Source organism: Tursiops truncatus, chromosome 5, assembly GCF_011762595.2.
Source record: "Tursiops truncatus isolate mTurTru1 chromosome 5, mTurTru1.mat.Y, whole genome shotgun sequence".
In the NCBI taxonomy this organism is placed as follows: Eukaryota; Metazoa; Chordata; class Mammalia; order Artiodactyla; family Delphinidae; genus Tursiops; species Tursiops truncatus.
The window spans coordinates 72,204,249-72,275,330 of NC_047038.1; the positions used below are offsets into that span (position 1 = coordinate 72,204,249).

At 42.9% G+C, this 71,082-nt stretch overlaps 3 long non-coding RNA genes and 2 other non-coding genes across 10 annotated transcripts; 3 read left to right on the forward strand and 2 right to left on the reverse strand.

The window, feature by feature from the left end:
- The first annotated feature begins 3,191 nt into the window (after nucleotides 1-3,191).
- LOC109548837 (uncharacterized) lies at nucleotides 3,192-7,998 on the forward strand. The gene is made up of 3 exons (XR_004526678.2): nucleotides 3,192-3,291; nucleotides 3,582-3,718; nucleotides 4,420-7,998. It is a non-coding gene; the product is annotated as an uncharacterized lncRNA (long non-coding RNA).
- Nucleotides 3,985-4,106, forward strand: LOC117312489 (small nucleolar RNA SNORA26). Its single transcript, XR_004526817.1, has one exon. It is a non-coding gene; the product is annotated as a small nucleolar RNA SNORA26 (small nucleolar RNA).
- Nucleotides 7,999-26,710: 18,712 nt separating the features above from the next.
- On the reverse strand, nucleotides 26,711-41,769 carry LOC141278784 (uncharacterized). Of its 6 annotated transcripts, none has more exons than XR_012332004.1 (6): nucleotides 41,596-41,769; nucleotides 40,457-40,568; nucleotides 35,631-35,695; nucleotides 32,124-32,261; nucleotides 28,855-28,978; nucleotides 26,711-27,001 (listed from the first exon to the last, which is right to left on the reverse strand). It is a non-coding gene; the product is annotated as an uncharacterized lncRNA (long non-coding RNA). The 6 variants fall into 6 exon arrangements; XR_012332002.1 differs by having other exon boundaries at nucleotides 28,855-29,604; XR_012332000.1 differs by lacking the exon at nucleotides 28,855-28,978 and having other exon boundaries at nucleotides 32,565-35,695.
- Nucleotides 31,751-31,872, reverse strand: LOC117312490 (small nucleolar RNA SNORA26). The gene has a single exon (XR_004526818.1). It is a non-coding gene; the product is annotated as a small nucleolar RNA SNORA26 (small nucleolar RNA).
- A 1,188-nt stretch (nucleotides 41,770-42,957) lies between the features above and the next one.
- On the forward strand, nucleotides 42,958-51,850 carry LOC117312404 (uncharacterized). Its single transcript, XR_004526679.2, has 2 exons — nucleotides 42,958-44,141; nucleotides 46,360-51,850. It is a non-coding gene; the product is annotated as an uncharacterized lncRNA (long non-coding RNA).
- The last annotated feature ends 19,232 nt before the right edge of the window (nucleotides 51,851-71,082 follow it).

A 71,082-nucleotide genomic window follows, 5' to 3' on the forward strand; every position in this document is an offset into this window, starting at 1 on the left:
AATTTCCTTCTCAAATGTCACTTGGCCTGACTGATAACCATCTTGCCACATGATAATTAGGACTTGGGGAAAAATTGTTTTAAGTGAGTTTAAGTATGTGAAATCACCTTGACTAGGAAATCCTCTGCCTGGGTGTCAGAAATCTCGGACATGTGAATTACAAACATTTTTTTAGGTCATTGATATTGAGGAAGTTGGTTGCAGTGCCCTCTTTATGAAGATCCGTGGAGGAAATTTCCTTCCGGAATCTTTGTGCTTCTCTTGAGTGTCTCATTTGTTTCCATTTTCTGATTTTCGCATTGACTGCTAAGCAGCTCAGAGCAAAATTTTTGGCCTTCTTTCAGCAAGTGTACAGCGCTTCATGGGTTATAGTCTGTGTACTAGCCCCAGACTTTTATCTTATTTTTCCTGCAATCCAATTTCCTCACTGTTTTTAAAATATCATTGTAATATAGTCTTATAAACTACATTCATATTCTTTTTGGACTAAAATGGGATATAAACAATGAGTAAATGAATGAACAACAATAAATTATTAAAAATTACAAATATCAAAACAAATACAAAAATATTACAAGTCATTTTCATGTTGCTGGTTAAATCCATCTCACTTTTCACATGTACCACTTCTTTCTTTATACATGGATGTCAGCCTCTCTTCTGACATTTATCAACTATGAACGAGCTGGGCTTTACCACAAAAATGGGACTAAGAGAGCTTCAGGTTTATTATTAGGACTTTTCTACATTGGAAAAAAGAAAGTGGATTAAAAAAGGTCTGAGGAAGGGGACTTCCCAGGAAGTCCAGTGGTTAAGACTCCACGCTTCCATTGTAGGGGGCGCGGGTTCAATCCCTGGTCAGGGAACTAGGATCTCATATGCCACACAGCACAACCAGAAAAAATTTTTTTAAAAAAAGGTCTGAGGAAGATACTAGGAGTAATGTGTTTCTGTGCAAGGCAGTAAAAAAGAAGAGGAACATCTATCTTCCTACAGCCAGGGTCATGTTGTTTATTCTCAGCTTGGCAATCCAGAGCCTGCTCCCTGCTACAGAGTCTCTGTTTGGAAGACTCTGAGAGAAGAAGGATGAAGGGACAGTGAACGGGTGTTCCCTCTGCCACCTTAACCCATTTTACTATGATCTTATGAATATCTGCAAGGTAGTGACTGGCTGCTAGGATTTACTGATAAATTTTATTACATTTCTTTTCGTCAAATCATCTTAATCACATCTTTAAACCACAGCTTGGGGGCTTCCCTGGTGGCGCAGTGGTTGAGAATCTGCCTGCCAATGCAGGGGACACGGGTTCAAGCCCTGGTCTGGGAGGATCCCACATGCCGCGGAGCAACAAAGCCCGTGAGCCACAACTACTGAGCCTGCGCGTCTGGAGCCTGTGCTCTGCAACAAGAGAGGCCGCGACAGTGAGAGGCCCGCGCACCGCGATGAAGAGTGGCCCCAGCTCGCCGCAACTAGAGAAAGCCCTCGCACAGAAATGAAGACCCAATACAGCCAAAAATAAATAAATTGATAAACCACAGCTTGCATCAGGTCCTATCATCCTCCATTTTAAAATGCTTGAACATCTACACACTACTATATACAAAATAGATAACTAATAAGGACCTACTGTATGGCACAGGGAACTCTACGCAATACTCTGTAATGACCTATACAGGAAAAGAATCTAAAAAAGAGTGGATATATGTATTTGTATAACTAATTCACTTTGCTGTACAACAGAAACTAACACAACATTGTAAACTAACTATACTCCAATAAAAAATTAATAAGGGCTTCCCTGGTGGCGCAGTGGTTGAGAGTCCGCCTGCCGATGCAGGGGATGCAGGTTCGTGCCCCGGTTTGGGAAGATCCCACGTGCCGCGGAGCGGCTGGGCCCGTGAGCCATGGCCGCTGAGCCTGCGCGTCCGGAGCACTCCGCGGCGGGAGAGGCCACAACAGTGAGAGGCCCGCATACCGCAAAAAACAAACAAACAAACAAACAAAATTAATAAAAAATAAATAAAATAAAATGCTTGAACGGCTTTCCATTGTTCTCAACATAAAACACAAGCTCCCCCAGGGCCTCCTGCATGGTCTAGCCCCAATCTCTTTATCAGGCCACTCTGCTCCTACATCCTTAAGTTCCATTTACACTCTGGGTTCCTTAACAGGTCAAGTGCTTTCCAGTCTACCTCCGGGCTCTACCATAAGCTGTTCTTTGTGCCTGTAGACCCCCAACTCCACTGGAGATGCCTACCTTGATCAGCCAATCAAACGCAGGCCACTTGTTTCCCTTCGCTCCCGACTCCACCCACCTGAGGAGAGCAATGTAGTATAGCATTTTGAGGGGCTCTGCCTTCAAACTGTTAGGGTTCAAATCCAAAATCCACCACTTGTTAGCTTCTCTGTTACTTTGGAAAGTTACTCGACATGTCTCGGCTTCCCCACCTATAATGTGGGGATGATTAAAAATATTTTGAGGATTAAATTTGTTAACAGAAGGTAAACTCTTAGAACAGGAATAGAAGTTCTCACTTTAGCACATACTCCAATTTAAACCCACTTAATCGTCTGCCAAGTTTGAGTCCGTCACCTCGGGAAGGATTATAGTGCCTCCCTCCCTCCCTCCCACCTCACCCCCAACATAGCCCCCCCGCGCCACTCCCACCCCTCCAACATACTTATTGAACGCTGCGAATGAATGAACAGAGAGCATGAAGAAAGGAGGCTGGTCCTCCCAGGTTTAGGAGGGACCATGGGGTGAGAGTGTTCAAGAAGCTTACAGTTTAGCAGGACAGGTTCTAAACACATACTGAACTTGTGTAGTCGTAAGAAGGGGAATCTCTTGGGTCCTGCCTCAGCCCTGGGGTAACTGCTAGAGCCTCCTAAGGAGAGTCCAGAGGAAGGCACGTTGGCCTCAGAGAACCAGATCCACGAGCGCCAAAGCCTGGGGAGGTGTCAAGACTCCTGGAGCTTCCGAGAAGCTTGCTCCGCGTAGGCTTAGCTCATGCTGCCGCCACGGAAAGAACAGAAAGACCCCTGCCGGCAAGGGACCGCGGGCACCAATGGCCGGACCCGCACCACCCGCCTCCGGAGACTTCCCGGGGATTGGCTGCCCGCCCCGCCCCTACCCCCTCCTTCTCCTCCTCCCGCCCCGCCCCTATCCCCTCCTTCTCCTCCTCCCGCCCCGCCCCTACCCTCTCCTTCTCCTCTTCCCGCCCCGCCCCGCCCCAACTGCAATGTCTCGGCGCCGCACGCCCGCATCGCCCTCAGTCTTGCTGAATTGAGCGGTGAGTGTGGGTCAGCGCAGTGAAGGGGCCGGGGGGGTGGCACTCGGCCGGTCCCCGGGCCCGGGTGGGGCTGGGCTTATCCCGTGTCCCCTCGAGCTTTGCCCGCCCGGAGCTCCACTGTTCCCGGCGGCCAGAACGCAGGGGTAGAGCAGCCCTCGGCGGCCTGGGGGGGGCGGGCGACCGTGCCCGTCTCGGGGCCGCGCTAGGCACACGCGCCGCGCCGAGCCGCCCCGAGGCTTACCGGCGGCCAGGCCCGGGCGCGGTAACAAGTTTGCGCTTTGCTTCCCCAGGGCGCAGCCGCGGCTACTTTGCAGCGGTTTCGGGCCAGGCCCAGCGGCGGCGGCAGCAGCGGGTCTCGGACCGACCGTGAGCCTGGGGAGTTTGTCTCCAACGACTGTGGGTGCAGCGGTCTGAGTTCTAAACGCAGGTATGTCCCCGTCCTTGAGTGAGGTGAAATGACCCGGGCCCGAGCACGTGGCCAATGGCGACCGGAGGGTTCCCAAGCACGTGTTTGGTGCAAAGGCCCGAATCCGGCCCTCCTTTAACAAAGGAAACGGACGTTCACAAGCAGAACAGCTGCTTCTAGTGGGTTTTCAGACTCGGTTAAAGAAACTGCTGAGGTCCACGGACACTGACGAGAGGAACGCAGGAAATCGTAGAGAACCCTGTGAAAAACCCAAATCGCCCTTTCTTGTGCCCTTTTAAGGTTGACGCAGTGCCTTAAGAGGCTAACACAGAAGGGTAAAGAAAGTCTCCATAAAACCCAGAGAAGAGATTGTAGAACTCCTCTTTGGATCCTGTCTGGAGTCACAGCTGAACCAGAAGGTTTTCATTGTTTTAGCACCTTAGTGATATTTGTACAGTTAATAGCAAAGTGATAAACTTATCCTTAGGTTTGACGGTACCTTCAGGCCTGCTTTTTAGACTCCTCTGGGGATACCATACAGTATAGAGTATTTGGATCTTGTGGTCATCTCTGAAGGTGGAAAAAAATCTAGATGATGGAACAGGTGTACAAAAGGCTTTTTCTGGATATCCTTTGAGACAAACTGAAAAGAATACCTCAAAGGTTTTTTTGTTTGTTTTTCTCTATTCAGAAAGGTAATTTTAAAACTTTTCTTTTTATAGGTTGAAGACTACAAGTACAAGCCAGTGAAGCTGGAATGCCCTGACACTGGTATTTTAGCTGACTTAAACCAACTATCACTCTGCAGTTGACAACACACAAGTGCCTCCAATGAGGTCAACTATTCTCACATAACTTGTAGCAACCATGTATCTGCACTGGCTTGGGAGTTTAGGGCAGTGGGGTAGTGCTGGTGGTTTAACTCTCACAACTCTGTGAAGTGGATACTGTAAAATTACAGATGAAGCAGTAGTTCAGGTAGTGAATTGAGATTCCATCACATATGCCTAGCCCTGAACAGGGAGCCTCATATGTACCTTTTTGGCTATGTAAACTATGAAAAGTCACTTATCTCTTGAGATTTAGTGTCCTGGTTAAACGGTAGAAGTATTCAGATGGGGATTAGGTCAGTTTGGGGGCGGGGAGTGTTAAGGACCAGAGACTTACTGTTGAGAACATAAGCTCTTTATAGTATATAATTACATTGAACCTAAAAGAAGTCAAAATTTGATACAAAAGGAGCATCCATCAGCATGTTAAATGCTTCTGATGAATGTAGCATAATGAGCTGTAAAAAGGAATTTAAAGGACGCAATGATGCTAGATAGTTAGAATTTGAAAGTATTGGAGGTGACGGGAAAGTTTTCATATGGGAAGAAATGTGTCAGTGTAGCAAGATTAACAGCCCAGTGTGTGCTAGGAGTTCCTCCTGTTGATCAGCTCTGAATGTTTACAAATACCTTATTTTCCAGAAGTCTTAAAGGTATTCACCTTGGGTTCATTTTTAATGCTTATTTCAAAATATTGTTTTAGCCTCTTCTTAAACGTCATTTCTTTTTATATTCCATATTATTCTGTAAAATCTAGCTTCCTAATATAGGAAATTTATTGAACAAATGTTAGTGTAATTGCTAGAGGGAAAACAAGATAAGGGAAATAGGAAGGGCGTGTATATGCACTGAGTGGAGGACATGAGAATTTCAGATGGAGCTGGTCGGAGAATGACTGACTACAGAAGACCTGAAAGAGCTGCGGGAGATAATGTGGTTATATACAGTTGATCCTTGAGCAACATGGATTTGAACTTTATGGGTCCACTCATACACAGATAATTTTCATTTGTAAGTACTACAGCACTACATAGTCCATGGAGGGCCATCTATAAATTATGCAGAGTAACCCCTGCATTGTGCAAAGGTCAACTGCATATATTTGGGTGAAGAGCATTTCAGGCAGAGGAAAAGTAAGTGCAAAGGCCCTGGGGAGGGATGTGTTTAAAGGTTTGGGGGGAAAGCAAGGTGAAGATGCAGAGAAGTGACCTTACGGGAGGATCTGACAGCAGTTTGTGTGCAGGGCTGAGGTGGGTGTTTTACAGACCATTCTAAGATGGCAGCTTGCTTTCTGGCCTCTCAGGCTTCTGAATGCTGTAACTTAACCTAGAATGCACCCATACACTTCCCCACGTTTCTGTAAGCACTGTCTTCCCTCCCAAGTGCTCTTGTTATGGATTTCTGTAGCACCCTGTAATGGCCTTATCGTACTTGGAAGCACATTTTGTAGTTGCCTGTGAGCTTGCCTAATTGCCCCTGCCCATAAAGTCCCTCTTGGTTCCCACTATATTCCTGGGGTCTAACCAAGTGCCTGGCATACTATAGGTTCTCAGATATTTAACTTGAGCCCTAAACCCATGATGACTATAGTACAAGGAGCAGTATCATTTATAATTAAGTTTAGTACTATCGTTAATTGTGTTGGAATGAATTATAAATTTCACTCAAGTGGGTGGCTTACTTAGAAGTGGCATAATAAGAGCCTAGATTCAGATCCCCACCCTGTATGATCTTAGACCAGCTACTTCTTAACTTCAGTTTCTTTATCTGTAAGTTGATAATAATGACAGTTACTAAAAATACCCTGGTGAGTAGTAAGCACTTAGTAGTGCTGTAGGGCCATTTTGACAATACCGTATGATCACTGTAATATTGAATCAAAATGAAAATGCTGATATTTGATATTTATATGGTACTAAAATGCTGGCTTTAATGTTCATAAAAAACGATACAGCACCTCCTAGGGCCAGGTACTATTCTAGGTGAACACATCCATGAACATAGCAGATCAGTGGATGTGATTGCGACTGGTCCATTGACGGAGGCCTCCAGTGTAAAGGCTTGTGATGCTTCCTTAATTGAGTGCTGTGACTAGTTAGCAGTGTGGTGGTGGAGAGGGTATTCGGTAGGCTAAAAGCCTAGATGAAGTGACTTCAAATGCTAACTACAAAAGTCTGAAGGCTCTAGCAAAGATCCCAAGGATGACCACTGGTTTCACAAGTGGCTCCACTCCACTGAGTCCTGGTGTTGGTTCTTTGCCCCTTGAGGAGTTACTTGGGCTGGGTAGACAGGTGGAGACCCTGGGTCTGCCACAGATCCTCCCCCTCCCACTAACCAACTTCAGCCAGTTACAGTCTTGTTCATACTTTGATTTTCCAGATAATTTTTTTTTTAGTAACAAGGCTTTTGGCTAAAAAGCTTGAAGTCCACTAGACTAAACAATAGCAGGTGAAAGATGTGAGCAGTTTTATAGCCAGGGGGTAAAACTTTGGAGGAAAGACAAAACACCTCTTTAGTTGCTTTGGAGTCCAGAGTTTAAAACTATAGAAACACTAGATCTGCGCTGCCCAGTAGGACAGCTCTTAGTCACACGTGGCTATTTAAGGCAAAACTAAAATTAAAAAATCAGGCCCCCAGTTGCATTAGCCCCGTTTCAAGCCCCTAGCCCACCTGTGGCTAGGGGCTACGGTACTGGACAGCAGATACAGGACATTTCCATTGCTACAGATACTGTTCTAGAGGTTATATGGTGAAGACAGAAGGAAAACCTAGAGAGATGGTGTAGTAGGCCCCAAAGAGATCAGATTCTCGAACCTGTAAATGTTACCGTATTGGAAAGAGGGTCGCTGCAGATGTGATTAAGGGTCTTGAGATGGGGAAACTATCCTGGATCATCTCTGTGGGCAGGCAGGAGATTCCATGAACAGAGGAGGCCATGTGAAGAAGCAGATTTAATGTTGGCCTTGAGATTGGAGTGATGCAGCTTCTAGCTGAGGGATGCTGGCAGCCACCAGAAGCTGGAAGGTGTGAGGAACATGTTGATTCCCGGTCCCCCAGAGCCTCCTGGGGGAGCATACACTTGATTTGATCCAGTGGAGTTGATTTCTTACTTCTGGCCCACAGAATTGTGAGAGAATACATTTCTGTTGTCTCAGTAAGCCACCAAGTTTGCGGTAATCTGTTACAGCAGCCTCAGGTATCCAATACTGATGGAAAGCTTAAGATCACAAATACAGCCAGAGCTGGAACCTCACCACACCACACCACACCACCTCCTATGCTGTGTTTTCACTAGTACCTTACTGGTGGGTAGGTGAGGGTAGATCTTAACTGTTAGTCAATTTAGAAATTTTCAGAGGTATGGCAATTGTTAAAATTTACTTAGATTTGCATCACAAGAGTTATCAGCATGTGGCTAAAATATGGAGGATTAGCAAATACTTCATAATAAAATACAGATTATCAAAACAAGTATAAGAAATCAATGTATGATTTATTGGAGTGTCATTTATGTATACTTTTAATAAATTTCATTACACAGTACAAAACACCATCCAAAGTTCAAGTTGTAAAAATCTGGTAATGAAACTAAAACAATAGGAAAAAATTATGTTGGTTATATAATTTTTGCCTTGTAGGCCATACAGCTTTGGCTAGCAGCGTCCCAGAGGTAACACAGACTTGTCTCATGTTTCCACAAAATGTAAAACTGAATTTCTGGGAGGTTTAACAAAAACAGTATTAACTAATAGAACTAGTTTTCTCAGGGTCACTACCACAGGGCTATGACTTGTCATCCATACACTGGAATTTTGATGTACTGAATATCTAGGTTACAACAGTACTGATACTGAATAATGGCAGCTTCATGCTAGAGACTGGTAAGGAAACTAGGGCAAAGACCCAAGTTTCTGAATAAGAAATTCACACTTGTTGAACTCAGTGTTCTTATGGGACCATCACACTCAGTCAAATAAAACATGGAAAACCTGAAGGTCAAAACTCAGTCCTTGTTGAAAAGATTGTGTGTTGTTTACATGTTGCTATTCACAGTATTGCCTTTTGAAACTCTTCTCAACCTATGGAATCTCATTCTGATGAAAGAAGTTAGGATCAAACTGAGCCCTATTTGTCTACCTTTCATACCAAGTTGCAGACCTGAACAGTTTATATCTGAAAATTTATTTAAAATTGGAATTTACATAACGAATAGGAGGTTTCATTAACTTTTGACCAAAATCAGGTCCTGACTGGGGGCTTGGGGGAGGGGGGGTAGAAGAGGAAAGTGTCATAAACTGCCCACCATTCCTTGCAGTCTCTTCTGATTCTTTTCTTGCTAACAGACTTGAATACCTGTTTCCAACGTCTCCCACAACAGAAAAGTTTCATTATTACAAGTCTGAATATTTCTGCCTAAAAGTGGCCACGATTTTTTGAGATGTTTCCACATAGTTACATTGATCTCTAGCTCCCTGTTTAAGGTTTAACTCCCAGCCTGCAGGTAACCCGATTATTCAAATGAACTCAACTTGAAATTAGAAATGCTCCCATGTTGAGTTCCTCATTCTGAGCTAATGATTTGCTAGGTTCCTCCTAATAAACTTCTAGCTCCATGCTATCTACTTGCACACTCAACTCTACAGGTTTCACTCTGCTTAAATCACTGTTAAGTGGCTTAAACCTACAGAGCCAATGAAGAATGTCTGAAGCAGCTCAGCTCATTTTAGCTTCTCCAAAACCAATGAAACAAAATTGTAGGCCTGCCCTGAATATGCACCCAAGTGGCAGGTTCCTGTGCAAGCTCTATTTTGGTTTGGCCTCTACAGGATCACTGACCACAACAGCAGGAGAGATCATCTTGCTAGAAAATTTCTTCTGGTGCAAGTTTTCTTTCAGAATGAGTTGGTCTAAGTTTTTACCCGTTTTTTTCTTAGTTGGTTATTTGAGCAAAACAAATTACGACCCTCTCAGTTTGCATATGTCCCGTGGTGACTGGCCAGCCACTTCTTGCATCATCGTGGGTATCATCTCTGCCTTCTTTGAACCTTTTATGCCAAAGACTCTTGCTCTTGACATTACTTCACCATAAACTACATTTAACATTTCAAGTGTCTCGCTTGCAGATTTACTTAACTTTACACAAAGTTTAATGTGCATTCTTTGCTCTAAATTATGGTCACTCATTTTTATGGTTGAAAAAAAAACCTGTCATATCTACTCACAAAGATAGCTGGCAACCTTGAAAGCACTGTTGTGGCCAGCTGAAACGTGTTCTAATAATATCCGTGCAGCAACCACTCATCTGATGTCAAAAGCCACACATGAAAACTTAGTCAAAATTAAAACAGAAGAGTGCAAATAATCTTTGAAAAACATTAACGATGTGCAGGGAGCATTTACCCCTACCCTCCCCCCGCAAAGAACCTAAGATAAAAATACATCCTAATGACATTATGGAAGCTGCCACCTGGCTTGGCTGTATATTTAGAATGAGCTAGTTCAAAATCTTTTTTCTAATTGATAGGCCAAATGCAAGATACCAAAATAGTTTACTCCCAAATATATAACAAGGGAATGGATGCTGTTGTCTCCAGTCTGCTTTCAATTTTGGTTATATACCAAGAAGCTGAGTTGCGGGATCATATGGTAATTACTTTTTTGACAAGCAAACTGTTCCATGGCAGCTACACCATTTTACATCCACCAGCAACGCACAAGCGTGCCAGTTTCTCCAGCTTCTCGCCAACATTTGTTATTTTCTACCAAGTTTCACAGTGGTACATGAAAATTCAGGTATCTACAGGTCTAAGTATTTTCGCAATCCTCGTCTGCCTTTCCCCCCGCCCTTCTTGGCAGTGCTTTTTCTTCAGTGAAAATACAGACTCAGGCTCAAGACTTTTAGTTAATATTAAGTATAAACTACTTTAAAATAACTTTTTGTTGTTTGCCATGCGCAAGAATTCAATACATATTGACACGCTCCTTTACTGGAGGAATCTGCATTACCTTTTTAGGAGGTGAATAGGGCTGCTTTTAAGTGTCTGCATTAGAAACGAACTTCAAAATGTAGATGTGACCTTATCCTCCCTTAACTATCGGTACAGCAGCCGAATAAGCACGAGCTAGAAACAGCTAGAAACAGCACGGGAAAGCTCGCGTCCCGTTGGCATCTTTTCCGGCCCCAACTTCACCTCCTCAGCTTGAATCCCCGCCCCATTTAGCGGCCCCATATCTCAGCTGAGGAGGTGGGGAGCAGGAGGGGAAATGCCTACGCTTCCCCCCAGTTCCTAGTGCAGGAGCTCGGGCTACCTGAGTAGAATCCCAGCTCTTCACCCTAGAAATGGCATTTTAGGACCATTTCACGCCCAGATTCTGACATGACCTGTCTCATTCCTAAGCTCAGCATTCTACCCTGTGTCCCCAAACTGACCCAGTCCTGGGCAGAGAGCTGATTTTACCTGTGCTTGGGAGAAAACAGGCTTCCATGGACTTTGCCAAATTAAAATATTTCTCTAAAAGCTTTCTCATCTCCATACCTACGTCTTGCTCTGCATAGTATGCAGTGAGAATTAAATTGCTTTTTTTTTAACAATCGCTAATCCTCCTGTGCCTTAACTCATTAAATCATCAAAATAATCATCAGTGAAGTAGGTACTGTTAATATTTTTCAAGTGAAGAAACCAGAAGCACAGGGGAATTTAGTGACCTGCCCAAGTTCTGTGTTTGCTCTCCAAATAGGAACTATACTCTGTCCTCTTCACCCCTATCTCCCTTACTTTATTTCGGGACTTCATAATTGCTGGATTACTTCTACAAACAGCCCCTTAACTCCTCTCCTTGCCATCCTCTACAAAGCCAAGGATTAATCTTCCTAATGCAAATCTGATCATGTCTCTCAAATCCTTCTGAAGTCTCTGAAATGTCAAATCTGTCTGTGGCTCCTTATTGCCACTCTCTGGCAGACAGTGCTATTTATTGAAGTATTCACACCTACAGATAAGTACACAAGCCATGTTGGGTATATACCCAGAAATGGAATTGTTGGATCATAGTTGTGCCAGGTCCAAATTTAGTAGATATTTTAAAGCAGTTTTCCAAAGTGTTGGCACCGATTTACACTCCGATCAGCAACATCTGAGAGTTCCAGTCGTTCCACAGTCTCATTAACTCTGGGTATTTCCCATCTTTTTTCATTTTGGCCATTTTGGTGGCTGATAATTATGTCTCCTGTGATTTTAATTTTCATCTCCCTGATTAATGAATTTGAGCACCTAGTCATATGTTTACTGGGTATTTAGAAATACCTTTATGAAATTTCTGTTCAATTCTTTGCCCATTTTTCTGAGTTGTTTTTTGAGTTTTCCTAACATTTGATTATAAAAATTTTCAAATATTTAGCAAAGTTTAAGGAATTTTAAAGTAAACACAAGTAAACCTACCACACAGATTCTACCATTAATATTCTATAGAACCTGCTTTATTACATTTCTATCCTTCTCTTTATCCATCTTCATGTTGTTGCATTTCAAAGTTAATTGCAGATAGCAATACATGTCCTCTAAATACTTCAGCATATATGTAATTAATTAGAATTCAGTATTTAAGGTTTTGATGTAAAACTTACATCAAATTAGTGTAATGTAAAACTTACATTAAATGCACAAATCTTCAGTGTAGATTTGCTGAGTTTTGAGCAAAGGAGTTTTTCAATGCCACCTCCCAAGTCATTCTCCATTTCCACTTTCCTGGGGGCAATGACAGTTCTGATTTATTTTTTTCCCTGCTGTAGATTAGCTTTACCCTGTTTCAGAATTTCATATAACTAGAATCATACAGTATGTGCTCTTTTGTGACTTCTTTCACTCAGCATACTGTACTCCTCCATGTTGTTGCACGTGTCAGTAATTCATTTCTTTTTACTGCTGAGTAGTATTCCGCTGGATAAGTATACCAGTTTATCCATTATAAGAGGACTTTTTCTATATGCATCCTTTATCAAGTGTATGTGTTGCAAATATCTCCTCCAATTCTGAGTTCCTTTTCATTCTTTTAAGGATGTCCTTTGAGGGGAAAAGTTCTTAGTCGTATTTTTTTTAATTTTATTTATTTTTGGCTGCGTCGGGTCTTCGTTGCTGCACGCAGGCTTTTCTCTAGTTGCTGCGAGCGGGGGCTACTCTTCGTTGCAGTGCGCAGGCTTCTCATTGCAGTGGCTTCTCTTGTTGTGGAACATGGGCTCTAGGCGCATGGGCTTCAGTAGTTGTGGCACGTGGGCTCCGTAGTTGTGGCTCGTGGCTCTAGAGCACAGGCTCAGTAGTTGTGGCACACAGGCTTAGTTGCTCCGTGGCATGTGGGATCTTCCCAGACCAGGGCTCGAACCCGTGTCCCCTGAATTGGCAGGTGGTTTCTTAACCTCTGTGCCACCAGGGAAGCCCCCCAAAAGTTGTTAGTTTTAACACTCCAATGTATCAACTTTTGATGGTGACTGGTTTTATTTAAGAAATCTCTGCCTACTCCAGGTTATGAATATTCCTTCTCTGTTTTCCTCCAAAAGCTTTAGTTTGCCCATTTAGAATTGTAATCCATTTTGAACTGATTGTTGTGAGTGATGGGATATAAAACTGGGTCCACACATCTTTTTTTCTATGTGGCTATCCAATGAATCCAGCGTGGTTATTTAAAAGATCACTTCCCTCCATTTGCAGTTATCGTAAGTCAGGTGACCACATATGTGTAGACCTATTTCCCACTCTATTCTGCTTGATAGGTTGGTATTGTCTATCTTTGCACCAATACCACATGGTCTTCATTACTACAGCTTTATAATTATTCTTGAGAGTGTACCAGTGAACTGAATTTTTAATTTAATTTAAATTTAAATAGCTATGTGGCTAGTGGCTACCATATTGGACAGAGCAGATATAGAACATCCTCATAGGAAGTTCTGTTGACAGCACTGCTTTAGAAGACATCTAGAGGCCAATACCAGATAGTTCATTTTATAGCCACAGGCCATCTTGAGTTATGGCTGGGCTGCTCTTCAAAAATATCTGTGTAATATCTTTTTGAAAGAAATTCAAAATGCATCTTCCCAAAGATAGGTAAGGTGTCCGGCTCTTTTGATCTTGCACTTTTAGCAATGAAAATATTATTTCAAGTGTGGGAGAGTTTAATGCTTTGGGAGACATTTCCTGTGATCAGACACCATAAAATTTGTAGCCCCAAATCACATGGAAAGATTCTTACTCTAGTACCATTACCTGTAGTTTATTATCTGCTGTCATCCAAGGTCACACTTAATAATTCTCTTTCAGAGGGCTTTCCTGGGCTGTCACTAGCTGTGTTTGAGGGTTTGCCCTCAGACCTGCAATCAGAGGTCTGAGTCAGATCTGGCTCCTGTGTGTCAGGGATTCCTCAAGCCATATTGTCCTGTTTATTCCATCAGTGACACTAGAGTCTTTTGACTTGTAAATGATACATGTGTACTTATTATGTCCTTCGGGTGTTTCTTTTTACATTAAATGTATTTATTTCTCCCCACATTTGATACCTTTCTTTTCCAACGTCTTGTGTTTTATAGTTACTGTGATGGCTTTTTAAATTATCGTTTCCAGATCTGAGGATAGCACAGGGCTATAGTCATGATCTAAGTTTCCACTGGGGCAACAAATATTTATTGAGTGCTTACTCTACAAGATGGCCTGTGCTGGGCCCTGGAGATAAACTCTGACAACCAATAATACTGGGTTGGCCAAAAAGTTCGTTTGGGTTTTTCCATAAGATGTAACAGGAAAACCCGAATGAACTTTTGGCCCAACCCAATAGTTACCGTTGAGCATCTGCTCTAGCCCAAGCACTTGCATTTGTTATTTTTAATGATCATAATGACACTGTAAGGTAAATACTGTTACCACACTTTTCAGATGATAAAACTAAGGTTCTGGGGCTAATAAGTGCTGGAGCTGAGATTGAAGCTATGAATCCCACCACCACCACCTCTACGAGAGCTATCAGACTTCAAAGGCGCTTTGTTTCCTCTTGAGGAACATATTGTCTAATAGAGGAGGCAAGCCCACAATAACCACAACCCCCAGCAGAACAGATACTACAAAAGGGAGAGGGGGTGAAAGCACAGAAGAAATGAAAGGTGGCAATGAATCCTGCTGGCAGGTCTGTAGGATGTCATAGTTGAAACTAACCTGTGGGAAATGAGCCAGATGGCCCTAGCAACTTGGTCTTGTAAATGCCTCCTGAAATCCTTTCTCCTCCATGAAGTCCTTCTGGAATGATCTGAGGAGAAGCAACAAGCTTCCCTCTCCCTCTCCTCAGTCCTCAGCGAGGCTTTTCTCTGACCCCCACTTCTGAAGAGGCGGCATTGCTAACAAGTGGCCAGTGTCCTCTTTAGGAGAACAACTCTCCAATGACCACCTCAGAACCAGAATCTGTTTGTGCTAGGCTGCTTTGAGACACCCTCCAGAGCAAATATTCAAGTTAATGTGCAAAAGGACCTGCAAGGATGGGCCCTTTAAGAAGCCCCTGAATGTAAATGTGATGGCTGGATCTCTAGCTGCTATCTTTGACCATACCCTCGATGTTATGGGTTGGATTGTGTCTCCCCTAAATTCACATGTCCAAGTCCTAACTCCCTCAGAACGTGACCTTATTTGGAATGTGATGTTATAGGGTCATTGCAGATGTAATTGGGTAAGAAGGTCATACTAAAGTAGAGGGAGCCCCTAATCCAATATGACTGGTGTCCTTATGAAAAGGGGAAATGTGGGCAAAGAGACACACACCCAGAGAACACTATATGAATATGAAGAGGAAGGAAGAGATACTCCACAAGCCAAGGAATGCCCAAGGTTGCCAGAAAACCACCAGAAACTAGGGGAGAAGCCTGGACCACATGCATTCTTCCAGCCCCCAGAAAGAACCAACCCTGTCGGCTCCTTCATCCCAGACTTCCAGCCCCCGGAACTGGGAGACAATACTTTTCTGTTCTTTAAGCCACCCAGTCTGTGGTACTTTGTTACAGCAGCTCTAGGAAACTAATACACTAAAGACCGCAGAGAAATGAAGTATAAGGAATCTGAGCCCCTGAGAACTGTATGGACCACAACTTCCACATCAGCCTTGGTCCTGATAAACATCTGCCTTGTTCAAGGCCCTGTGATACTGTGATTTATAATAAGAAACATACACCAGGCCTTTGTCCCTGTTTCTGGCACAGAGCTCCTAAAACCCTTGGGATTTCTTAAGTGTGAGATCAATAAAAAGTGTCTTTTGTTATGTTAATGAAGTGACTTTTGGAAAGCACCTAAGGATGGGGGCTGGTTGCCTGAGGACCCAACCCTGTGGTTAGAGGGTTGGAGCTTTTAGTCCCTCCCCCACCCTGACACACACACAGGGGAAGGAAAGGGGGCCGGCAGTGGACTCAATCACTAAAGGCCACTGATTAATCAATCATGCCTAAGTAATGAAGCCTCCATAAAAACCCAAAAGGACGGGGTTCAGAGAGCTCTGGGTTGCTGAGTGCGTGGAGATTCTGGGAGAATGCCTCAACGAGGGCATGGAGACTCCACCCCCTTCTTAATATGTTGCCCTCTGCATCTCTTCCAGCTGGCTGTTCCTGAGTTATATCCTTTTATAATAAACGGGTAATCTAGTTAAGTAAAATGTTTCTCTAAGGTCTGTGAGCCACTTTAATCAGTCGAACCCCAGGCTAGGATCGTGAGAACATTTGATTTAAGCCAGCTGGTCAAAAGCACAGGTAACAACCTAGACTCACAGTTGGCACTGGATGGGGGGTGGGGGCAGTCTTGAGGGACTGAGTCCTTCAGCTGTGGGATCTGATGCTCCCTCCAGGCAGACAGTGTCAGAATAGAGCTGAACTGCAGGACAGCTAGCTGGTATCCAAGCATTACTTGGATGTGTGTGGGAAATCCCCCCACATCTTAATTGGTGATCAGAACCTTAGGCACTATTACTGGGCCTCTGTTATTTGCATTAAAACCAATCCTGATACTAAGGGTAAAGATCAAACTCCTTAGGATGACATACTAGGCCCAGTAAGACGTGTCCCCTGCCTTCTTTTCCGCCTTCCCCCTTAGAGCCCACATACTCAGTCACATGGCACTACTTAGCTCCCAAAGCCCTCTCTTAAGCTCTTTCCTCTGTGCGTGCTTCTCCCTCTGCCGATAACATCTTTCTTACACTCTGCCTGTGTTCTTTCTCACCCTTCTTGGCCTGGCAACTTCTTAACTTAGGTTTTTGCATTCTCCAGAATCCTTCCCTGACCTCACTGGGACTGGCTTCTGATCCCAGGCTCCCAGTGCTTCCTGCTATCACAATGTTTATTAATTATGTTGTAGATTATGAACTAGTTTTAGAGTTCAGTGCCTGACCCATCATAAATACTCACTACATCTTTGCTCAACGATGAAGCATCGCCAGGGACTTTCCTTGGCCCACCTATGGGAAGATGTGTTCTGAATTCCTAAAAAATTTTAAAAAAGATTTACATAGATTTTGTTTGTTTTTTGAAGAGCAGCCCAACAATTAACTTAAGATGGCCTGTAGGACTTCCCTGGTAGCGCAGTAATTGAGAATCCACCTGCCAATGCAGGGGACATGGGTTCGAGCCCTGGTCCAGGAAGATCCCACATGCTGCGGAGCAACTCAACCCTGACCTGCATTCTAGAGTCCACGAGCCACAACTACTGAGCCCGTGTGCCACAACTACTGAAGCCCACATGCCTAGAGCCCGTGCTCCACAACAAGAGAAGCCACTGCAATGAGAAGCCCCGCACACTGCAACGAACAGTAGCCCTCACTCACCATAACTAGAGAAAGCCCGCGCACAGCAACGAAGACCCAACGCAGCCTAAATAAATAAATAAATTTATTGGAAAAAAAAAAAGATGGCCTGTAGCTATGAAATGAAGCATCTAGAATTGGCTGCTAGATGTCTTCTAAAGCAATGCTGTATACAGAACTTCCTGTGAGGATGAAATGTTTTATGTTTCATATATACAATATGGTGGCCACTACCCACACAGATATTTAAATTTAACTAAATTAAAAATTCAGTCCTCAGTATGGTAGGTTGAACAATGGCCTCCAAATAGACCCAAATCCTAGTTTCCAGCACCTATTAGTTGTACCTTATATAACAAAATGGACTTTGCAGATGCGATTACACTAAAGATCTTGAGATGGAGAAATTATCCTGGATTATTCACGTGGACCCTAAATGTAATTACAGGTGTCCTTATAAGAAGGGAAGAGAGAGAGATTTGACTGCAGAACAGAAGAAAAAGACAATGTGACGGCTGAAGCAAGATGCTATGCTTCAAAGCAAGATGCTTTGAAGATGGAGGGAGGGGCCTTGAGCCAACCTATGCATGGAATGGAGCTCTAGAAGCTGGGAGAGGGACAGAAACAGTGTACCCTACAGCCTTCCAGAGGAGCGTGGCCCTACAGACACCTTGATGTTGGCCCAGTGAAACTGACTTCCAACTCTGACCTCCAGAAAAGTAAGATAATAAACGTGTGCTTTAAGCCAACAAGTTTGTGAAATTTGTTACAGCAGCCATAGGAAATTACTATACTCAGTAGCACTAGCCTCATTTCAAGAGCACACTTCTAGACAGTGCAATTCTAGAATCCTCTGCCTGGTGAGGAAGCATATCCCCTGGACAATACATCTTTCAGAATTTAGAAACTCTGAATATGCTCCTGGCACCCACGATGAATTTATGATACAATTACTTTGCATAGGAAAACCAAGCTAAGAAAGCTCACCTGTCTTCTGCTCAGGCAGATTATCAGACTCGTAAATCAAGGCCTTTCTTTGACATCGTGATCCATCTCTTTCAAACAGTCAAGACCGTTTATAAATGGCCTCATTTTTGTCGTGAAACTTGATACCAAAGAGACTTACTTCAATTCACCTTTCTCTTTGGAACACCAGAAACATCGTCAAGTCCAGTACAAATTATATTCTCTTGCTAAATGCCTCACATAATAGTGATCTCGATGTCTTTTTGTTTGCTGTGTACACGTGCAGTCCAGGCAGGAGTACATCAAAGGTGTGAGGGTGAAAGAGACTCTTCTGATGTTTGCTTCAGAAGGATCCTCACACAATAGTCTTCACGGCATTGCACTGCGGATTACAGTTTTACTGCCTCTACCTGTCTGCACACGTGCGGAGGTTTTATAACAGTTAACAATTGTTAGGAAAGTAAAAGAGCTACCTTCTTCAAAAATGGTGTGGAGAGAAAACCACCACCAAACAAACTCTATTAAGGTCGTTACTAAATCACTCTGTATCACATTCCTTACCATCAACACTCTAAAACCAGCTGGAAAAGGTGGCCCATAGCCCACCACCGGCAACTTTAAAAAAATTTTTTTATTGTACTGAAATATACATAACATAAAATTTACCATTTTAGGGTTTCCCTGGTGGCGCAGTGGTTAGGAATCCACCTGCCAATGCAGGGGACACGGGTTGGAGCCCTGGTCCGGAAACATCCCACATGCCGCGGAGCAACTAAGCCCGTGCACTACAACTACTGAGCCTGCGCTCTACAGCCCGCGAGCCTCAACTACTGAGCCCGTGTGCCATAACTACTGAAGCCCGCGCGCCTAGAGCCCGTGCTCTGCAACAAGAGAAGCCACCTCAATGAGAAGCCTGCGCACACAACGAAGAGTAGCCCCTGCTCACTGCATCTAAAGAAAGCCCACGTGCAGCAACAAAGACCCAAGGCAGCCAAAAATAAATAAATAAATTTGTATAAAACAAAACAAAAAACACACACAATAAGAAAAAATTTACCATTTTAACCATTTTTAAGTGTACAATTCAGTGGCATTAAGAACATTCACAACGTTGTGCAATCCTCACCACTATCCATTTCCAGAAATTTTTCATCATCCCCAAACTGAAACTCTATACCCCTTAAACAATAACTCCCCACGCACCCTTCTCCCAGCCCCTGGTAACCTCTATTCCACTCTCTGTCTCTATGAATTTGACTCTTCTAGGAACTTCATGCAAGTGGAATCATGCAAGATCTGGCTTATTTAACTCGGCATGATGTTTTCAGGGTCCATGCATGTTGCAGCATCTATCAGAATTTCATTCAGTTTTAAGGCTCAATAATACTCCATTATATGTATATACCACATTTTGTTTATCCATTCACATCCATCTGTGGGTATTGGATTGTTTCCATCTTTGGGCTCTTGTGACGAACACTGCTATGAACATTGGTATACAACAGCGGCATATTTTACTACTAGGCTCTGCAAACCTATTTAACCAGAATTTGTGCAGGGTGAGAAACAGGTTTAAAGTCTTCCCTAATTAGTGGTTATAAAATTTGGCCATACATTAGAATCATCTGGGGTGTTTTAAAAACTTTCCAGTGCCCATGCTGCAGCCCAGACCAATTACATCAGATTACCTGGGAGCGGGACACAGGCATCAGTATTTTTTGTAAATCTTACTAGTTGATCCCAATATGCAGCCCAGTTTGAGAACTAGTGCCCTAAACAGTGAGCTAGTAAACACTGTTTCATCTAAAGTATTCTTCCTTTCCCTACAATATCTAAATCACACTTAGATTTCCCATACTTTCAAATCCAATTTAGCTGAATTAAATTCATCTTTATACTTTTAGGGTCTTTTAAGGTCTTCTAGCCAGAGCACTTACACTTATAATTTAAGTTTGGCAGGGCGGTGGGCGGGGGGAAATCTCAGATGTACGTACCATTAGTACAGAAATGTGTGTTCCTATCAGACAAAATGAATACGTTCACGAATACAAAAATTAACTTTTATGCAATTAGATCTAATAATAAAACTAGACACATTTTCTTTCATTTCAGGCATAAAAATTAGCTCCCACTTACACAATTATTTAATATCGCTTTGGAAATCCCATGCTAATGTAATTACACATGAAAAGAGAAAAGCACCATTATTTGCTGGTGATGCAATTGATAATCCTAGAAAATCCAAAGGAATTAGGTTTAAAAAAAAAATCCTGGAGGTATAAAAATAGGTTAATGGTGAGAAAAAAAAAGAAAGTCAATAGGATCCTTGTATAACCAGTCATAACCAGCTGAAAAATAAGAGATCCAATTGAAAACAGTCACAAAAATATATAATACTTAAAACAACAAAAGATATAGTATATATTTGTTTAGTCATCAACTATACTGGGTAGTGCTACAGAGAACAGCCTCTGGAGCAGGCTGCTTGGTGCCCACCCTGGCTTCCACCCTTAGTAGTTGTGGAAATTGGGAAGTTATTTAACCTGAGTCTTAGTCTAACCATCTGTAAAATGGAGATGATAACAGTATCTACCTCATAGAGTTGAACAGGTTACACGATTTGAAAATGTAAAGTGCTTAAACAGTCCCTGCTACATAGTAAGTACCATTTCTGTGCTAGCTTTTAACTTTATTACTGGCAGTCTTTTGAAAAAGAAATTGGACAGCTGGAGAACTATAGCATATTCTTGAACAGAGTGAGTTTACAAGCATAAAGGGTGGAGGGAGACAGAAAATAATGAATCACTGGGTGCATAAGAAATGAAATCTGAAACTTGAGACTAAGTATTTATATGTCTGTTTACCCTATTTAATTTATAATTGCATAAATGTGTAAATTATAGCATTTAGATTTTAATGTAATTCTAATATAGAGAGAATACTAAATATAAAATTATTTAAATGGAAAAATAAATGGATTCAAATATAATATATATTATACATAATATATGGGAAAGAAAAGGGCTATTACCAGCTTTTATAGCCTATTATGCAGCAATTACAGACTAGTACTTCAATTTAGAAGAATTCAGAAACAGGCACAACCCCAAGAAGTTTAAAGAAGAAAAAAACAGAAAACCTGGCTGTGTAAGAGTTTTCAAAATCAAAGGGATAAAGGAAACCCATGAATACATTTTGATAACTGGATAGAAATTTGAAGAATAAGAATTTAAATGTAAAAGCTTAAATTAATGGAGAATTATTAGAGAATGATTTTTTGAAACACATCAGTGGAAGAAAAGTCAATTTCTCCTTTGAAGAACTCAATAGAAAAAAGACATCTGAATTTTAAATATCTGTAAAATGGAAAACAAAAGCACAATAACAGAATAGGAAGTTTAAAAATCAAGTATGACACACAGTTAATAAATCACTTCTCCCAGTCTTCACTTCTGCGATCCTGGCTCAGAGTCTCTCTTACCTTGACCTCTGAAATAGCCTTGCCGCTAACTTGTCTCTCTGGTTCCACCCTTGCCTTCCTAAAAATCCATTCTCTGCATGACAAGCTGAGAGATCCTTTTTAAAGATCTTAGTAAGACCTGGTCAACTCTCACGCTTAACACTCTCCCTTGCTTTTCTGTGGCTCTTAAAATTTAAATCCCTCGTCAGGCTCACAGGGCTGCACGTGACCACTCACCTCCCCCCAGTCTCTGCTCCTGAATGGCCCCACCTGAGTCTTGTACCAGTTGTTTCCTCTGCCTAGATCACTCTCTCCAGCCCATCTTCACGAGGCTGGGTCCTTCTTGTCCTTTAGGTCCAGCTTAAATATGTCTTCCTCCAAGAAACTTTATGAGTCCCCAGTTTAAGGTAAAAATAAAAAACTAACATTTGGGAAGTGTTTTTCTGTAGGTCAGGCACTTTCTGACACTTTGCATGCAAAATTCAAGCACTCTCATGAGAACCCAATGAGACAGACTCTATTATTATCATTCCCATTTTACAGTAAGGAAACTGAATCGCAGCAAAGGTATGTAAATCCCAATATACTGCAAGAAAGTAGCTTATTAGAGTAGTAGTGCCAGCTCCTCACAATCATCAATACAGCACTTTCCAAAGTGTAATTTTGTGTGGGCTCCAGACTCGCTCTGTCACTAACACTAAATGTGCTGGTTTTCATCAAACATCTGGAGAAACTTCTGTACCTTTCTGTAAATTCTTTTAATTTCTCAGAAATGTCTAAAAGGGGAAGAAAATGTCCATGAAAACTATAAAACTTCATGCTTTTAGCCAGTGAGAAGGTAATAAACCCTGCCTACAGAAGGTGTGTTTTCATGCAAACTATAAAAACAAACAAACACACACATTACATTACATTCTGTCTCCTCTTGACAGAATGTAAACCTATGTCTGCCTTGTTAACTGGGGTATGTTCAGCTCCTAGAACAATGGCAGGCACATGGGAAATACTCAACTAATGTTTCCTGACTGTTGAACAAATGGATGAGTACATAAGGGAATAATTAAGAAATCAACTTGATAAGAAAAAAAAAAAAAGACCAGGAGAACCAAAGGGTCACTTTTATTCTTCTTTTTTTCCCCCAACATCTTTATTGGAGTATAATTGCTTTACAATGTGTTAGTTTCTGCTTTATAACAAAGTGAGTCAGTTATACATATACATATGTCTCCACATCTCCTTCCTCTTGTGTCTCCCTCCCTCCCACCCTCCCTAACCCACACCTCTAGGTGGTCACAAAGCACCGGAGCTGATCTCCCTGTGCTATGCAGCTGCTTCCCACTAGCTATCTATTTTACAATTGGTAGTGTATGTACGTCCATGCCACTCTCTCACTTCGTCCCAGCTTACCCTTCCCCCTCCCCATGTCAAGTCCATTCTCTACATCTGTGTCTTTATTCCTGTCCTGCCCCTAGATTCTTTTTTTTAGATTCCATATATATGTGTTAGCATACGGTATTTGTTTTTCTCTTTCTGACTTACTTCACTCTGTATGACAGACTCTAGGTGCATCTACCTCACTACAGATAACTCAGTTTCGTTTCTTTTTATGGCTGAGTAATATTCCATTGTATATATGTGCCACATCTTCTTTATCCATTCATCTGTCGATGGACACTTAGGTTGCTTCCATGTCCTGGCTATTGTAAATAGAGCTGCAATGAACATTGTGGTACATGACTCTTTTTGAATTATGGTTTTCTCAGGGTATATGCCCAATAGTGGGATTGCTGGGTCGTATGGTAGTTCTATTTTTAGTTTTCTAAGGAACCTCCATACTGCTCTCCATAGTGGCTGTATCCATTTACATTCCCACCAACAGTGCAAGAGGGTTCCCTTTTCTCCACACCCTCTCCAGCATTTATTGTTTGTAGATTTTTTGATGATGGCCATTCTGACTGGTGTGAGGTGATACCTCATTGTAGTTTTGTTTTTTTTTAATTTTTATTTATTTATTTTTAGTTGCATTGGGTCTTCGTTGCTGTGCACAGGCTTTCTCCAGTTGCAGCGAGTGGGGGCTACTCTTTGTTGTGCTGCGCGAGCTTCTCTCTGCAGTGGTTTCTCTTGCTGTGAAGCACGGGCTCTAGGTGCGCGGGCTTCAGTAGTTGTGGCTCTCCGGCTCTAGGGTTCAGGCTCAGTAGTTGTGGTGCACGGGCTTAGTTGCTCCGCAGCATGTGGGACCTTCCCGGACCAGGGCTCGAACCTGTGTCCCCTGCCTCGGCAGGCGGATTCTTAACCACTACGCCACCAGGGAAGTCCTCATTGTAGTTTTGATTTGCATTTCTCTAATGATTAGTGATGCTGAGCATCCTTCCATCTGTTTGTTGGCAATCTGTATATCTTCTTTCCCACCAGCCATTTTTAAACCATTTGCTAGCTGCAACCTTATCTCAAGGTTGTTCCCCCGTGTAACCATGCAACCATTTCAGACCCCAATCAATCCTTATTTAACAAGCACCCTTACTTCCTGCCAGCTCCCACTATAATTCTTGATAAACAAGTTATGTAACAACTGTAACCTTGCAGTTTTTGCCTTGATAAGTCTCCCCTATCTGGTAGTCTGGTGGAACACAATTCAAGTGCTTCTTGAAGCTGTCTCCCATCTTAATTCTATTTGTAGATTAAGGTGTTCAAATTATTTATCATTGTAACAAATATCATTCAAAGGATTACTGTTAATTCTAACAGAATTGATTACAATGGCCCCTGCTTTCTGGCATCTTTCATTGAGTCTTGGTAAATGTTGATAAATAATTCAATGAAATGTTAAAACATCTGAGGATTTTCAGTTGGCTAATAAACTCTTTTGCCAACTAATGTATCTTGTGCTCCATCTGTTACAAAATGATGGAAGGAGAGTATCCCTCGTACAAAATAACTTAAGATCCAAGCATCAAAAATGTGTCCATTAATAATTTTGAAACTATTTTCTGTAACTTTTCATGCCCTACAAACTTTACATAAGGAAGCAGAAAAGGTGCATATCCTTTAACGCAATATTGTGTGGCCAAACACACCTCAAAATCGCTCATGCCAGTTGACAGAATAAGACCTTATCCTTCCAAGAGACATTTTCTAACATTCCAATTACTACACTCTCATTTCACAACTTTTCCTCCTAACTTTGTTAGAACTCAATGGTGTGAAACAAGGGCTGAATAAGTAGATTTGCATATATGCATTAAGGTTTCTAATGTACCCGAATACTTGAAAAGGGAAACAAAGTAAGCCATGATCAGAACTCCAAAATGGCATATAATCAACTTTATTCATAAGTTTTTGGAAATTTACATCTGACAACAACCAGTGCCAAAGTTCAAACCTGCTACTCATATTGGCTGTAAGTGAGCTCTATCTTACGTTTAGTTAAGCAATGCCCAAGGTCAGCTTTACATGCATTACTTAATCCTCACCACAACCCTCTTCACTGTGATTCAACAAATATGCCTGTCCTCGTGAAGCTTACATTCTACCAGGGAACAGACAATAGGTATACAAATAAGTTTATAATCTAGTGTGCCTCAAACCTCTTTAAAAGTGACCCTTGAGCACTGAATTCCAAGGGTCAGTAGCTGTCAATCTTCTCCTGAAAGGAAATTCGTTAACAATAAACTTTGTATCAGTTTTTGTCAAAAAGGCCACAGAGAAAGCAGTGGTGGCCTACCTACCCTTTACTGTTTTTCTCCATTTTACAGAAGAAAATTGAGATTGTGTCAAGAATCTAGATTTCTTTTCCGATCACTTCCCCCAATTGCTTAGAACACTCCTGCCACTCTAATTCAGCATCCCATGACGCTCATCTATCCAGGTACCACAAAATACCCAATACTGAAAGCAGAACGCTCATCTTTTAATGGTTTCTCTAGTTTCAGTGCAAGAGTTTAACTACTGTTTGCTTACACACACAGGAAAGGAACAATAGAGGACTTCTGCTCAGGAGCCCCCCCTCTTACTATGCCCTGTACCACTGGAACAGTTTTCGTATTTTATCTTCTTTTGATACCAATATCACCATGAACAATAAACCCACCTCTAAGGATGTATCCAGAATACTGTTCATTTTTCGGCACAGCTTGAAATAACTTTTGAAATAATTTTCTCTATGTGAAGTTGTCAATTTGCTATAATGTTCATTAGTTCGTTTATATTCAACTTTCAGTTGTCTTTTTGCAAAGCTAAGTATATGTACGTATACATACAGGCATACCTCGTTTTATTGCTTCACTTTATTGCACTTTGCAGATACTGCATATTTTACAAATTGACGGTTTGTGGCAACCCTGTGTGGAGCAAGTCTGTTGGTTCTATTTTTCCAACAGCATTTGCTCACTTTGCATCTGTGTCACATTTTGGCAACTCTCACAATATTTCAAACGTTTTCATTATTATTATATTTCTTATGGTGATCTGTGAAGTCACTATTGCAAAAAAGATTGACTTGATGAAGGCTCAGGTGATGGTTAGCATTTTCTAGCAAGAAACTATTTTTAATAAAGGGATGTGCATTGTTGTTTAGATATGTTGCTACTGCATACTTAATAAACTACAGTATAGTGGAAACATAACTTTTATTTACACAGGGAGACCAAAATATTTGTGCGACTCCCTTTACTGCAGTGGTCTGGAACCAAACCCGCAATATCTCCGAGGAATGACTGTGTATTTTTTCTTCTTTCCTCTGCTCTATGAAAGGTTGCACACTCGGTACCAGTTCGGCATCTTGCTCTTATTTTCAGTAATGGTATAGTCTTTTTTTTTTTTTTTGGCTGCGCTGCACGGCACGTGGGATCTTAGTTCCCCAACCAGGGATTGAACCCATGCCCCCTGTATTGGGAGTGCGGAGTCTTAACCACTGGACCACCAGGAAGTCCCAGTAATGGCATAATCTTTAGCAAGTTATCTACCCTTCCAATTTATTCATCTGTAAAACGGGAAGAACACTGTGTGAGAATTAAACGGAATAATGTAAGGACAGAAGCAACGGAGTGACACGTGCAATACGATAAATGCTACCTCCACTTGGTCCCTACAGCCCCCCCTCGCTGCTGCTGCCCATAATCATAAGACAGCTACAACTCATATCAGACAAACGACCCTTTAGACCGTAGATTAAATGCTCACGGGAAATCAGGAGAGTACAGCAGATCATCCCAGATTAAATGGTCTACAGCTTTCTCCCTAAGGGAAATAAAAAGAAAGTTTTCAGTTAGTTATTAAACACAGTTTGAGTCAAATTTAAAAGGATTTCCACAGAGCCTGTGTACATGTACACTGGATTCTTTCACCTTCCAACAAAATCAAGGTTTCCAAATTCCCTTATGTATTTGAACACATTCTCTGGAGTATCCAGAAAAGTCTAAAAAGTGTTACTGGGACGAAAACTTTTTCTTTACCAACTTAGGGTGAAGTACTTGGGGGCCTGTGAATTAACAGACAGATTAATAGGAGCCAAGATTATTATACATGTAGGCAAGAGCATGCTGTAGGGAGTAAGGATTTATATACCAGCTTAATAGGATGGGGGTGGGGTGGGGAACAGTATTAAGGCCTCAGTGGGAAAGTATGGAAGGTTCTCCCAGGATGTATTTACGCAGTTCCTTGGCAGGTCCTGATGCAAGAGAGGGCTTACAGCAGCTGAATACTTAGAAAGACCTGCTTTACTTATCAAAGGGAAGTTCAGAGAAAATTTTTTGGTTTTTTAGTGTTTTTTTTTTCCCAGCAGCTGCTGTTTGTTCAGATGGTCTCAGTTTCAATAGTCATTATGCCATTTTGGTGAGGTTAGTCCCTTCATTTCCCTGTTATAACCTATCATGAAGTTTCACAGGCAAGGAGCTGGGGAGATTGCTGTGGGGACACATGGATTAGATGTCGGGAGGTAAGAGATCTGCGAACAAAAACACAAGATAACAAGGATGAATAAGCATTAAAGGGCAACTCCCAACACACAGCCCCATCTTTCACTGAACCAGCCTCTTATTCTCGAGGTCAGTCCAATTAATTCTTGCTTCACTCATTTTATGTACGATGTCAACCCGTTCTTTTATACGGTTCAAACCATCCTGTACTTCTTTTGATTTATTTACACACGAGCAGCACTGTCTGCCAATGACGGCACAGTGTTCCCTGTTGGGCAGCCTGTGTAGCCAGGAGACGGCGATTTCAGAGCACAGAGGTGAAACTGCTAACCCCTGACGGACGTGCTTTCAAGGTCTGCAGGGTGCCAGTGAATCCTTGTTCCATGACTTTGGAAACGTTCAGAATTGCTTCTTCCAGATCAGAAGTTTTCAAGCTTGGAAAAAGGGTCCTTACTGAATCAGTATTGCGATACATGAGTGGCTTGCCTACAATGTCTGGCTGGATGCGTCTACGTGGTGCTACTGCATGCCTGAAGGAGCCCAGGTTTATAATCCGGCTAGCATTTAAAGTGGGATAACTAGTGAGGGAAGGTGCCAGGTAGCCGAGTCCACAACGCCCTGACCATTTAGGTGGGAACCCTTTATATACCTTATTGCCACACAAAATACACAGACCAGAGGTGTTCACAAACAAGGTCAGAGTGGAACCTGTGACCCACCAGGATGGAGTTCGGTGTCCATGGTGGCCTTTGTCATTAGTTATGTTGGCATCTGTATATCTCCATTTCCCATGTGCCTCTGTCAGGCTGTAAGAGCAAAACAGGCTACGAAATATCGGGTAAGAGGAGACCTTCAGTCTGGTTTTAGCAGCTACCGAGAAAGTTAATTCCAGAATTTTGGTCAACCCATTTGTGGCCTGGGGTATCAGGCAGACCAACCAGGGGAACAGCTGAGCTGTTCCAGGTCCTATTTGTGTGGCCTGCAGGCCAGGAATACTGTCCAGTGACTACGCAAACATTTGTATCATTATAATAACCAGTCTGGAACTCATTTATAACGTCTTTGGAATCAAACCAGTGTTTGATTACAGTATTGTTTTGGTATGTTACCTAGGAAGGGTCCAGTGCCGTTTTTATTTTCAATGCAAAGAGAAAATTTTCCCTCCAATACCCTCACCTGAGTGAAGGACAGACCTCAAGCCTCCATGGGGGTTCCCCAATGCCAAGTCACTCTGCCGCAGGAGGAAGCAGAGTGCCTTCCATACATCCGCTGTCCAGAATGGGTCCACCAGGTGCTTGCACTGGCAGGGACAAAACCTAGTTCAGGTTCTGGTGCGTTATTTAGACGCTGACATAACCAGCAATTAGACTGATTAGTTAAGATGGCCAGGGTCTGAAAGATTGGTGTGAGTGGGTGTTGTGGCCATGCTCTAACTGTTGAAAAAGCAGTAAGAATTCGCTGAAGCAAGACATAGTCTGAAAGGGAGCCCGCCGTGGGGGAACAGAGGGAGGATAGGTTTAGACAAGCAACCTCCAGTCAGTCCTTCTGTAACTGAAAGAGGAAGGGTTTTGTTTAAATTTCTATGTCAGAAAATTTTGCAGGTCAGGCAGAGGTTGCAAGGGAAGATAAACGGAGACAAAATTCTTGATCAGAGATCTTGGGTAAAGCTGTCTACTCTGTGGTGTCGTCTGCTTCTGGAGCCTGAGTAAGCTCTTGAAATCCTCAATTTGAGGTCACGCATAGGGATGGCCTTCTAATTGTCCTGGGGGCGGGGTGATGACATGGATCTAGCTTGGTATCGCATGTGAATCCAGGAGGACTTTTATTCTGATGACAGGGTAGATGGTTAGCAGTACTTCCTAAGGCCTCTCCTAGCAAGGTGACAATGTACGTTTTCTTCTAAAAATGTTGATGTGTACTCATCTCCTGGAAGAAAGGGATGGCAAGGCCTGTCAGTGAGGACCATGCTTTTTTTCACCTGTTGATGAGACGCACCAAGTATAGACGGTCTTGTATATAACTAGTTAGAGTACTGAATTGTTCACTCAAGTCCCCACGTTGCTTGCCCAATCCAGGAATGGAAGGTTTAGAGATGCCAGCTGGCACTGGGGTGACTAAAAACCATTTCAGAAGGGATCCATTTGGAGTATCCTGGATCTGTATAAGGGCCAGGGATAATGCTTCTAGCCATATAAGTCTAGTTTCTAGATAGATTTTTTTTCCCCTCTGGCATTCTTTTTTATGTCTACATTTTAAGGTCTTCCTTCCCCTGAGGATAAGGGATGGTAGGGAGTATGAAATGTTAACGAATATCCTCTCAGAGTCTTTGTGAGCGAGTGATTTGTTTCTGCTGTAAAGTGAGTTCCTTGGACAAACTAATGGTTACCAGTGGAGGCGGGGGGGAGGCAGTATAGGGGTGGAGGACTGGAGGGTACAAACTATTGGGTTTGTAGGCTACAAGGATATACTGCACAACACGGGGAATACAGCCAATATTTTGCAACAACTGTAAATGGACTGTAACCTTTAAAAATTGTATGCAAAATTTAAAAATTAAAAAAAAAAGTTCCTTCGTCAGATTCAGTTCATAAAGAAATGCCAAAACAAGGAATAATCCAAGGTACTAGTTTGTTACAACTGTTGTGGCATCAGTATGTCTAGCTGGCTAGCACAGACCATCCACTAAACATGCAGACAATAACTCAACAGTGAAAAGAGCCTAGGGCTGGAGGTAAGTCTAAAAGTCCACCTGGAGTGCCATAAAGGACAGTGTGGGTCTTGGAAGACTCCCTGAGCTACACTGGTTCCCTCCAGAAACTTGGTAAGATTTATAGGTGGTACACTGGGAAATAATAAGTACCAGTACCTGCAGAGGTCAAGAATCTGTGGAACTGCCAAAGTGTGCTAACAGCCTGACAGACTCTAAAGGCTCATCTAGTCGGTATAAATGTCTGTAGCTTTCCCTTTTGCCAATGTATCAGCTCTAGGAAGAGCTATGAGTTTTGTAGCTTGGGCTGATTTTCTAGTGGGCAGCATGCGGCAAATGTTTGCTCTGGGATCGTCAGCTTCCCTGAAAATTTTGTTTACAAGAGCCATCACATAGAAGAGCATGTCTGGCTTGCTAAAGGACATGTCCAAGAGGTCTTCTTGTGGTTCAGAAATCATCTAGATGGTTGTAAGGTAACCATGTGGAATGGCTCTTTATCATGAGGGGTTTAAGAGTATTAGGTACAAGGTGAGGTACAAGATGATGGAGGGGTAATTAACGGGCTTGTTCATAGGTGGTCTGTCATTGAGTAGAGAGGTGTTGTGTTTTATGGACTTGTAAGAACTGATACAGCATGGGAACAAAAAGGTGAAAAGGGGAAACTTGTGTAAGGCTACTGGCTTGTGAATCAGGGTGGCAGCCAAGTTAATGTACTTAGGCACAGGGGCATGTCTGATCCCATAGGATCCCAACTGACATGAGAAATATTCTATGGGGTGTATGTGAAAGGGAAAAGGTTGTCCTGGAATACCTGCATCTATCCCACTCTTCTCATGGCAATATAGGTGGAAAGGTTTGTCAAAACTGAGTAATCTGAGGGCTAGGAGATGGACAATGTGAATTTCAATGCTTCAGTAAAGGATTCTGTGGTGTATCTGGGAGGAAGGCATATAAGGGTTTGGCAGGGGCAGCGAAGTTGGTAATCCACTGGTGGCAAGAGCCAGCTACCCACAAAGATTTGCATAATCGTTCATCTTTGGGAGAGGGATGGACAAAATTGAGTCAAAGCATTTGGGGTGAGTTTTTGCATACCCTGAGATATTTCATGACAGGAGGAGGTAACTCTCGTTTCTACCCAGTGAAATGTGACTCTGGAGGTTTTATGACCTTTGTCAGCTGGTGCATTTAGATGTTCTCAACTTATAGTCTTTATATCATTCTAGCGGGTTGTCCCTGCCTTCAATGACAAATACCAACACTTGTACTATCAATGCTAAGGTTAAGTTTGAATCCATCGCTTCTGCTTGGAGCTGTGTAAAAATATCACAAAGGTGCTCGCAATGAAAGGAAATTTTCTTCTGGTTCAGCTGTGACTCCAGACAGGCTCCAAAGAGGAGTTCTACAATCTCTTCTCTGGGTTTTATGGAGACTTTCTTTACCCTTCTGTGTTAGCCTCTTAAGGCACTGCGTCAACCTTAAAAGGGCACAAGAAAGGGCGATCTGGGTTTTTCACAGGGTCCTCTACGATTTCCTGCGTTCCTCTCTCGTCAACGTTCGTGGACCTCAGCAGTTTCTTTAACCGAGTCTGAAAACCCACTAGAAGCAGCTGTTCTGCTTGTGAACGTCCGTTTCCTTTGTTAAAGGAGAGCCGGAAACACGTGCTTGGGAATCCTCCAGTAGTCACTGACCACGTGCTCGAGCCCGCGTCATTTCATTTCCCTCAAAGACAAGCACATACCTGCGCTTAGAACTCAGGCCGCTGCACCCGCAGTCGTTGGAGACAGACACCCCAGGCTCACGGTCGGTCCGAGACCCGCTGTTGCCGCCGCAGGCTGGGCCTGGCCCGAACCCGCTGCAAAGTAGCCGCGGCTGCGCCCTGGGGAAGCAAAGCCTAAACTTGTTACCACGCGCGGGCCAGCAGGCCGGGAAGCCTCCGGGAGGCTGGGCGCAGTGTGTGTGCTTCGCGCGGCCCCGGGACGGGCACTGCCGTCCCCTCCCTCCCACCCCTCCCCGGACCGCCGAGGGCTGCTCTACTCCTGCGTTCTGGCCGCCGGGAGCAGCGGAGCTCCGGGTGGGCAAAGCTCGAGGGGACGCGAGGCAAGCCCAGCCCCACCCGGGCCCGCGGACCGGCCGGGAACCCTCCCCGCCGCAAGAGACCGCAGACTAGGGTAACACTCACCGCCCAACTCCGGGGGACAAAGAGACCCACGACCCGCGGAGACCCAGCAGGTGGGGCGGGACCTGGAGGAGGGCTGCGGGGCGGGCAGCCAACCCCCGGGACGGTTGGGGAGGGGGCAGGACGGGAGGAGGGCCGTGGTGTAGGCAACCAATCCCAGGGAAGTTTCTGGCCGAGAGGGGCGGGGCCCCCGGCCTTTCGACTTTGGCTGCGGCGGGAGAGCTAGCTGACTGAGCCGAGCGTGCTTTTTGGAGCCACAGGGAGTCCGCGCGCGGAAACCGGATTTATCTGGCGCTTCCCCAGGCCTTAGCCCTCGTGCATCTGGTTCTCCCAGGCCAACGTTCCTTCCACAAGAACTCTCCTAGCGAGGCCTTCTCCTGTATCCTCTCCTCAGGTTAGCGCCTGGTCCAGGGCTCCCGGTCACACAACCCCCTAGAATGCAGAGCTGCTCGTTCCTATGCCACAGTTTAATTTGAGTGCCTACTACGTGCCATGCACCCTTCTAGTCTTTAAAAAGGCGAAACAAAGGCCTTTGATATTCTAGTGGAGAACAAAAACAGAATCAAGATGTAAAAATAAAATGTCGTAGGGTAATAAGTGATAAGGAGAAAAACCTAAGTATTTTATTACAACTTGGAAAACTAAAGAGACAGTAGTCTTTGCTGTGAACAAATGCCCCTTATGGCACTAAGAAACAAAGAAGCAAAACTTATCATGACTAGCGTTACTGTGCTGCTTTGGAAAATATATTTCACTGTAGAAATAACTAAATATGATGGAAGGCTCTTTACCAGAGATCCCGAGTAGGGTACTATTTGGATCCATATCGCAGAGGGGACCAAGATGGACAAGGACAATGGCCCTGGGCTGCGGGACACATGGTCCACAGTCCTGGTGGCAGTCACTAGTGAGAGGCTGCTTGGGAAGGAGGCTAACTGTCATGGGGATGGGATAGTGGTCTTCAAACCCTTCAGATTCCCAGGTCTCCTCTCCCAGCCCTGAATAGGCCTGCAGCCTGCTTTATCCTTCCCAGTGTTCTCTCAGCTGGGGGGAACCCTTCCCCCAGAGCAGCACCAATCCCACTGCTCTGGTCTGGGCTCCAGTCCTATTGGCTTCCTCAGCCCTCCCAGGCTATTTATTTTTTATCTCCTGCCTCTTCAAATTTCTCTCTCTTTTGCTCTTCAGTCTGGCTCAAGAAATGGGTGTAACCACTATTCACACTGCCCTTTGCTTATGCTGATTCACTGCCCCATTTATAACTCTGTTTATTTCATTGATGTCTCTTTTCCTCCCTCTCCCTTCTAAATTACCTTTTATTTTCCCCAAGCTATTTTTACCTTCCAAAACATGTGTGTTTTCACAGTACAGCTGAGTAAAGCCAGAGGTGAGGGGAACAGTGATTGTGAAATAAAGTGGAAAGACAGAAATGCTCAGTCCTTGGAAGGAATTGCCTCCTGTTGGGCTGTGTTTATTCATTTATAGAACTCATGTGTATTGAGAACTACCATATGCCAAGCCCTGTGGTAGACCTAGAGGTACACAGATAGTAAGAAAAAGAAAAACAAACAGAACAAATCATGGACCTTGCCCATGTGGAACTTTTAGTCTAGTGGGTAAAACATATTAATACAAGAATCACATTTTTAAAATGTGAAATTACCACTTAAGAGCTAAGATGGAGGTCAGAGACTCAGCTGTGAGGTTGAGGAAGGGGTGATTAAGCAGAAAATTGAAGATGAGTTTATGAGGCAAAGCAGAGGAGCCTGGGGTTTAGTTCCACGTAGAGGGAAGAGCATGTGCAGAGTGTGGGCTCCAGGAAGGAGCTCAGTGCATTGATGGGAATGTACGAAGGCTGCTGTGATTTCTGCACAAAGAGCCAAGGGATGGGGATGGAGAGAGATGCAGGATAGGCATGATATAAACTGGGCTTGGGGGTAGGGGACTGGGGTGTGGAGGGTGGGCTTATCTGGAGGTGCTGGTGGCTGCCAGAACTTGTAGACCACAAAATTGCCCATATATTAATGCTCATTAACAATGTGTTGTATACATGCAGGTCAGTAAAAGTTGATGTTTGCAAGGCTGGCATGTGTTCAGGCCAGCATGTTGAAGACAGTAAGAGCTAACCTTTATTGCCCACTTACTACATGCTCTGAACTCCTTAAACTGCTCTACACAGATTAGCTTATTTACTCCTTTCAGCCACCTACTGGGTACACGATTTCTCATTTTGTACCAGAGGACCCACATATTGCTAATATTTTTTGAGGGCTGTTCTCCTGCCACTCTAATAGTTTAGGTGGCTGGTAAACATATTAGGAATTGTGAGCACATCCAAACAGTGGGTCAGGTTCCTCCCCAACACGTGTACACAAACATAACCTTAGGGAAGGAAACTGAAATCATAGCTGCAATGGCCAAATGGTGGACACAGGATGGCAGCATGGAATTCTCAATTTCTGTAACTTTGAAGGTGCTTTTCCCTAAGAGTGATTGTGGAATTTCAATTAGAACTCTGAGAAAATCTAGAATTATGTTGATAGCCATATTAGAAGTTGCATGTTGACCAGCTGAACCTGAACAATGGTACTTGCTGTCCTATAGTATTTGATTATACTGGATTTTAAATATTGCTTTTTCTTAAAAAAAAAGTGCTCTTTAAAATAATTACATGTTATCCATGAGAAACGGAGTATTGCCTGCCTTGTCAGTAAACAAAGGATGTCACAGTCATCAGCGATTGCAGCCGAAGCTGAAGGTAACCTGGTGAGCCCCAAGGGAACTCAAGAAGGAAAAGAATACCTGCCATCTAGCAGCCATCAGACTGCAGCCACTCCCTATGGTGAGTCCTGAGGAAACACCGATGTGAAAACACTGGATACTGGCCCGGAGAGTTGAGGTGCATATCAAAGGAATGATTTCAGTGAGCCCAGATTCTTGCATCTTCCTATGCATAGAAAAGCGCTAAATTCCTTAACTTGAGATATCTGGTTTTCTTTAATTTACAATAATCTTTTGACATTCAGACTACCTGCCCTTTGTTGCAAAACTCCTATATGTCCCGGCCCTTACCTCGCCTCCTTGGAGCAGTTCTCTCAGGGTTACTTGAGATGCTGCTACCTCCCGGGCTTGAAGTCCTAAAAATTTCCACCAAATAATACATAACTCTCAACTTTTAGGTTGTGAATATATATTTTTAGTCAACATCCATTATGCTTAGCATCCAATGTACTCTATGAAAGTAGTATATAAATTATATTTGGCCAGTTAAACTAATTAGCATAAGGTATCCAATTGAAAGTACAGCAAAAAATGGACTATTTAATTCTATTAAAGAAAATGGAGTGAAGAGCCAGACCTGCTTCTTCAGTAGCACAATTTAATGAGACTGCTTCAGATGAGTCCTGTTCTACATCAGAAAAGGAACACAAATCCCTCCAGCTTCTATTTCTGGCTCTACCACACACAGGCTTTGCTATTATACCCAGAGCAAGATGGAACCTGCTTTTTTTCCATCTGCAAAATGTAGGCAATGCTTTTAGCCTTTTTCACAGGAGGGGCAGGATTAATGAGAGCCACAAATGACCTTGGCCTGTTTTGTAACCGCAGATACCTTTTTATTGCTATATTTTCATGAAAAATGAAAATCTGCTGGATTTTTTTTTCTGACGAGTTAATATTAGGCTAAAACTTTAAAGTCTGGAATATGTACTTTATCAGCTGCTCTTTAAAATTCCAGTATCCAAATTTTAAAAAAAAGGAGAATAAGATAAATCTTTCAAGTGATAATCAAAACAGTAGGAAGTGAAAGGGTTGCCTTATAAATTGAAGTCTATTTGTTTTTTCAAAACTGTTATTTTCAGTAAGATTAGTAAGACTGAAATACATTATTAAAGCCATGTTGAATGAGGCTAGCTTGCTGGAAAAAACATGCCAGAAGTAAGTTGGCGTGTCAGGATATGGTCCACGTGTTTACATGTCAAGCCAGTTGAGAAGTTTGTGATAATGTGCTTTAGAATGATTGTTGATCACTCTGAGATCTTTCCATCAATCCCAATATGATGCCGCAGGCCTGGGATTGATGGTACATGAAGGAAGAAAAATTCTTAAACGTGGTGCTTTTGCAGAGCTCTGACTAGTCAGAGAGTATCTTTTCCATCCTAGGCAATGGTTACTGGTCTACATCACTGTAGGAGAACGCAGTCCTTATTTCAGCAATTAGGTCAGATACACATTATGATTTACTTGTTTCTGAAAGACAGAATCTAGGTCAGAATCATAAGGAACGAAATCAACTATTTCAAAATACATAGCTGGTTAGTGGGAAGTGCTTAATTCCCTATGCCTATAGGTTCCAGGTGGAGGTATTTCTAGTAGAATAACATGCTTGTCTGTCTCTGCTCCCTTCCTTCCTCTTCCCCAGGGAAGGAAGGGCTTCTCTCCTGGATGAGTTTGAAGGAGGAGCAGAGCAGGAAGGGGCAGCCTCTCCCTACCTCCGGGGCTCTGAGACCAGCTGAGCTGCAGTTGCTGATGTGAATTCTGTTTACTGCAACTGAGTCCATGTAACATATTTGCTTTGTGCTTCTGGCCATGCTATTATTAATGTTTGTTATCTGGACTCTGAGATGAATTTTACACAATGAAGAAAATGAATCCATATTCATAAAATTCTCCCATATCAAGTCTTATCTTATTTCAGAAACTCAGGGGAGAAATCACCCGTTTTATAGATGCCAGAACCCAGATGAAATGTAAAATAATGGATATTCTGTCTTTTGCTTGTGTTCACAGTCTTCCGTATTCTTCATGGCAGTGGCTGTAGAAGTATAGAGGGAATGGGAAAAGTGCAACATTTTTACATATACTTTTCCTACTTTAATTTTAACTAAGACTGTGGGCTGTACGAGGCCATCTCCTTAGATCTAACATAGTAGCTAACACACACTTGAAGCTCAACACATATTTGTTGACTGAATGAATTATTAAATTCAGGGCATTTTAATTGAAAATGTTTAAAAACCATTTTAAGGTATTTCATAATGCCCTTAATCAAATTCAATAATAGACTACTTACAGGTAATCTGATCCAGCCTGAGGGTCTTACCAAGCTCCTTTTTGGGCAGACCCATCATGAAGGTCATGAGTGTACACAACTGAGGAAGCTTTTAAGCATTTATCACACAAAGGAGGGAACTACCACATTACCATAGACCTCACATAAATAATACAGAAATACAGAATTCTAGCCAAACACTTCTGGATGGGAAGAGTTAAAAAGGATAGCATTACAAGGAAAATGATATCAGCCCTCTGGGGCCTGAAGCTCTAGCGTGTGCCCAGTAACGGCTGTCATTCATCATCTACCTCAACTTAGCCTGTGCCTCATGAGCCCCTTTCTACTTACTAAGTGTACTTCCTCTGCCTCCCTCTGACCTTTCTACATCACATCCTCCAACTGCCTGTCCTTGCTCCAGATGACATATACCGCTAGGGGTTCTCCTTCTCCTTCCCCAGACTCCTGGGGACTCTCATTTTCAGCCTCATGGGTGAAGGGTGCTCTCACTTCCATTTATGCACTTAATTGGGCAACAGGCACTAACTGAGCACCAGCTGTGTTGAGCACCGGGCTACGTGCCTGGGATACAAAGATGATCCAAACATAGTCCTGGTTCTCCAAGAGTTCATGGATGATGGTCAGACAGTAAGTGATGTGGTCGAGGTAGCACCGGGCACTGTGGAGACAGAAATGAGACACAAAACCAGCCCCAGAAGAGTTCCAGGAGCAGGGCCTCCTTCCTCAGGTTGCCATGTCCCAGAAGAGATGGAGGTGGAGGTAGGCTTGAGAATTTTTTTTTTATTTTTAAATTTCTATTTTTTTTTTTACAGTAGGTCCTTGTTGGTTATCTATTTTAAAAATAGCAGTGTGGGGCTTCCCTGGTGGCGCAGTGGTTGAGAGTCCCCCTGCCGATGCAGGGGATACGGGTTCGTGCCCCGGTCCGGGAAGATCCCACATGCCGTGGAGCGGCTGGGCCCGTGAGCCATGGCCGCTGAGCCTGTGCGTCCGGAGCCTGTGCTCCGCAACGGGAGAGGCCACAACAGTGAGAGGCCCACGTACCGCAAAAAAAAAAAAAAAAAAAAAATAGCAGTGTGTACATGTCAGTTCCATGCTCCCTAACTATCCCTCCCCCCAACTATTCCCTCCCCACCCCGGTAACCATTAGTAACCATAAGTTGGTTCTCTAAGTCTGCTTCTATTTTGTAAATAAGTTCACTTGTATAATTTTTTTTTTTAGATTCCACATATTAGCAATATCATATGATCTTTGTCTTTCTCTGATTTGCTTCATTTAGTATGATAATCTCCAGGTCCATCTATGTTGCTGCAAATGGCATTATTTCATTCTTTTTAATGGCTGAGTAGTATTCCATTGTATATATGTACCACATCTTCTTTATCCATTCCTCTGTCAATGGACATTTAGGTTGCTTCCATGTCCTGGCTATTGTAAACAGTGCTGCAATGAACATTGGGGTGCATGTATCTTTTTGAACCATGGTTTTCTCTGGATATATGCCCAGGAGTGGGATTGCTGGATCATATGGTAGCTCTGTTTTTAGTTTTTTAAGGAACCTCCATACTGTTCTCCATAGTGGCTGTACCAATTTATATTCCTACCAATAGTGTAGGAGGGTTCCCTTTTCTCCACACCCTCTTCAGCATTTATTGTTTGTAGATTTTTTGATGATGGCCATTCTGACTTGAGACTTGACAATTTTGAACAAGTTCCAGATCCAGAACAAAAGGCTTTGTGAAGCTGAGTTTGTGCTCAGACGAAGAGGAATAGTTAGATGTGGGCTCAGCAGAGGAAGGAAAGCAAAGTTCTGCAGACGTTACAGAAAATGTCAGTTTAGATTTGGGGGCTTAGAAACAGCACTCATCCCTCTTTTTGATGGGGCCTTATTGGCACTTTTTTAAAGTTGGGGTTAGAGAATCAGGGCTAAGGCATAAAAAGGGTCCATTTACTAAAATTCTTATAATACATCAGGAAAAATTATGTGTGTGCTGTAGGTATTTTACTGCCATTTTAGAGGAGGTTTATGGTTTCTTAACAAGCTTCATTCATTATAACGTGCATACTTGTATAGACAAGTTGAGGAGAAAGCTTAATTGACATTAATCCCAAAGGTGTTGATGGGAAGGGCTTTTTTTGTTTGTTTGGTTGTCTTTGAAGTGAAGATCAGAGGTGATTCTTTGTCACCCACAAAACTTTGATGTTTCCCTGCCCTAATGCTCACAGTCAGGATGTAAACACAAATATACACTGGCAACATCCACAATCACTTTAGGACTAGGTGAGAAATTTGTTAAGGAAAATATTTGTTACTGCTCAATGTGGCTTTGAAATGTTCCTGGGCCCCCTGGAGGGAAAGCTAGTTCTAGAACAGAAGTATTAACATCCATTAACAAACAAAGTCTACGTAAAAAGCCAGTTTAACACGCTGCAAATGAATGTATCAAAATGGCAAAGAAAAAATAAAAAGGTTGGTGGGGGGATGGGGGGGACACTTGCTTTAGTACAGCTGGAGTGGGAGTGGATATGGATGTGAGTCTGACTGAGTTTTGGAGCCGGACAGGCTCAGCTTTGAATCCTGGCTCTGTTATTTGCTAGCTGTGTGCCTTCAAGCAAATTACATCTTCTCAGCTTCCTCATAAATAAAATGGAGATAATGATATTGCTGTTAGGATTAACTGCAATTACATAGTTAAGGTGCCTAATATATAAGTACATGCTCAAAATGGTAGATATGTTGATCCTGAGCAAAACAGTCATTTCACAAAATTTTAACTGATGTCTTAAAGGATATGGTATGAATTTTAAGTGTACTAAATGCCCTACCTTGCCAGCTCTTCATGGTATGATATTGGCTTATGTGTTTCATTGTTGCCATGGATGCTGAAGATGCCAGAGAGGATTCATCAAAGGATATGGATGAAACCTGGTAGAGAACCTGAGGACCAATTTATTCACACACATAACTACAATTATTCCATATGTTGTATTAACACAAGCATCGATGAGTTCTGGTTATATCTGGCTGTCTCTTACAAATATTATCCTCTGCTTAATTTATAACCTGATATACCTAGGTGGAAGTAGTACTTTTGTTAGGTAGTTAGACATTAGCAGCAAGGAGGTGACAGTGGTGAGAAAACCAAGACGAAATCAAGTCACACACGCAGTCATCTGGGGACTCTCCCTTGACACCACCCAGACAGGTAAAACTATGGTCGTGTGGGGGGCAGTTTATCCTGATAATAGAGGGGCACAGGAACACAAGGGAAGGTCCCCCGGCTGCGCATGCCCAGACCAGACAGGCGTATAACCTATAGTAAACCCAAACTCATTATACCATAATTATAAAAAATCTACATGTGGTTTTGCCGCCCCACCCCCACCCCGTGGGCGTTTCTTAGCGATCCAAGGGTGAGAGCATGCGCAGCAGTAAACTTGTTACATAGCTCGGGACTGTCAATCAAATAATGATCCCCTGTCACTCACCCCCGCCTCCCTGCAAAATGCTCCTTAAAAGCACCCTTAAGCGTGTATAGGAATGCTGTTTTCCATTCGCAGAAACAGCCCGCTCTCTCTCCCTCTGAGAGTGTACCTCTGGGTCGATAAAATTTGCTTTGGCCTTGCTTCACTTCGCTGAAACAGCCCGCTCTCAGAAACAGCCTACTCACTCTCTCTCTCTCCCCCCTTCCCCTCCTCCCCCTCCCTTCCTCTTCCTCCCGCCTTCTCTCTCCCCCTCCCAGAGTGTACCTATGCTTAAATAAACTTTGCTTTGTGCTTAAGCTTAACGGGGTAGTTTGCAATTCTTTGCTTACTATCGTGAACCGAGATTGCTGGTCCGGGCCTTCCGTTGACCTCCTCGGTTCAAGCTATTTTGTTATAACGTACGTCCACCCCGTGACACTGCTCTTACCGTCCACCCCGTGACACTGCTCTTACCGTCCACCCCGTGACACTGCTCTTACCGTGAGTCGAATCCGCAACGGTACGTTTGGGCCACGGCCTAGTAGCTCCCCCGGCTTCCTGATCAGAGGTATGTTTGCGACGCCTACTTTGCGGCTTCCCCGCGCCTGCTTTGCAGCTTCCCGCAGCCTGCTTTACGGCTTTCCCCGCTTTCACGTTCGCTAAAGGTAGGATTACGCCCGCCGGCTGAGTGGCACCTTCCCGGGGTTTCGTCCATTTGCATGACAGTTGCCCCGCCTGTCTTACATGCCTCTGCTCCTTGCCTCATTCACCTGAGAAGGGACTACTCTGTCGCTGCTAACGTGAAATGGCCCTAATGCTGTTTTATTTTCCTACAACTCTCCTTCCCGGCCTCTCGCTTGCGTCCTTCACCACTGCCGGCAGCAACGGTGGACGAATTGCCACCTTCTGACTCTGTTAAGTGTTTACACCTCTCCTGTCAAACCGACCTCCTGATCAGCTTCCTTGAATCACGGCTATAGAGAAGGCTTCACACCTCTCTCTGGATCAGCTTACTAGACCTCCTAATCATTTTTTCTGTCACTGACTGGAACCGAGATCAACAGTGGGACTCAGGGAGGTCTTTTTCCCACTTTCATTTCGGGGCCCTTTTTTCCGTTTCTGAGACTCGAAGGAGCTTTCTTCTGTGGATAGGTCAGGCTGATGGCCGCCCCAAACACCCAATCTGTTATGTTTGTGAGGACTTCCAGCAGTTCCATACACCACTTTTTGGCCAGACTGCTCTAATTTGGGATCCCCTCATTCTTTTCCTTGTCGTCTTAAACATCTGTTTTACATGGTCCCTAAGGAAAACCAACTCTTCCTCCCCTCAGCCACCTAGAACAGTTTCCATCACTTACCAGACCTTGCCAATCGCCAGCCTGTCAGGAGTCTCCAGGGACTTGCCTTTACGGTCCTGATCACCTGCATAGGAGCCTTGGCCCACTGGCAATGGGAAAGAAGGAATAGCCACGCTATTATGAGATTCAGGAGCCAGAGAGTACAAACAAACGGCTCGTTAAGGAGAGGGAATCTCTCTTGGTGACACAGCCTCAATGCGGTGTGTTCCCTCTACCTAAAAACCAGTTGCTCATCCAGGTGAAAGAATCTCTGTAGGTGACAGAACCATTGGCACATGGTCTGTTCCTCTCCCTGAATGTTGCGTGTCCTCACTGCCAGTAACGGCAAGGAAAATGGAGTGAGATTCCCTATGTTCAAGCCTATTTCGCTCTTAGAGATAAGGAAGAACTCTGCAAGACTTGTAAAATTGACTCTGCTGTGCTAGTCCTGATGAGACAGCCCCCATCCTCTCCTCGAGAGGATCCATCTGAGCGGGGCCATGCTAAAAGGGAACCTGAACCAGATAAGAGCCATAGGGAGAAAATCTTTAAACCTGGGGATAGCACTAAACCCACCCCATTCTCCATCTAATCCCCCTTTGCCACCGATAGCCCCCTTAACGCCTTACCTGGGAGATCTGACTCCCACAAGGCCTCCCCCTAGAATTTGCCCTTTGGTGGAGACAACGGGTGAATTTGGACCCCAACTCATTCAGAAGACTTTTACTCTTCTAGAGTTAAAGCACATCAGACAGAAACTAGGTAAATTTTCTGATGATCCTAACCACTACGTTGACAACTTCGGCTTTTGACTTAGCCTGGAAGGATGTCATGATAATCTCAGAGCGAACTCTATCAGATACTGAGAAAGTAAAGGTCCTAAAGGAGGCCTGCAACTTTGTGGACAGCCTCCATTTATCCAGCTCAAAATATCCTGTGGGGGATACCACCATTCCCCATAAGGACCCTTACTGGGATTACAATAACCCCAATGGACAATGGGAAAAAGAACATCTTATAATCTGTATAAAAGCTGGACTCAAAACAAGAAGAAGGAAACCCATTATTTCCTCAAAGTTTTCTGCCATCAGCCAGGAACCCAATGAAAACCCTACAGCCTTCCTGGAAAGGCTCAGGGAGGCAATAATTAAATATAGCAACCTAGACCTGGACTCCCTTGAAGGAAAAACCATTTTAAAGGATAGGTTCCTTACCCAGTCTGCACCGGACATCAGGAGGAAGCTCCGAAAGCTTACGCAGGAGCTCAATGTTAATCTAGATGAATTTCTAGCTACAGCCACCACTACCGTTTATAACTGGGACCAGGATAAGGAGGTCAAGGCTTGGGAGAGGGAAAAGAGAAAAAAAAAATAGGCAGGCCCAATTATTGGCAGCCCTACAGGGGCAAACCTCATCCGGAGAAGCCCGGACCCGTCCCAACGGAAGCCAAGACCGGTGCCGAGTCTGCAAAAAGCCTGGCCACTGGGCGAGGGAATGCCCCAACAAGGACACGCCTCCTAAGATACCCTGTCCAAAATGCCAAAGAAGTGGCCATTGGGGAGCCAACAGCCCTTGGGCTGAAAGGCCGAGGGGCCAGGGGCAGCCCCTTGGTTGGCCCTAGATTGACAGGGGCCTTCCACTCCAGATGGACCCCCTGTTTAATGTCAGTATTACTGGACTGGAGCCAAGGGCAAACCTGGATGTGGCAGGTAGGACCATATCTTTTTTATTGGATACGGGGGCTGCCTACTCTGTCCTAGTTTCCTTCTCTGGACCCTTCTCCGACTCCTGTCAGGTTACAGGCGTCTCGGGTAAACTTACTACTAGGCCTTTCACTCTCCCTTTGTATTGTTACTGGGAAGGATATACATTCTCTCCTTCCTGGTCACACCTGAATGCCCCCACCCACTGTTAGGTAGGGGCATCATGAACAAGCTGGGAACCAGACTGCTACTTGGGGGAACCACTGCAGTAACACCCCTCCAGTTCTTAGTCTTAGAGACACAGCCCCCTCTGAGGACTGGCACACCAGCCTTAGCTGAGTTGCCAGTAGGCCCCCAGGTCTGGGCCGATGGAATGCCAGGGGGAGTTATAACCGCCTCCCCAGTGCTTATCACCTTAAAGGAGCCAAACTCTTTCCCCAGTCAGAAACAATATCCAATTCGCCCAGAAGCCCCAAGGGGACTGCAGCATCTCATATCCAAATTTTTACAACATGGGCTACTTATTCCTTACAGTTCTCCCTGCAACACCCCTATCTTCACTGTGTTAGACTTAAAGGATGCCTTCTTTTCCATACCTCTGGACCCGCGGTCCTACTACCTCTTTGCCTTTGAGTGACGTGGGGAAGGGAATAGAGAACAACAACTCACCTGGACAGCCCTACCCCCAAGGGTTCCGAGACAGCCCTCACCTTTTTGGCCAGGCCCTGGCCTAGGACCTCCAAGATCTACGCCTGGAAGAAGGGACTGTCATCCAGTATGTGGATGACCTTCTTATTTGCTCCCCAGACCACGAGAGAGCCTTAACTCATGCTACCCAGACCCTTAACTTTTTGGCCAAATGAGGCTATAAAGTCTCTAAGTCCAAGGTCCAATTGGCACAGCAGGAAGTCAAATATCTGGGAGTAATCCCCTCCCCAGGGCAACGCAGGATCTCCCCTGAGAGAATACAAGGGATTTTGGATCTGCCAGAGCCAGCTACCCAAAAACAGCTCCGAGCCTTTTTAGGCCTCACAGGTATTGCAGATTATGGATTCCTAATTATGGACTAAAAGCACAACCTCTTTATGAGGCCCTGAAAGGAAAATCTGACTCTGAACTTCTGCTCTGGGGCCCTAACCAAACCCGAGCTTTCCAGCAGCTAAAGACATTACTGTCTCAGGCCCCAGCCTTGGAAATCCCAAGAACTGATAGACCTTTTCAACTACTTGTGGCAGGAAAACAAGGGATGGCTTTAGGAGTCTTAACTCGGGAACTTCTCCCTGTCCGGAGACCTGTAGGATATCTGTCAAAGAGACTGGACCCGGTGGTCACTGGATGGCCCAGCTGTCTTAGGGTAGTTGCTGCTTTGGCCTTATTGGAGGAAGAAGCCTCCAAGCTTATGTTGGGGCAACCCCCGACAGTATATACCTCCCATCAGGTTACCTCTCTCTTGGAAAGGAAAGGCCATTTCTGGCTCACAGATAGCAGGATCCTCAAACGTCAGGCATTACTGTTGCAGAATCCAGACCTACGTGTCATGGTCTATTTCTTTTTAAATCCAGCTACACTGTTCCTCTTCCCTGAGGAAGGTCTACCAGTTCATCAATGTGAAGATATAATATTTCATTCCTTGTTGCCCCGACCCGATCTAACCGATACTCCACTACAAAACCCTGAGGAAGTTTGGTTCACTGATGGAAGTAGTTTTGTTTCCGAAGGATGTAGAAGGGCAGGGTATGCAGTGGTCTCCTTGACACAGGTTACCGAGGCCCAGACTCTTCAGAACCTGGAGGGATGGGGACACATCTTGGGCTGGTTAAATGACTCCTTTTGTAACTATAACCTCAACTTTAATCAGACTAGCCTGGGGTGGGATTCCTGGTCAGAAGAAGATGACTACAAAGTATACGAAGGTAATTTCACTTTGTATTGGGGAAACTCGAGGAAAAATGCAACGATGCATTTGTTACATTTGTTATCTTCTACATCTGTAACTCTATTTCTGTTTTGTAGATAAGTTCATTTGTAGCCTTTTTTAATATTCCACATATAAGCAATATCATATGATATTTGTCTTTCTCTGTCTGACTTACTTTGCTCAGTATGACAACCTCTAGGTCCATCTGTGTTCCTGCAAATGTCATTATTTTGTTCTTTTTTCTTTTTTTTTTTTTGCGGTACACGGGCCTCTCACTGTTGTGGCCTCTCCCGTTGCGGCGCACAGGCTCAGCGGCCATGGCTCACGGGCCCAGCCACTCCGCGGCATGTGGGATCTTCCCGGACCGAGGCAAGAACCCACGTCCGTTGCATTGGCAGACCGATTCTCAACCACTGCGCCACCAGGGAAGCCCGTGATGATCATCTTTAATCTATTTCCTAGAGCTAATCATGGTTCAAGAATCTTGGAAGGCTACAGCAGCAGCCATTGAGCAACAGTGCAGGAAACACAACAACCTTAGGGTATTTCGAGAAGAGAGGCATTTAATATAGGGAGTTAGTTAACCATTAACATTTTGGTGTATTTCCATTAACATTTTGGTGTATCTCCTTAAGGTCTTCTGTGTTTGTAACAATAGTGAAATAATGCAGTACATAATTTTATGTCTTGTTTTATTATTCGCTTAACATTATATCATGAGCAAATTTCCTGTGTAAAACTTAAAAATATTACTTTTAGTAGTTGCTTGATGTTCCGTTCTATAGATCTATTAAATTAATTTTTCCTAAACATTTAGATTGTTCGTTTTTCCCTTCTTTTTTTTTTTTTTTTTTTGCTTTTAATACTAAAATAACATCTTTAAACCAAAAATTGTACCCAAATCTCCTTAGGATTTCCCCTTAGATCGCTAGAAGTGTAATTTCTGGGTCAATGGATATGAAAGTTTTATGTCTTTTGCCAAATAGCTTTCCAGAATAGAAAAGATTCCATTCTAGAACATCTGGAAAATTTAAAAATCGTTTAGCTCAGTGTTTGCTGTCATGCATATCAATCACAATGCCATATTTGGCTGAATAACAGTGTCTTCTTACAGGTCAATGTTTGGACACAAGCTTTTTAAATTATAGGTTTTGAGAGGGTGACTTTGAGTGAACCATGCTGAAAACAATGGACTTTTTTCTTACTCTTCTTATTCATATCATTTCAAACCCTCCACCCCATTTCCATGCCTCCACCTATGCCGGTAACCCATCCTTCCATGTTTTTCCTCAAGCTCACGTAATCAGATACACATTTATGCAGACACATGCATGTGCACGTGTGCACACACAATCTTGTAATTTTACAGAAATGCTATCTCATTATATTCACTGCCACATAAAAGAAAGAAAAAAGAAAGCAGTGCCTCTGGTGGTGAGTTCAGCAGGATTTTCTGGGAATCATTACTGGAGGTCCAGCTTAGAGCCAACTGTCTTAGTTCTTTCAATAATAACTTCTGGTATTAAGTTTCTAATTAAAGCAGCTAGAGTGGTGCCTCTTTTCTTCACATGAATCCTGGCCTTATTCAAATACTCTCCTGCCAAATCCCATGATTAATATATGTCACTGCTCTTTGAAATTCTTGCCAGTATGATGGGTATTAGTGATATCTTGGTATTGCTTAATTTTGGATATGAGTCTAAGCATTTTTTTTCTTTCTTTATCTTTGCCATTTGTGTGAATTGCCTATTCATATCCTTTGCCATTTTTCTTTTGGGTTGTTTAACTTTTTCTTATCCATCTTGAAGAGCTCTTAATAATATATTAAATTCTAAGTCTTTGTCTTTATCAACAGTAATTTCCACCCTCAATGTATTGCTTTTTAAATTGACTTTGTTTCCTAGATATAGTCAGGTCATTTGATGTACAGTAGTATTTCCTAACCCTTTCTAAATACTTCCTGATCACAGGGGTGGAAAGAGAAAAACACATTTCACAGACTCCCTTGCAGCTAGAATGTGATGTGAATTAGGTTGCACCAATGAGACGTACTCATGCAAGGTCTGGAAGATAGAAGTGCTATTTTTGCTGGAAAGCAAGTTGGAGAGACATGAATATTTGTGGCCTTACTTAGCATTCTGTTGTCTGATCACCAGCTTCCTGATCATGAGAGTTGAGGAGGCAGTAGTGGTAGCAGCAACAAATTTCTCACATCTGGATTGTAACTCTGTTAATGTGCCCTTGAAATCAGTCATACGGTGGCAGCCACCTTACGCTCACTGGTTCTCCTGGCCCTCTCAATACTTTTATAAACAACTAATTCCCTATATTAAATGCCTCTCTTCTTGAAATACCCTAAGGTTGTTGTGTTTCCTGCACTGTTTCCTGACTGATACACTTTAAGATATCTTTTACCTTGAGAAGTTTAAAATTTTTATATGGTCAATATGTCTACTACTTTTATTTTATGAAAGTTTATGAGATTCCTGACTTGGTTAAGAAACATCCATGACCCTAGATTACGTGGAGTCTCCTGGATTATCATTTAAGACTTTTATGATTTAATTTTTATAATTAAGTTTTTCTATCTTATTCTATAAGATAAGGGTTGAGATTTACTTTTTAAGGTGGTGTTATGGACTGAACTGTGTCCACCTCAAAGGCATATATTGAAGCTCTAAGCCCCACATGTGACTGCATTTAGAAATAGGGCCTTTAAGGAGGTAGTTAAGATTAAATCAGGTCACAATGTGGGTCCTAATCCAATATAACTGGTGTCCTTATAAGAAGAGGAAAAAATACCAGAGATTTGTGTATACAGAGAAAAGGCCATGTGAGGACACAGGAAGATGGCCATCTTCAAGCCAAGGAGAGACCTTAAGAGAAATCAAAGCTGCCGCCACCTGGGTCTTGGACTTCCAGCCCCCAGAACTGTGAAAAGATAAACTTCTGTTGTTTAAGCTGCTTGGTATTTTGTTATGGAAGCCTTAGCAAACTAGTATAGGTGGATAGACAATTGTATCAACATTACTTATTACTTAATCAGCTTTCCCTCATTGAACTGAAATACCATTGTATCATGTATAATTTTATATATATATAAAGGGGTCAATTTATAGATTCTCTAGTCTGTTCTTCTCTTCTGTTTATTACTATGTCTATACAACACTGATTAGATTATACTGGTTTTATGGTATGTTTTGATGTTTGATAAGGCAACTCCCCGCTCTGTTCTTCTTTCTTCCCCCACCCCCATGGGTTACTCCTTGAAAAATATCATGATACATGTATACAGTTGGAAAAACCAAATAGTACCATAAAGCTTGTAACTGAAAAAGGAGTCTCTCTTTGGCCCTTAGTGGTATGCTTGTGAATGTTTAGCAACTGACTGACTGGAAAAAGAAAAAAAAGCTTTGATGTATAGTGTTTTCTGTTCCAGTGATATAAATACTCCCACCATGAGTGATTTCAAGGTCCCACTGTGATACCACTGAATAGGGAATTGGGAAGAGATGTGCCCAGCTGGCTTCTCAAGCCAGAATTAAGTCAGCTCTAGCACACCACAGCCCACTCCTGAATTCCTCTTCTGAAACTCTTTCTGGCGTACATCCATACCTTTAAACAGTGTGCTTCCATTACTATTTCCAGGGTATACATTTTAGGCGTTATCTATTGATATCCTATGATGGATGATGGGATACCATCAAATACTTTTCTATCCCCATGCTCTCACGTCCTCTCCCAGTAAAGTTCTATCACAATGTTTGTTTAAGTGAATAGTCAGTGTTTATTTTATTATAATTACCTATTTATATGCCTAATTACATGCTGAGTTACAATGTGATTATTATGACCACATCCTACTTGGTGAGGCAAGTAACTTACCATGATAAAATTTCCCTTATTATACATTTTTAATTTTTTATTTCTTATTTATTTATTATTATTATTTTTTGCAGTACGCGGGCCTCTCACTGTTGTGGCCTCTCCCGTTGCAGAGCACAGGCTCCGGACGTGCAGGCTCAGCGGCCATGGCTCACGGGCCCAGCTGCTCCGCGGCATGTGGGATCTTCCTGGACCGGGGCACGAACCCGCGTCCCCTGCCTCGGCAGGCGGACTCTCAACCACTGCGCCACCAGGGAAGCCCTATACATTTTTTAAAGCTCCTTTTTCCTGATGGCTAAGTTCCTCAAGTCCCTAACCTGCTTCTCCCAAACTTTCCAAGAGTAAAACCTGTGGTAAAGCTGGGAGCTTGATAGGCTGTCATTCAGTGAGAATGAGGACTCACCTGCTTGCTGCTGCTGCCACTTGAGGTTATGAGGAGAACCATTTGTTTCTATCATTATTCTGGGTAGAAAAAATAAAAAAAATTATTTCACGTGAAAAGTGACAGCACCTCCAACGCGCGGCTGTGGGATGTAAATTTGTATTGCTAGTGCAGTCAGGGGGAACCCCAAACTCAGAACTGACGTTATGCGGCTCACAGTTTGCAAAGGCCTCCAGGCGTGTGGCCAAGCCTCTGTAGAGAAAAGCACCTCCCACTGGGCTCAGGGTTTCCCCCAGATCAAGTGCAATAAAATAGAGGCTCACAATAAAACATTACCCAGCACAAAAACTGACTCCTCAGAACGAGAGGCAGCAAAAATGCTAAAAAAAAAATTGACTTCCCAGAATTTAAGATATTGGCATTATTAGCTACAGAACATACATGATGCATAAACATTTAAAGATAAAAGATGAAGTGAAAATTGAGAAAGGAAGAGAAAATTTTAAAAATTAAAGTCTGTTTGAGGAAGAATCAAATAGAACTTCCAGAAATTAAAAACAATATGTATATATGTATACATATAACCATTGAAATTACGCCCATCCTCTTTGAAGACTTCCTTCTCCTTCTTTATCTAATGCAATTGGTATCTTCCCCAAGGCACTGCCCTACAGCCTTCTCCAGAGCTGGCTGTTGTTTCTCCCATACCTCTCCCATGTGTCTGAGTATCACTGCCACTCTTTCTCCCTCTTCCCCAGATTTTACCACCCTGCTACCGTTTGCAGTTGGTATCTTCTACTGATTCATAGGTTTCCCCCCTTCATTTAAAAACTATTTTAGCTCCTGCTTCCTTGATACTCTCTCCAACACTACTCCTATCTTAATTCATGGCATATCAGTATCCGTGCAGGCAATACTTCCAGTATCCTCACCTCTTACTGTTCATTTCTTTCGGTTGCTGAGTTGCATTTCATTGTATGTATATAGCATCATTTGTTTATCCACTTACCTGCCAGTGGATCTTTGGTTTTTTTCCAGTTTTTCACCCATTGTAAATAAAGCTGCTATGGACATTCATGTTGGTCTTCACAGTCAGATACAGTGACAAACAGACTCAGAGGTCATCCACAGATTCCAGCAGGCCCTTGCTATCCTTTGTTCTGCTTACGGCTGTTTTTTTTGTTTTTTTTTTTAATTGAAGTATAGTTAATTTACAATGTCATGTTAGTTTAGAGTGTACAGCAAAGTGATTCACATATATACCTAAATCTACCTATCTATCTATCCATTCTTTCTTTTTCAGATACTTTTCCATTATAGGTTATTACAAGATATTGAATATGGTTCCCTGTGCTATATAGTAGGTCCTTGTTTTTTACCTGTTTTACATATAGCAGTGTGTATCTGTTTAATCCCAAACTCCTTATTTATCCCCACTATCCTCTTTGGTAACCATAAGTTTGTTTTCTGTGTCTGTGAATCTATTAGTGTTTTGTAAGTAAGTTCATTTGTATGCCTCTAGCTCTTTCAGAGCTAGTCCTGCTAGCTGGCAGTAGCCCCCAGACCCACCGCAAATGCTTGGTGGTGGACTCACAGCAGGGATAGCTACATAAAGACAGCAGCTTCCCACAGACCTGTCCACAAGCTCCTTCTTTATGATCCCATTGCAATAGCCGGCCATGTTTAGCTTCTCAAGAATTACAGACTTGTCTACTTACACCAGGGCACAGAGCAACTGCTTGTGCCTTTTTCTCTAATCCACTAACTCCACCTTTTAGACTCTCTCCCCAATCATTAAGATCTAAATCCTATAATAAATCCCCTATTCCATAACACCTACAGTGGCTTTGCTTCCCTGACCAATATATGCCCCCAAAGCTGAAATAAACCTTATTTCTTTGGTGTTCATTTCCTTTTCCTTCTTCTTCTTCTTTTTTAAAATGAGAATGTTTTTAGCAGCTTGATTTGTGATAGCCTCAAACTGAAAATAGCTCAAGCATCCATCAGTAGTAGGAAGGGCAAATAATGTATATTTTATTCATAGAACGAGATGCTACTTAGCAACAAAAAGAATTACTAATATCCTCAGCAACATGGATAAATCTAGCAGACAAATGCCGAGTGAAAGAAGCCAAACAACAAAGAGAACATACTGTATGATTCTACCTACATGAGGTTCAAAATAGAGAAAAGTGATTTATGGTGACAGAAGTTGGGACAGAATGTTCTTGGAATACCCTTTGAAAAGGGCTATGGACTGGGAAGGGACATGAAGATTTTTTCTAGTGAATGAAATGTTCTATATTGTGGTCTGGGTGATGTTCACAAGGATATATACATATGTTAAAATTTTAGCAAGTTGGTCAATGTTGATTAGTGTACTTTGTCTTTGTATATATGTGGAGAGAGGGAGAGACAGAAAGGGTAGTCTCCTAGTCTCTTGTCTGGACTCAAGCTCATTTTTAAAAAAAAATTTTAGGGGACTTCCCTGGTGGCGCAATGGTTAAGAATCCATCTGCCAATGCAGGGAACAATCAGGAACCAGGGTTCAATCCCTGGTCCGGGAAGATCCCACATGCTGTGGAACAACTAAGCCCATGTGCCACAACTACTGAGCCTGCACACCACAACTGCTGAAGCCCGTGCACTCTAGGGCCTGTGCTCCGCAACAAGAGAAGCCACCGCAATGAGAAGCCCGCACACCGCAACGAGGAGCAGCCCCAGATCGCTGCAATTAGAGAAAAGCCCGCGCACAGCAACGAAGACCCAGCACAGCCAAAAAAAAAAAAAAAAAAAAAAAGGCAAATTTTTAATTTGAAATGATTGTAGATCCACAGGAAGTTGCACAGATAGTACAGAGAGGTCTCTTGTACCGTTTACTAGTTTCCCTCATTGGTTACATCCTATGGTGTTCATTTCTTCAGAATCATTTCCATCATCATCATTTGGCTGCCCACTACCAGTGGATTTGGAACAGCAGTGTCATTTCCTGACAAAGAAGTCCAGAAAAGCTTGTTTCATCATTTATCAATAATGGTTAACATTTTTTAAAATACAGATTTTAATTCCCTAATTTAGTTAATAACAAATAAGTTAAAAAACAACCTTGATTAAAAATTAAAATGTATAAAAATAATGAATTATAAAAGTAAATGCTTACATTTTATCGGATTTTTATACACATTTGTGTTACCCTTGACAACCTAGCCTCAAAATGTCACATATTGTCATATGGTTCTACTGCGCATGCCTAATACTCGGCTCCCTCACATGTGGCGGAAATCTGACAGCTCCTGACAGGTCTAGACCATGCTCACTGAGATACGTCCACAAGTCACACACCTAGAGGTAGCAGCAACGTCAAATTGCTATAAAGTTTCTTAGCGCTTACTCAATTTCTCCACTGGTAACAAAGAATATGCAGACAGAGCTGGTCAGTAGACTGATCTAGAACATTGTTAGTTCTGGTGCCAGAGGGAAGAAAAAGGCTCCTGATGGGTTGTGCGAAGTCAATTAAATGCATGGCTGAAGTGACAGGCAAAGCTGTGGTCACTGTTCTAGCTCCAAGCTCCCTCTGTTTTTGGAACTTTCTTTCTTTTGAGGATGGCCATTTTAAAGTGCTCTTTTTATGTTTATCCACCGTATCTATGTCTTTGTATTTTGGAGTGGGGTCTGCATTAGCTCGGTAGTCAGATTGCCTGGGCTCTAATCCTAGCTCTACTAGATCGTGGCTGCATGACCCAGGGCAAGTTACTGCATCCCTCTGGGTCTCTGTTTCCTCACCTTTAAAATGGGAGAGAAAAATAAGAAAGTTATGGTAGAGATTAAATGTGTAAAGCACTTGGTACAGGGTATGGGACATAAGTATCAATGAATACATTTTTGTTATTAATGTTATTAGAAGTACTACCCTTAGATATGTTATGTCAAGCCCTTGGAAAATTATTATCCAAGTGTTAACTTTTTAAAATCTAATTTGAAGGAAAAAGCTGAGAATGTCTCTTCTGTACTAGATTGGGTTTTGCCTTTTCCAGGAGCCAATGAATACTGTTGGTTTAATGAGGGGTGGTGGGCGGAGCTGTGGGAAACTAAGAACTAAGGACTTTTGGGAATAAGATTACATAGGTTTAATATTCCCAGCTATCTTCAGAATATCAATGTTTGTTTGATAATTTTGGATACACTCATCTTTATTGACTTTGTTAATTTTTTTGTAACGCATGATTTAGTAAAATATTAATTTAGACACAAACAAAATAATAAGGTGTAAGAAGGGATGACTGACCTCTGTAATCAGATTGGGCTAACATGAAAACGGAAAGATTTTTGCTGTTGTATCTATCAAGGTAAAATATGTGAACATCAAAGCTAAGAGATGCCTTTTGTTGTGGTGTGGTAAGCTTGGTTCCACTCTCCGAGAAATAATAACTATCATTTACCCAATAGCTTCCAAAGTCAAAGACAATCCTTCCTTTAATAGGGTTTTCCCATGCAGTCGCTAGATGTGTTCCTGATAATATCAGAGCTCTGATCTACATACTGTGTTTCTTTTCTGTGTTTTAAGAAGTTGGCACTCATATTCCCTTTGGTTTCCTTGTTGTATCTGTAGCAGTTAATTCTCTCTACTCTAAAATGATAAAAAAAAAATGCCCCCAAGTACTTAGTGTGTTTTTCTGGTGAGATAATAAATCAATGAAGTATCTATGACTTGTACCAAGGTTTTCATTTGGTCACTATTCATTTTGCTTGGGTACTTTTCATTTTTCAATGTGGTAGAGCCTATTTAAATACATTCATTATTTTTTAGTCTCTAGCACAGCATAAAACTCTAGCTATTTAATGGGAAGTGGGTCAAAAGAGTTATTCTTTTAAATTATCTATCTATCTATCTATATCTATCTATGTATCTATCTATCTACTAAGGAAAGAATTTGCAATAAAGGTTTAAGGAAATCCTCATGGTGATTTTTGAACTGGAAATTGTAGAAAATGTATCCAGTTTCCTCATTACTTTTAATTCCCCGTGACTACCAAATGCCTCCTGAAATCTTCCCTCTCTCATCTTCAGGGAGGCTTCGCAGAGCAATTAGGGGAAGACAGAGCCGCCCTATCATATTCCAAGTTCCTACAAAAGCATTGGTCTCTTTGGAGCTGCCTTCTTTTTCCATGGATATTGTGTCTAATACTATTATAGGTTTAAAATACATCTTCATGTCCTGAAGAGTGATTCTCCCAACTATCTCAGAGTTATCTTGGCTCTTCTCAAACATTTATTGTTCCATATAAATATTATTATCAGTTTTTCAAATTCCCCAGAAAATCTAACAGGAAATTGGATTGGGATTGCAGTGAATGTATAGCTTAATGTGGGAGAATTGAAATATTTGGAACAATTTTATAATTGATGATTTGGCAAAAGTTGCCCATAAAAACCATTTGAACATGCTGTCTTTTGGGGAGAGGAAGAAATTTTAAAATTTTCTGTAATATTTATTGGTTCTGGTGTTTTTTTTTTTTTTTTTTTTTTTTTTTGCCATCCAGCATCTGAAATACCTTCCTTTTGGGGAACTCCCTATTGTTTGAATCTTGGCTAAAGGCAGGACCTGTATTCCATTGTAAGAGTTGAAACAATCAGATATACACTTTCCTCTGCCCTCTAGCATCTAGGACCTGGGAATGTGTTTTTGGCTCAGCTCGTGGGACCATCGTGCCCAGGATTTTAAGTGTGGAGCCAATGAACAGAGAATCAAGGACATTCTAGAGAGGTTTTTTTTTTTTGTTATTTTTGTTTGTTTGTTTGCACGTGGCAATGGCATGAGAAATAGCATCGAATGTTTAGGAACAACAGTGCCTAGTAGTATCATGGTGTCCTTTCCAATTATGGCATGATTTACCTTTGGATCCTTTTTTAAAAAAATTCATTGCTGCATTCAGTGAACTAATATCTCATTTTGGCTATTTGTAGGTATGTTCATAAGAGATATTGGCTGGTAACTTTCCTTGCACTATCCTTTTTTCATTTTTTATTTTAACAAAGCTAAATTATTTTCTGTTGTTTGAACATAGGAACCATGACTAACAAAGTATTCTCTTCAGATCTTCTTTTTCACACTGAATAAATTTTAGTATTCATATTTTTCTAGAAAATTATTCCACTCTGGGAGGAGACGAGGGTGTCCAGGTGGAGGACTGTCCTTATGACTGTATGATTCAAGAGTGGTGGTCACACACAGGATTAATACAGCGGGAGTGTCCCCACGCTCTGTGTTCCCTTCTCCTACCCTGGTCTAGCTTTGTTGCCTCAACTTCTCCCCTGCCCCACGTTGAGGAGAGTCGTGTCTTGATTTGTTGATTTCTGGGTCTTTGGGATTCTACATGGAGAGAGTGCGTATGGGTGACAGGGCAGGAGAGGAGGGAGGAAAGACAAAAGAGAATGAAGCTTCCAAGAAAGAGGAGAGCATCAAGATTCTGAAGCAGTGTCAGCATGTGAGCAAACAAAATCCCTTAATGACAAGGAAGTGTTGCTGTGGGATATGACTCAGACTCTGTTACTGATCTTTGAAAATACAATCAATGACTAGAGTTACTTTTTAACTATTTCTGGTCTTCAGACTTTTTCCTTCGAATGTGCTTAATGTGTAATTTAGCAATATGAGCCCCACCTTACATCCAGGTTACAATTGGATAACCATCCCCTTTATTTGTTCCATTGATTCTTATCTCTGACTAGTTGATTCTTCTCACCCAGCGGGGAGCTGCCCAGTATTAGAGGGTAGGGAAGCACCTTTAAGGAGCCGAGGGTAGACTGGCTCCTCCTTACTTGGCTGGAACTTTTTAATTTTTATTTGGATGAACTTTCCAGTGAGGCTCAAGAATTCTAACTACTGTAGTTGACTATTGTTGAGTAATTCTTGAAATGTATTTTATCAGTGTCATGGGAATTTTCAGAACTTATATTTCATTGTTTTTTTATTTATGTATATGTAGCATTAATTCCTAATTATCCCCAGTATCCTTTTCCCTTTTTGCCTTAATAATAAAATTCCCAATGTCTTAGCTCTCCAGAATAAGGACCACATTGTCCAGCCTCTGTTGCAGCTAGGTGTGGCAAAGGAATTTGAGTGGAAGTTAATATTGTCCTTCTAGGAAATGTCTTTAAAAGGAGAGCACACCCTTCTACAGGCCTTCCTGTCTTTCTGCAGGTTGAAGTGTGGCACAGTGATTGGAGCCAAACAGCCGACTTGGACCATGAGGCACAGAGCCTCCCATTAGGATGGTGGATAAATGGGATAGACATCTGGGTCCTTGATGACTGTGGAGCCACCCTATCAGGCTGGCCTGCCGCACTATGGGCTGCATACATGTGTCAAAAGAGAAATACATTTCTGTCTTTTAAGCTACTGTTATTTGGGTCTTTTGTCACACACAGCCAAAGCTAATCTGAAATGATACATGTACCAGATATGTAACCATATACTGTTTGATGTGTCAAAAAATTACTAATTTTGTTTTTAATGCACATTCTTAAATCACTGGGAACCCAAAAAAACATGGCATCATAGTTATAGACTAGATAGCTACTTAAGAGTATAAGCTGCAAAGGAGCCAAGGTTATTATCGTTAACACTGATGGTGGTCTAACCAGCAGGAGAGTCCATTCTTCTTCTTTTTTTTTTTAATTTATTTTTATTTTTTATACTTGGTTGCGTTGGGTCTTCGTTGCTGCACGCGGGCTTTCTCTAGTTGCAGTTAGCAGGGGCTACTCTTCGTTGCAGTGCGCGGGCTACTCATTGCGGTGGCTTTTTTTGTTGCGGAGCATGGGCTCTAGGCATTTCAGTAGTTGTGGCACGTGGACTGTAGAGCACAGGCTCAGTAGTTGTGGCACACGGGCTTAGTTGCTCTACGGCATGTGGGGTCTTCCTGGACCAGGGCTTGAACCCATGTCCCCTGCATTGGCAGGTGGATTCTTAACTACTGCGCCACCAGGGAAGCCCCAGAGGGTCCATTCTTCTAACAGAAACTTAATTTTGTTCAGATACCTACTCACTCCTGTTCAACACAACCTGGGATAAGCAAACTTCACCCCCACTCTAGGGAAGGTCTGGGGAACTAAGTGTTATGCCACATCTCTGCTCAGAATCTCTGCTCAGAATTTGGATCATCCAAAGTGGGTTCTATCTCTGGCCTTCCAGTGAAGGGAGCCAATCAACTTCCCTGTTACTGAGGGAAGATAAAATTGGGTTTTCTATGTCTTGCAGTTAAAAGCATTTTTGTTGCTGTTGTTTTTTAATTGTAAATTTTTTAACCGTTTTTAAAAATTAATTTTTATTGGAGTATAGTTGCTGTACAATGTTGTGTTAGTTTCTATTGTACAGCAAAGTGAATCAGCTATATGTATACATATATCCCCTTTTCTGGGGATTTCCTTCCATTTAGGTCACCACAAAGCATGGAGTAGAGTTCTCTGAGCTATACAGTAGGTTCTCATTAGTTATCTATTTTATACATAGTATCAACAGTGTACATATGTCAATCCCAATCTCCCAATTCATCCCACCCACCACTTTCCCTCCTTGGTGTCCATACGTTTGTTCTCTACATCTGTGTCTCTATTTCTTCCCTGCAAACCGGTTCATCTGTACCATTACTCAGATTCCACATATCTGTGTTAATATACAATATTTTTCTCTTTCTGACTTACTTCACGCTATATGACAGCCTCTAGTCCATTCATTTGTCTCTACAAATGACCCAATTTTGTTCCTTTTTATGGCTGAGTAATATTCCATTGTATATATGTACTACATCTTCTTTATCCATTCCTCTGTTGATGGACATTTATGTTGCTTCCATGTCCTGGCTATTGTAAATAGTGCTGCAATGAACATTGGGGTGCATGTGTCTTTTTGAATTATGGTTTTCTTTGCTTATATGCCCAATAGAGGGATTCATGGGTCATATGGTAGCTCTATTTTTAGTTTTTTAAGGAACCTCCGTACTGTTCTCCACAGTGGCTGTGTCAGTTTACATTCCCACCAACAGTGCAAGAGGGTTCCCTTTTCTCCACACCCTCTCCAGTATTTATTGTTTGTAGATTTTTTGATGACGGCCATTCTTACCGGTGTGAGGTGATACCTCATTGTAGTTTTGATTTGCATTTCTCTAATAATTAGTGATGTTGAGCAGCTTTTCATGTGCTTCTTGGCCATCTGTTTGTCTTCTTTGGAGACATGTCTATTTAGGTCTTCTGCCCATTTTTGGATTGGGTTGTTTGTTTTTTTGATATTGAGCTGCATGAGCTGTTTGTATATCTTGGAGATTAATCCTTTGTCAGTTGTTTCATTTGCAAATATTTTCTCCCATTCTGAGGGTTGTCTTTTCATCTAGTTTATGGTTTCCTTTGCTGTGCAAAAAGCATTTTAAAGTAATATGGCCACACGGTGGAAATAAACCCTCAGCTGGAGGAGAGTACTTGGTTCTATTCCAAGCCTTGCCACCAATTAGCTGTGTGACCATAAGCAAGTCACTTCACCTCTCTGAAACTCAACTTCCTCATCTGAAAAGGTGAGGCTTTTGGACTAGTTCAGTGGTCCTCAATCATGGGTGGCTCTGCTCCCATGAGATATTTGGGGAAATGTGGGGCATTTTTCATTATCACAATAAATGTGGAGACACTGCTGACACTGAGTGGGCAGGGCACAGGGATGCCAAATATCTACAATGCTTGGGATGATCCAATACAATGAAAATTTGTCTCATCCAAAATGCCTCTTGAGATACTGTGCTAGATATTCCTCTTATCTCTTACTTCTCTTCTGACTCTGGGTCATTTATTCCTTTCTCTTGATTTCTGCTTTCCTATTCTTTGCCATCCGCTGGTCTCCCTTTGACTGCCTAGACAGAGACTTTATATCGTGTTTCTCAGTTTTGGTCCCAAGGACAACATGCATCAGAATCACCTTGGGGAACTGCTAAAAATTCAGTTTCATGGGCCCAACCTATGCCCCACTGAATCAGCATCAAGATCCCCAGGTGACTCATATGCAGTCTATAACTTGCTTCACATGTTTCTCCATGTCACCAGGCCACAAAATGCCAACAATATAGAAGTTTTCTTAAAAAACTTGAAATTCTTTAAAGTCACTTATAAGGTTTGAAAAAATAAGGTTATCACCCATCTTGGTATTTGAGTTCTTTGCATAAGTTATTTCACTCACCCTCACAGAAACCTAGTAAAAGAAGTCTCCTATTCCCATTTTACAGGTTAAGGAAAGGGCTTCCTTATCATTACAAGTTAGCAAATGCAAGCACTGGGACCTGAGCCCAGATATGCTTGACCCCAAAGCCTGAACTCGCTCCATTATGCTATATAGTCTCATGGTGTTCTCTGTCTTTGTGATACTGGCTACCAAATAGACACACCAGACAAATGCCTGGCTGCTACTTGCAACGATGCTCTGTTCACACCAGTGATGTACATCTACAATACATGTGACAGATGTGTGATTTGATTTATTGTTAACAAAGAAAGATCCAGGTCATAAAATAGTAAGTGTATATAGTATGATCCAATTTGTTAGCTATATTCCAAATGTTAACAGTAGGAGGCATTGCAGAATATATTTTTAGTAATTATATTACACAGTGTGGCATAGATGGCTGGCTAACCCTTCCTTAGCTCAGAGTTATTACTTGGACACAGCTGCCCAATGAAGGATTACATATCCCAGCCTCCTTTGCATCCAGATCAGGACATATGGCTAATTCTCACCAATGGGATGTGAACAGAAGTGCTGTGTCACTTCTGGGTTGGGTTTTAAGTAATGGGCTGTGCCTTTTTTTGGTCCCCTCTTCCATCTGTCAGCCAGGTGCAGAGGACTCCAAGGAAACTGGGGCTATTTGACTTGGAAGGTGCCCAGATCCCTGAATGACCGTGTGTAGGAAGAACACCTACTGTCACATGAGCAAGAAACAAGCTTCTGTTGTGCTGTCTTGTGGAAATTTGGGGGTTGGTATAGCACCCTACCTAATACAAGCTATACAGACTGATCAATAATTATAATCTTTATTTTCTTCTTTTTATAAATGTGTGATTTAAAAAAAAACAATAACATTTACGGGCTTCAATGCTCTAGTTATAGCAATGAGCATCCTCACTGGTTTTTAACTCTCAAGACTCCCATCATCTAAAATATATTGGAGAGATCCATAGAAGAAGGAGTAAAAAGCTGGCAGGGTGACCAGCTGCCTCTTTCCTTTTACATAGAATCAGACCATATATAGAAAGTCATTTAAACATCCTTGAGTTCAACATCCAAAGGGACAAAGAGGTGAAAAGGATTCTGAATCAACTACCAAAAATTTGTTTTTCGTTGCACTGAGTGGCACTTTATACACAATAAGTATGTATAAACATGGGACAACAGTTTGCAAAGTGCTCTTAAGTCATAAAGAAGAACGGATAAAAGATTTGCCTATCCTTTATCATTATACCTTGTATAAATAAAGGAAGCTGGGCTTCCCTGGTGGCGCAGTGGTTGAGAGTCCGCCTGCCGATGCAGGGGACGCGGGTTCGTGCCCCGGTCCGGGAAGATCCCACATGCCGCGGAGCGGCTGGGCCCGTGAGCCATGGCCGCTGAGCCTGCGCGTCCGGAGCCTGTGCTCCGCAACGGGAGAGGCCGCCACCGTGAGAGGCCCGCGTACCGCAAAAAAAAATAAATAAATAAAGGAAGCTGAGTTTAATACCTAACTGACTGCAAAGAATCACAAGTTTTTGAAAAGTTGGGCAGCGCCTTGGATTTAATTTCCAGTCAGTTATGCTGCAGCGTCTTATCCAACAGCTCATATGAATTGCAGTAACATAATCCAAAGGCAATTACAAACAAAGCTGGCTTAACCATGAGGTTTGACAAGAACCATGAAGCGTACACACTGGAAGCATTTTAATAGGTTTAAGATTTCATGAAACATTAAAAAGAAGATGAAGGAAAGGTTTGGAATTGCTTGAGGTAACAGAAGACATCAAACTAGTTTAACTGTTTAGAATGAGAATTAACGCACGAAATGAAAATTTTGTGAGCGGGTTTAGCTCTAAATATAAGAGAATATTTATTTTCATGGACAGTATCAAGGTAAAATGGCAATGACATTTGGTTTCTCGTAGTTCGTGATTACCGTGTTCTCTCCCTTAGTATCTGTATGGGGATGGAAACAGACCTTTGTGGACAGAGACTTGATTTTAAATGGATCCTTCACACTGCCTGGCTATGTCTGCATGAAACCAGAATATCTAGATCAGGAGTATAAAGCTTTAAAAATGCCAAATGATGCCAAGGTTTCTGATGTTTCCAAAGATCCAAGCGTTTGTACAGATGTTTCCAAATATGTAGATGCTGATGTCGACAGTTTAGTTGACAAAATTCAGATAAGTGCTGGGACTTTTTATTTTTAGCACAGCTATTTTTAGCACAAGCTTCTATCAGTGTTTAGTAATGGATGATAGGGTAACTGCTTCAAATTCTTGACCCCAGGAAGAGCCCAGGTATTCAGGGAGGCATTTGGAAACGTGCCCATCCCTCCAGGCTTCTTTGGGTACCCCTACCCCTGTCCCTTGAAACCTAATAAGTCCTCTAAACATTCCTGAGTTATTCCAGAGAGGTGAAGGCATGTCAAAGCTGTGGGGAACCTGACAAAATGATCTGATGGGCAGCCAAGTGCAGTAGACACTCAATAAGTACATGAGAAAATGTGGCAATCAGAAGAGAAGGTTCACAGCCTCCTTTTACCACATCTGCCCACTGACGGCATCTGAAGCCACGTCTTAATATAGGGAAATTTCCTACGCTCCCGTCTAAAGCCAATTCTTCCACTTCGCACTAGAGCCCATTCACTCTTGCCTACTCAAGATTCTTAACCTACTCTCATCAGGCTTTTTGTTCTGCCCACTCCATCAAATCTGCTGTCATCTGCCCACTCCATCTTCAATCTGCAGAATCCATATGAACCCATCAGTTCTCCGTCCTCCTCCTAACTTGACCTCTTTGTAGCCTTTGACCCATTGGATCGCTCCTTCTTCCCTGAGCCTTTCTCTTCACTTGGATTCCAGGACTTCAGACCCTCTAGTTTTCTCTCTACCTCGATGCTGGCTCTTCTCACTCTCCTTTGCTGTGTTTTCCTCTTTCTCCCATCTTTTGAAGGTGGGTTATCATCAGAGTTCAGTCATTGACCTTTTCCTCTTTTCTAGGCAAATGCGTTTTCGTGGCGATTTTACTTCATCTTGTAGTTTAAAAATTATACCTATGACTCCGGAAGTTACATCTTCACCCTAGCCCTGTCTCCCAAGCTCCGAATGTTCATCTTTCTAACTTCCTTCTCCATGTCTCCACTTGGATGTCTCACTGATTCCTCAAACTTAGCACTTTCCAAACCCCACGCCTGATCTCTATCTCAATGAAAGGCAACTCCTTTCTTCCAGGTGCTCAGGTCAAAAGCCATGGAATAAATCCCTGACTCTTATTCTTCTCACACCCCACAACCAATTCACACCCGTGGGAAATCCTGCTGGTGTTACCTCCACAACAGGTCCAGAACCTGCCCACGTTGGGCCACCTTCACTACTTCCACATAATCGGAGTCACTATACTCTCTCACTGTGGAGGCCCCTTAACAGACTCCCTGTTTCTACCCTTGACCGATACAGTCTATTCCAACACAGCAGCCAGTGATTCTTACAACACGGAAGCCACGTCATGCTGCTACCCTGCTCAGAAGCCCGCAGTAGCTCCCCACTCCATGCAGGGGAAGAGGCCCTATAAGGAAACACGTGATCTGCCCCCCACCTCTCTTGTGTCACCTCCCCCCTCGCGCCTCTGTCCCCACCAACACTGCCCCTTGCCAGCCTCCGAGGCTCCAGCACACTCCTGCTCTGAGCCTTTCTCCCGTTATCTGCTTGTCTGCTCTCTCACCCCCTTCACGTCTTTGCTCAACTGTCACTTTCTCACTGGCGCCTCTTCTGATTACCCTTCTTAAAATTCCAACCTGAGCCCCCAAATTCCTGAAAATCCTTCCGCTGCCCTGCCTTGTCTTTTCCCATAGCACGCTCATTATCTTCTAAAGTACCATACACTTATTTCTCTTTCAGCTCTATTATTTATTGTCTATCTCTTCCTCCCTGCCACTAGGATGTGAGCTCCCACTCAGGCCACGATCTTGGTCTGTTTTGCTCACCGATGTACCCCGAGTGCCGAGAACAGAGCCTGCCACATGGTGGGCACTCACTAAGGATTTGTTAAGTGAATTGAATCGATGAGTGGAAGAACCATCATCCCAGGCCCAAGCACTTTCTCTCATTTAATCCTCAAAATAGCCACATGACATAAATGTATGTGTTTCCCCCATTTTTCAGATGAGAAGTCTGAGGCACAGAAAATTTCTATCATTTGCCCAAGATCGCATGATGGGAGGGAGGCAGAGCCCAGGTTCGAGCCCAGTCTGCACGTTTGACTTCCCCACTATCCTTATCCATTCCCGGAGTGAGTGTTAATTGGTGCAGCTCTTCTGGAGGGTAATTCTGCCTATGGATAAACAGCTTTACAAAAGTTCATACCCTTTATTTTTGAGAACTGATCACGGAGGTGCACAAAGACCTATCAAAACCATTGTTTGTAATGGCAAAGAAGCAAACAAAAAACCAGGAAAGAAGCCAAGTGATGCATAGCAGGGAACTGATTTCTTTTTAAAAATCATGGTACCTTCACACAACGGAAAACTACGTAGTCAGCGCTAATGATGGTATAGAAGAACGAATAATGAAACGGAAAAACCTTCCCAGCATATGTTAAATATAAACAACAAAGACGACAAAGCAGGATACAAAATTGTATACACATCATCATTCCCCAATTTTGAAAAATTACATTATTTATGCACACACACAGAAAAATGACTAGAAGGAATATACCAAAATGTTAATAATAGTTCTTCCTAATGGTCTGATTATGGGTGATTTTTATTTTCTCTGTAAATTTCTGTGTATCTTTTTATAATAAGAAAACGTCATTTTTAAAAGGAATCTCTGCCTCAACATTAAAATATACCTTTCTATTTATATGACACATTAATAAATGTTATGAAAAAAATTCAGCATACCTGAATAGGTGAAATGAAATACTAGATCCCTGTGAAATACCCAAGGGTTCTAAGAAGTTAGATTGTTACAACTGTATTTCATATAGCCAAGACTAAAATAGTTTCATTGTACTGCAATATTCTTATCTAGGTAAACTGTACTCAACCATTTCATTTAAGCCCACTAGATTTTCCAAGTTTTAATAAGGTTTAGTTTTTCTTTTCCTTTCTTTTGGAGATATCCCCCAAATAGGCGTTATATTCTTTTTCTCTTTGGAGCTAGAATCTCTTAATTGGAGAGAAGTATCTCATTCCACAGCACAAAAGTACCGCAAGTTGTTTCAAGAAATTGCAAACAGAACATTTAGACTGTGTCATCACATTAAGAAATCGCTGTATTAAGGCACATTCCTAAGCAATTACTTACATATAACTTTTCTCTTTTAACTCCATTCCTGGAGAATAATCTTTAAAGCCCATCTTGGAAAATGTCACTTGTGGGTTTTTTTGTTTTTTTTTATTTTTTCTAATCACGAGCCATTTTAAAAGCTTTCAGAAACCGATATAGTGTGAAAGATACTGTGGGGTTTCTTAACATCGAAAATGAGGACAATGCCAGAATGATTAGTTAACTTACTAAACAAAGAAGGAAAAGGACACATTTAGGTTTGCTTGCTGAACAACTGGAAAGATTCAGACAGGTTAATGTTTCTACATTAATGGTCATGCAATTGGAAGTGACTTTTAAAATAGATAATTCCTGAAGCCCAGATAGAATCTTAACATTCTTGTGGGTTTAAAGATAAAATGTTTCAAAGGACTGGGATGAATTTATTAAAAGAGAGGCTGCGAAGAGAGTGGAGGGGCTGACAGGAGGGGCCACACTGGAGAAGGACACAGAGGCACACACACATGTGTACGCACGCACACACCCGACTGTGCACACGGGCCCCCAGCAAACTGGCCTCACTTCTGAGACCTGAATATGAGCTAAACGCCTGCTCGAAAGAGTGTGTTCAGCACACGTCAACGTAGCCCAAGAGAAGGGGACAGCTACTGAGGAGAGAACAGATGCACCATCAACCTTGAAACGGAAGACAGGGGCTTCGGCCTGAATGCCACGGCTGGAATAGAGGCTATAAATGAATGGAGAGGTGACTGCCAGCATATCACACGCCTATAAACAGGGATAAGAGAAGAAAACTAATTCGCTTGGGAGAACCTAGTGGTCCAGTGGTTTTCAGCAAACGCCCGGGCAGGGCTGGAGCCTAACAGCCGCCCACCTCCCCCAGCTCTGTTTTCACTCACACACCGTCAGCACAGTCTTACCTTTTCGGTGCCCTCAGGGCCACTGCCCTTCTCACCTCAGGCCCCCTTCCGACCCTCCAGCAGAGGTAGAAACGCCTTCCTAGGAGACCCCTCTCCCCGGGGAGGAGCAGGGAACATCGGGCCAGGCCATCAGGCTTCCTAATCCCGCAAGGGGAGGAAAGGCCCACCTGCATCCTCTCAGAACAGCCCACGCTGTGGGGCACACAGCCTGTCCACCAGGTACTATCACACCTGTTTTTACTCTCGAGGAAACGAGGCCTATTCTAGCTCATTCAGCTGACAAGCAGCAACGTCAGGACTTAAAATCAGTTCTGGGGCTTCCCTGGTGGTGCAGTGGTTAAGAATCTGCCTGCCAATGCAGGGGACACGGGTTCGAGCCCTGGTCCAGGAAGATCCCACATGCCGCGGAGCGACTACACCCATGCGCCAAAACTACTGAGCCTGCGCTCTAGAGCCCACGAGACACAACTACTGGGGCCCGTGTGCCTAGAGCCCGTGCTCCACAACAAGAGAAGCCACCGCAATGAGAAGCCCATGCACCCCAGCAAAGAGCAGCCCCCGCTCGCTGCAACTAGAGAAAGCCTGCGCGCAGCAACGGAGACCCAACACCCAACACGGAGACCCCGCCCAAAAATAAATAAATTTATTTAAAAAAAAAAATCAGTTTTGCTTTCCTCTAAAACTCAGGTGCTTTTAATCACCCCATGATGCCACATCAGAGTTCTAGTCCTAATGGCAAATCCTTAACAAATGGCGGCAAGAATTTCTGACAGAAGCTGGTTTTAGAAATTCTGGTTGTGCTTTTTCTTTCCCCCCTTCTGTCCATTCATCCTCTCCCTCCTTCTAGTCTTCTCTCTCCCTTTATCTTTTCTTTTTTCTAATCTGAAGGGGCAGCTTTAGCCCACAACTCTTAATATCCAGCCTTCCATCTCTGATATGGACAACTGAAGTTTTCTGCCTCCTATATAAGGTGCGGCCTCAGAGCCCTTCCCCTCCCCGTACACCCGCTATCAGCCTGGCTGGCTAACCCCATGTTTGTAGAAGTTCTGTGCCAGGCCCACATTTCTGTGCACCTATTACCTGCTTTCAGAGTATCTGGAATACTGTGCCTCTCAGGAAGCAAGGCACATCACCCAGGCTGCCTGCACTATTCCTGCTGTGCCCTTTCTGGATCTTTCTTGCTTGCAACGCGTTAAAATCCCAGGCTTCTCATTTTTCTTTCCCCTGCTGAGAAAGAAAAAGAGAAAGAATGTTCAGATGGGTGGATGCAGGACATGGACCCTTCCATGTAGGACTCCCCCAGAAAGCAATTGAAAATTGAACACATGCTTTAATTTTTTTCCATTTCAAGCCTTGTGTTTTCCAACAGAAGAAAATGTTCTCCATGGAAACAACTATTGGGATAAAATATGGGAGTGAAGGTCAGAACAAGCTTGTGGTGAACTAACGTGAATAGCAGAAAGAACAATCTGGTTCACACCTGGGGCCCAGGCTCTTCAGATGGGCGGGGAGCAGGGAGCGGGGTGCGGGGCCTGGCTGGGCAGGGAGGCCCAGAGCGGGCGGGCCGGGCCCAGGTGTGGGCTTGCCTCTGTTCTCTGGATGCTTATGTGAGGCTGCCTTTTGCTCCAAAATCTTCTGGAACCTAAGAAGAAACATGATAAAATAAACGGGCTGACCCAGGAAAGGCTGAGCCTTTCCTGGGGGCTGAGTCTTCTTTGGGGGCTGAGTTTCAGGAAAGCCCACTCAGCTGTCCTTACCAATGGTCCCTGGAGCTCTGTTTATAAATAAATTAGGAAAATAGGACTAATGGATCAGAAGGGTGAAGTGTAAAGCCGTAATATCTGTGTACACGTGTGTGAGCATGAAGCCTACTATTTCAGATACGTCAAGTGTGTTTGGATCAGGGACCTCAGACGTGGCTCATGCATTGCCTCCTCCGGGAAGCCCTCCCTGACTGCCCCCAGCACAGTCTCCAGGGTGGATTAGGCCTTCCTCCCCTGTAGGCAGCACCCACTCAGCATACCCAGCAGCGCCTTTACCTGGTGTACTTCTCCAGCTGTAAACTTCCTGAGGACCAGCGCTGGTTTTGGTTTTTGGTTTTTTGTCTTCACGGTACAACACCTAGTCCAGGACCTGGCACACACTAGGCCTTCAAGACCTGTGTGCTTGGAAGTGAAGCATCTTAAGACTTCAGGTAGCTGCATGCAGGGTAATTAGTGGTTTATATCCAATTGCTCTGGAGCCAGACTTCTTGGAACAAATAACGCTCTCAGCCTGTAGGAACTGTGGACTCTTAGACCTTAATTGCCTCATCTTTAACATGGGGGCATGATTGGCACCTGCTTCTTTGGACTATTGAGTGTTGAATGAGGTAATTATTTCAAGAGCTTAGCCCAGAGTCTGCCACTTAGCTTAGTAGGCAGTCCATAAATAACAGCTAATCTTCCTGTATTGTTCGGTGGAGGGGAACTTTCAGAACAAGAACCAATGAACTCTAGTTCTGTCCCTACTTTGCCTCTAAACCAGGTTTTAGAGACCGCCTCATCCTAAATCCTGTTTCTGTGTGGCGTGGTCCAGCTTTCCTGGAAACGACATTCTAGTCACTTACCAGCAATCTGAGCTCCGTGACCAAGGCTCGTGACTGCTCACTGCTCAGGGAGCCAGTCAGTTTAACTTTGGCATTTCCAAGGAAGCTGACGATATCAGCCTAATTCTGTCCACCTAAGGACAGTGGACGTTATCGCACTTCTGTGCACTTAAGGACTTCTTGCTGGCTGCTGGGTTACAGGATGAACATCAGACAGATGGAGTGTTGTTTGCTTCCTTGGTGCTTCCAAATCTCTAAATACGTCACAGATGGGGAATTTCTCAAAATTAACATCCTCCATTACTCACCCCTACCCCCTGCTAAGCCCATTAATTATTACCTCACCAGCTCACATAACAATTTTATGCGATGGGCAGGCTAGCCTCCCTTTTGCGGATGAGAAATCAAAGGCCCAGAGAAGTTAAGGGAATTCTCAAGGTCACCTTGAGAACAGTGTCGGGGGGAGGGGCACTGTAGAACTCAGGACTCTGGACAAAGAAACCAGTGTCTTATTTTATAACATGTTTTGGCAATGTTAGAAATATTCCCTTCCTTAAAACCTTTCAGTACTATAGCAGAGACTGCTATATCCATTTCCCCCTCTTTCTTAGTAATAACGCATCCAATTTTTAACCAGGCACACGGGCAACGGGAGAAAGACTATTTCCCAGCTTCCCTCGCCGATAGATGTGGCTACATGATTAAGTTCTGGCAATGAGAGTAAGTGGAAATGATGTGTATCCCAAAAGGGAGAAAACATATCGTCCCTCCTCCTTTCTGCTGACTGCCATGTAGATATGATAGCTGGCACTCAAGCAGCCATTTTGAACCATGAGGTAGGGGTAAACTCTTTCCTGAGGATGGCAGATGAAAGGTTGAAGGTGCTAGTCCCTGATACCGTGGACAGTCATCCTAGCCTCTGAGGGATCATGCAAACCTTAGTTCATGTGGGGAAGTGATATATTTCTGCCTTGTTTAATAGATTGCTATTTGGGGTTTCTGTCACTTGCAGCTGAACCTAACCTAAACAAAACAAGTGGTTTCTACTGCACTAAGAAAAAAATCTTAGATACTCAATGAGGGCTGCCATGCCCTGCATGACCCAGTCCTGGCTTACTTTTTCAGTTTCGTCTTGCATCCCTCTCTCATCCGTACATTTTAACCCCACTCTCCTTTTTTCTCATGCGCTGTTTCTTCTGGGTGGAATGCTATTCACCTGGATAACTCCTGCTCATCATTGGGGTCTCAGTCTATGTGCCCCATATTCAGAGAGGCATTCTTTGACCAAGCTTCTTTTATGCTTTTCCTTTCTGGCACCTGGCTTTCCAATGTGGAAATATATATTTTATTGCATGGCTAATTGTTTAATGTCTGTCTTAACTACTAGATATTAGCTCTAAGGACTAAGGGACCCAACGCTGTATACCCTGGCTGTACACAATGCCCACCTGTGGCAGATCGTAGTTTCCAACGATGCTGGTAACAATATTTCCCATCCCACATACGCTTCTGCAGTGTGGTTTTCCACTCTCCCATCAAGGAGTGGAAGCTATTTCTCCACCTCCTTTAATCTGGGTAGGCCCTGTGACAGCGTTCACTCATAGGCTATGGCAGAAGTGACACTGTACCTGTTCTAGGTGTGGCCTTAACTGGGCTGGCAGCTTCCACCTTTGGAAGCCAGTTGCCATGTAAGAAGTGCAAGTACCCTGAGACCACCATG